Source organism: Lycium ferocissimum, chromosome 11 (genome assembly GCF_029784015.1).
Source record: "Lycium ferocissimum isolate CSIRO_LF1 chromosome 11, AGI_CSIRO_Lferr_CH_V1, whole genome shotgun sequence".
Classification (NCBI taxonomy): Eukaryota; Viridiplantae; Streptophyta; class Magnoliopsida; order Solanales; family Solanaceae; genus Lycium; species Lycium ferocissimum.
The window spans coordinates 25,152,133-25,224,221 of NC_081352.1; the positions used below are offsets into that span (position 1 = coordinate 25,152,133).

Sequence of the window (72,089 nt, forward strand, 5' to 3'; positions counted from 1 at the left end):
CATAATGTATCTCTTATCTTTATCTCATATGACTATTCATGAACGTAGACTCTGGTTCTTCTAATGTAGGAGATTGCTGAGAAGGACTTAAACGCGCCATAAAATTCATGCTCGAAAAGGAAGGGACTAACATCATAAAGTGGATCTAGCAACAATGAATAATATCAAGGAATCGTATGAAGGTCATTAGCTTTGTAGAAACATCATATCATGATATTTAGGGTCTCTAGGCTTGGGCTCATCATTTCCGATACATACATATATGTAGAGAAGTCATAGAAAGATAGGAATATTCATGCCATAGAGTCATGCCTTAGAAAGAAAGGACTAGCCTTATATACCTCTTTTGTTTAACAATTCTATGGCTTGATTGCTCTTCTTCAACGCTCACGTTTCTACCTTCAAGAGAATTCGCATCAACATTAGCTAATCGATTATAAAAACGTGCATACTAAAGCTAGAGAAAATTGGGTAGAATTTCCTTTGTTTATACAACTTTCTCCATATTCCATATCAACTCCCAAACATCCATAACAATAATCACAATATTATAGGCAACAATCATCATTCATCTACATTATCCACATTTCACAATTTCACTTCAGTTCCTCCAAAATCATGGCCATAGTTCACTATTATGTTCTCTCACATAAAGTTCTTATCCCATGTTATAAATATCATTCATAACATACTTACAATCACGACATATCAATAATCATGACTCAATCCAAGCTACTACTTAAAAGTGACACTATTCCCACATTCATGACCTATTTTCTATACTCTTTTACAATCCAAGTGTTTCAACTTTTTAATACCTTAAACAACATGAGAATACCATAAAACTTACCTTAGATAGTGTGTAGAGTAAGCCTTGAGTGGAAATACTTCTCTTCTGCACCAAAACCCTAGTTCATTTCCATATGAATTTCTTAGCTTGGATGAACTACAATGTTTTTCATACACTTGATTCTTGTTGGTTTGAAGAAGTTGATCATAAATTTCTCTTGGATTCTTGTATGGGAAGTGTGGAGAGTGTTCCTGAGAGTTCTTGAGGTGAGGAGAGGGAAATGAGAAGATGGGAAATGAAAATAATGAACTTGGGTCCCTTTGTTTAAAACTCAAAAGCTGTCCCGACACATTTATACGGACACACATACGGTCCATACAATTTATACGGGTCCGTATGTGTGACCGTATAATGGTTCCCGTGGAGGATCTTCTCTCGGAAAGGTTATATACGCCCTACATACGCCCGTATCTTTTGTACGATCCGTATAGTGACCGCATACAATCCATTATTTTTTTTCGAATCTCGTTCTCGTCGACTCGTTCCCCAATCCTTTTGGAACCTTCTTGAACACTTGTTTAACACCTCATTAACAATCTAAGGGACATTATAGCTCTTCTCCAAAACATCATTAAGCCATCAATAATTCGTTACTCATAAATCCTTCCCGATACATAACGTATACCTCGCCTTCTCTTGGCCAACTTTCTCGTCTAACCTCGAATGTCTTTGAAACCATAATTAGGGTCATCAAATGTCATTCCTTACTTATTGAAATATCGTATGCTTCGTGCTCTTCGTTAGCCTATTCACTGTGCATCAACGAAAATTTTTTCGAGGTGTAACATTCTTCCCCCCTTAAGAACATTCGTCCTCGAATGTTAAGTTCTTGGGAATTCTATAAAAAATTTGCCCGAGTTTCCCCTGCAATATGGCACTACCATCCTGTCACAACAACCCATAATAACAATGCCTCGCAGGGCCACAATATAATAGCAATAGAATTTGGCCACACACGACCCAAATGCATCAAAACAAAAACATACATACCTTATGATCTTGATGTCTCATCTTGGCCCTCTTTCGGGGGCTGAAATAAGTGCGGATACTTGGATTTCGTATTTTCTTTCGCTTCCCAAGTCATTTCTCCTCGGTTGTTGCTTCATCATAAGACCTTAACTGATGCCACTTTTTTATTTTGAAGTCTCCGTACTTGCCTATCTAATCTTTTTCATAAGTCAACTCTTCTGTCACTTGAACATCATTTACTGGCACGATCCTAGTAGGATCTCCAACATATTTACGAAGCATCGAGACATGGAAAACTGGGTGAACTGACTCCAAATCAGGAGGTGGATCTAATTCATAAGCCACTTTGCCTACTTTGCGCACAATCTCATAAGGCCTAATGTATCGGGGACTGAGTTTCCCCTTTTTGCCAAATCTCATAACGCTCTTCGTTAGTGACACTTCTAAGAATATCTAATCTTCGTAAGAATTCTAAGTCAATCCTTTTTTCTAAGTAATCTATTAAGTCTTATAGTTTTGCAAATCTATCCCACTTGGTTTCATTGGCGACGTATAAATACTTGCAAGTTACATAATCGTTTTGAGTGATTCGTGTGCATACACCTCTATACATATACCTGTATCTACATCCGTATACCTATTCGTGTCCATATTCATATCCATAGCATACCCGACCTTGAAGGTTCGGTGGTTTTCGCATACCCGGCCACGACAAGGCTCGGCGTCATACATACCAAAATTCTTTTATCTATCTGTAGTAACTTATCTCGTCATGCTCTCTTCCTTCCTTTATTTTTTTTCCTTGATTATCATATCTTATGTTCTACTATAGAAAACCTTAGGTCCTTTTCTTAATTGTGGCTTATATATCACAATATCATTAATAATGACTCTACCGTTAGTGCCTTTGCCTCTATTCTAATTATTAGCATCGCTATCTTTTACACTATCCCTTGAGTTATTTGCTCTCAATGTCACGCGGTCCAAAATATTCGCGAATGATTTCCAGTACAGTCTCAGATGTCTGCTCAATTCGTGTTCGCTTATTTACTAGTTATTAGACTTATTTCGGCGTAACTCTCACTCTTTGTTTTAGAGTCTATATCTGTCACATCTTAGGGTCCATCGTTTCAATCTCTACATTTGTATTCTCTTTACTCGCTCCCCCCCCCCCCCCCCCCCCCCTTTTAAGGGTTTTGCCTGTACCATTCTCAAATCCGTTGCCTCACCTTCAAATCTTGATTTCATATATATCCCTTACTATACTACATCTTATCCACGCCGTTCCCCGTAATTTATAGCTACGATAATTCATGTGTGAAGTCTTAACATACTCATCCTGTAGTTTTGCAATCAAGTAATACAACCGACATAGCAATTAGAACAAGGATGTATTTTTCTTAGCTCATCTGGTAGTTGTGAGTCAATGTCTAGATCCGCTCCAATTACCAACTTTTGTCCCATGGGAATGCTCACAATAGTAGTATGTCTAGTTACCCATACCATCCATGCAATGTCACTTGCCTTTCTTCGATACCCAGAGTTCACTTATAGCATCATCTTTCCCCTTTCTTCCCATCTCAAGTTATTCCTCTCTTTCCTATAATCGACTTATAGCAACCGTAAATGCATTTTCCCTTAAACCCGCCATTTTTGTTTTCAAGGATCTAAGTCTCATGCGCCACTAGTACCCCTTATTGCCTCATACTCTTTTACTCTTGTGTTGCACTCAACATTGATTCCGAAACCAATCATAATCATGTCGTATTTGTCGTTGCTAATAGCCTTACTTTATCGCTTTATCATCGTACGGTAAACTCGTAATTCATGGCCACATTTTTCTCTCCAACTTATTCTTTTATACACTTTACTCGTTCTGTCTTAGTGGAGAATATTCTTAGGAGATGCGTCTTCCTTTTTTTTCATAGTACGACTATTCCTTAAGCACGCGTACTTCGTATATCTCCTCTTCCTTCTATACCCGTACTTATTCCTTTACATTCTTTCCTCCTCAATTTATCTCATTACCTCCCTTTTTATAATCAATTCTTTATTCCTCGCACAAGGAATCCTATTCTTAACTCGCACCGCTTTGTCCTTTAGAATATATTGCCCTTATACACTCCGTTCTCAATCACTCATTGCTGGCCTTCTCTTCTTTTCACAATAATTCCGTCTACGGTTCCCGCAATCTCTTTTAAATTCCCGGGAGAATTTCGGCAGGTTTCTCTTATAAACATAACAATCCCAAACCCGCACATAGCCCAATAAAAACACGTCCCATGCCTTAATAGGACATATATCGGACACACATAATATGCAACTCAAATACACACACAAGATCACTTACCATTAAAGGATATAAATAATAGAGCTTGTCTCATAAGTTGTGCCTCGCACACTTGGTCTAGAATTCCAATATATATACATACACATATTATTATATATATATATTTTTTTTTCACACACCGTCAATCAACTTACTTGTAAATCACGATTCCGCTATCACTAGGTCACGTTAACAAATATAGTCATCTCAATTTGTTGGGTTGGTTCAGATTTTTTTTTTCACCTCAACACAATCATCACATCGGGAGTAATATATGACAGCATAGCACCCAAATCAATCGGCGCATGCATATCGTAAGAGATTAATGAAAATATACCTGGGATAATATCAGAGGGATACTCAAGATCCTGTCGCCCAGCTAATGCATAAGTATGGCGCTGGGATCCACTCAGGCTGGGCATTTCTCTTTGATCTCTTATCACCACCTCGCTACTATCTCGCGCCTCCGACCTAGGAGGGCGTACCGATGATGAAGAGCCGCTACCACTCCCGTAGACCGAACCCTATCTTTACCACGTAGCGATGGACAATCGCGCCTAAATGGCCGGCCGAGCACAGCATAACAAACATCCGAACCCAAGCGGCACGGTCCCGAGAATGTAACTTTATGCATTGACTACATCGTGGTACGGTGATCTCATCCGGCTTGAATTACCCCTATTCCGAGAATTGGGAACTCTGAGACTCTGGGGCAGCCTAGAATTAGTAGATCCATCAAACACGGGTCCAAGAAACTATGGAGGAGCGCTAGTTGTTGAACGAACTGAGTGCCTGGAGAATTGTTGTCTCGGAGCGCCCCTAAACTCATGATCAAACCCTGGAGAATTAACTCTCTTTCTTCGACCCCTGTTACCGTGGTCCACATCCTGCTGCTGAGCTTGAACGGCTACTAACTGGGTCAGTAAAAGAATGGCTTGTCTCATCTCTTGGCCCGAGGCATCTAGAGGAGGGACTGGGGGTACGGGAGCTAAAATTGAGACTCCCCTCTGATCCTCTAAAGTGGGCGAGGTACGGGAAAACCGAGATAGGACCTTATTTTGGGGTTCACTCTCCTCCATATCCGTAGATGGCCCCCATTCCAGCCCTTCTGCAATCACTGCCTTGCCCTTCCGGGGCTCAAAGTACTTTTCCTTTCATCAACTTTGCTGAAATCATAAACGCACCATTAGGGAGGGAAAAATCTTATAACATGGCTCTATAGCACGATCTAGTAAGAAGAAGAATGGTCATTTTTCCTAAATGCCCTGTAGCCTCCTATTTATTAGTGTGGCGCGCAACACACCATAAACAAGACTCTACTAGACACGGCTCGTAGACACTTCCTAGGACTGAACTGCTCTGATACCACTTTTGTCACGACCCGACTAGGGCCATGACGGTACCCGGGGCTAACCACCGAGCACCACTCATTCTATTACCCATCGTACCCATCAAGCGTTTATTCATTAATTTTTTATGCTCATAATCATAGAAAAATCATTTTCATTTAAAACATAATTCACTTTATATACATAAGCCCTTCGACTATCAAAATAATATACATACGATGGGAAGGACATCGCGAGACCATACTACCCACACATACGTATCTACGAGCCTCTACTAGAGTACTAGACATAGGGACGGGACAGGATCCCGTCGTGCCCAAAACATATATATACACAAAAGAAAAATCAATGGCACCTCCGAGACAATGGTGTGCTCTCAAAAGTCCGCAATCGGCTCCTATGAACTGGGTCGCCTCCCCGTCTACCCGTGGGCATGAACATAGCGTCCAAAGAAAACGGACGTCGGTACGAACATTGTACCGAGCGTGTAAGGCATCAATAATAATAAACATGATAAGAGATAAGGGAATATAAGATAAATATAACCTCGCTTGATTTTCATAATAAGTGCATTTTCATCATTCACATATACGAAATCCCATATATCATTATCTCTCTAAAGATACACTTGTCCTACATCCACATGCTTATATATGCAATAATTTACAATGCGGTACGCCCACGTACCCGGCCATATAGGCTCGGTATCATCCGTCCGGCCCTCCCGGGACTCGATAATATCCGTACTCGGCCCTCCGGGACTCATACTATCCGTGACATGTCCGGCCATCTAGGACTCGATGCTATCCGTACTCACCTATATTTTTATCATGGGACTCGATGCTATCCGTATCATATTCGGGACTCGATGAACTATCATAAAAAAAAATATATCGTATGATAGGCTTATATATCTCATAAACTTAAAAATCATATTTATGGAATCTCTTACCTTTATCATCCTTAGAACATTACCGTACATCTATCATTTGTCAAGCATACCATTAGAACATTAACGACAACCTATGGCAATAGTCGGGTGACATAAGGTCGAGAACCCCGATTACATTATGGAGTAATCATAATCATCATATCTCACCTTGAAGGGACTAACGTTTTAAGGTGAGTGTACACAAGAAAAGCATCAATGGAACCATAATTAGAATCATTAACTTCATGGGCATCATATCTCACTTTAGGATTCTTTAGACTTAATTCATCATCATCAATTATCATACTCGTGTCTTACCTCTTTTCTTTATCTCATACATATGTAGCTCCTTATAGTCATAGACTCATCATCATCACTATCGTGCTCATAATATATCTCTTATCTTTATCTCATATGACTATTCATGAACATAGACTCTTGGTTCTTCGGAATGTAGGAGATTCATGGAGAAGGAGGGAAAATCGTGCCATAAAATTCATGCCTAAAAAGGAAGGGACTAACATCATAAGGTGGATCTAGCAACAATGAATAATATCAAGGAATCGTATGAAGGTCATTAGCTTTGTAGAAACATCATATCATGAGCTTTAGGGTCTCTAGACTTGGGCTCATCATCATATTCATAACATACCTCTTAACTTTATCTCATGAGAGCTCTTTATAACGTAGACTCATCATTTCCGATACATACATATATGTAGAGAAGTCATAGAAAGATAGGAAGATTCATACCATAGAGTCATGCCTTAGAAAGAAAGGACTAGCCTTACATACCTCTTTCGTTAACAATTCTATCGCTTGATTGTTCTCTTCAATGCTCACGTTTCTACCTTCAAGAAAGTTCGCATCAACATTAGCTAATCGATTATAAGAACGTGCTTACTAAAGCTAGAGAAAATTGAACAGCATTTCCTTTGTTTATACAACTTTCTCCATATTCCATATCAACTCCCAAACATCCATAACAACAATCACAATATTATAGGCAACAATCATCATTCATCTACATTATCCACATTTCACAATTTCACTTCAATTCCTCCATAATCATGGTCATAGTTCACTATTGCATTTTCTCACATATAATGCTTATCCCATGTTCTAAATGTCATTCATAACATACTTACAATAACAACATATCAATATTCATGACTCATTCCAAACTCCTACTCAAAATGTCACTATTCCCACATTCATGACCCATTTTCCATCCTCTTCTACAATCCAAGTGTTTCAACTTCTCAATACCTTAAACAACATGAAAATACCATAAAACTTACCTTAGATAGTGTAGGAGTAAGCCTTGAGTGGAAATACTTCTCTTGCACCAAAACCCTAGTTCACTTCCATATGAATTTCTTGGCTTGGATGAACTTCAATGTTTTTCATACACTTGATTCTTGTTGGTTTGATGAAGTTGATCATAAATTTCTCTTGGATTCTTGTATGGGAAGTGAGGATAGTGCTTTAGAGAGTTCTTGAGGTGAGGAGAGGGAAATGAGAAGATGGGAAATGAAAATAATGAACTTGGGTCCCTTATTTAAAACTCAAAAAGCTGTCCCGACATATTTATACGGACACACATACGGTCCGTACAATTTATACGGTCCGTATGTGTGACCGTATAATGGTTCCAGTGGAGGCTCTTCTCTGGACAGGTTATACGGCCATACATACGGCCCGTATCTTTTGTACGGTCCGTATAGTGGACCGTACAATCCATTGTTTTTTCGAATCTCGTTCTCGTCGACTCGTTTGATCCCCAATCCTTTTGGAACCTTCTTAATACTTGTTAAACACTTCATTAACAATCTAAGGGACGTTATAGCTCTTCTCCAAAACATAATTAAGCCATCAATAATTCGCTACTCATAAATCCTTCCCGATACATAACGTATACCTCGCCTTCTCTTGGCCAACTTTCTCGTCTAACCTCGAATGTCTTTGAAACCATAATTAGGGTCATCAAATGTCATTCCTTACTTATTGAAATATCGTATACTTCGTGCTCTTCGTTAGCCTATTCACTGTGCATCAACGAAAAAAAATTTCGAGGTGTAACAACAAGCCTCTACATGGAGTGCATAACATCATAAATATGAGATAGGACCCCACCAAGCCCATACATGTACAGAAAAGAATAATACCAGCTGAACTGCAACTTCGAAACAAATGGAGCGCTCCTGTACAATCACTGATGAAGCAGCCTAGGGGTCTGGTCCGTCTACCTGTCTACCTGTGAGCATGAACGCAACGTCCACAAACAAAAGGATGTCAGTACGAATAATGTACCGAGTATGTATGGCATGAGTAGTAAAATAAGGAACGTATGAAGACAAGAGATAAAAGAAAGAGATCAATTTCTCACACCGCGCCACGCTATAGTTGGCCGAGCAGACACGTAGATGTGCACGACCTTTGCGGCTGGCGAGGTTATGATATTACCTCGGACGCGGGTTTCCCCAGGGACGTGAGAGATGATGATGATAACACCGAACCTAAATAGCGGGAAGGATACCTATATATATATATATATATATATATATATATATATATATATATATATATATATATATATATATATATATATATGTATAAAGCATGCATGAGAGCCCAAATGAAAGCTATAACTCTATTGGAGTGACGTAAGGTCGGTAAACCTCCGATTTCCATTATGGAATCATCATCATCGCTATATCTCACCTTGAAGGAACAACTACCATAAGATGAGATCAACAACAATGAATAAAATCAATAATCATATGAGAAAGATCAATAATCATGGGACAATTATCGACAATATCATATGAACCTCAAGAATCATAAGCTTTAGTATTTCTAGAAATGGAATCATCATAAAGACATTTGTATGTATGCTCGTATCAAAGTGATCATGACATAAGAAGGAAAGGGTTAGCCTTAACATATCTTTTCGTCTCCTTAACTACTTAATGTTTTCCTCCCAAGCTCACAAATCTACATTCAAGAGGATTCATGCTAGAGTTAAGTCTTGAAAACACTCATAAGTTCAAACTAGAGTAATTAGTGAGCTAGCGGAATTTAGGCAGCACTTCCCCTATTTTATCTACTTCCACCAAATTCCCAAACACTCCCAAACAACAATAACAACATCAATAATACCATAATCAAAAGATTTCATTCAAACTAAACTCACTTCAATCCCAAAACTTCTTTTCATAATCAATCTATAACAACAACTTCAACACAACCTCTTATACACTTGTATACGACACTTCTTTAACATCATTATTATCCCTCATGACAAGATTATGCTCAAAATATGCTACTAATTATAGCTCAAGTTAATTTATAACTCAAAATATCATCAAATTCATATTTGAACTTTTTCTCCAATTTCTCCTCCCCAAATTTTAGCATAATTACCAAATAAACTCATAAGCATGAAACTAGGATGAAATCTTATCTCAAAATTCAAGAACACTTCAACTTCCAAAGTCACTTCATCTTAAAATTATCCTTCAAAGCCTTTACAAGAAGAAGGGTCAAATTTAAACCTCACTTTGTAACCCTAAGTGCTTTGATCTTCACTTTGATCCTTTATTATGGCTTAGAAATCTGTTGGAATATGTTTGGAGAAGTTTCTAGATCTCTCTTGAACTTGGGAGTGTTTAAAATGACTAAAATGAAGAGGGGTCGTCGTATTTAAATTTCAAAAAATTTCACCGACTTGAATTATACGGGCCGTATAACTTGGCCGTATAATATTATACGGTCCGTATAATTTGGTCGTAAATGCCACCAAAATTTCGGCTTCCCTGAAAAATTTGATATTCTTTTTATAATATTATACGGCCAACTTGCTGGCTGTATAATATTATACGGTCCGTATAATACCACCTGAATTTTCTGTTTCTCTGTTAAATTTTGTATCCTTAAATACGGTCATATCTTAAAATACAAACCATATCTCACTCATACGACCCATACGCCATATCATCCAAAAACAACTTTTGTCAAACCTTCCCACTTTGATTCACTTATTCTTCAATCCTTCCGCAACTCACCAAACACGAATTTAAGCACTTATAAACATAAGTTAAACATGTCCAACCTCATATATCCTTGAAACGAATCTCGGTGTCCAAAACTAAGACACCAACGTACTACGAATCTCGATGCGCAAAACTACAAGGTGTAATATATCGGGGGTTGGGATTAGATATAACTCGATAACCCCAAACCTAATACAAGTTTTCTAGACTCGATAACTGTAAAACATAAAATCTATTCTACAGCTTCTTCAGTCGTCTTCTTGCACTAGGGACGCAACCCCATATTCTAAAATAATCTTGGATATAACTTTTTAATTAATATTCTGAATTCTCCATCTGTGGGTGCGAAAAACTTCTTCTTGGTAAGACCTGGGTATTTATAACTTTGTAGCTCCGTAGGTCGGATGACAAAACCTTCTTCTTATTGGACACACATAAGGTTTTGTGTTGTATTTGGATTCCTTCCTTGTTGAGTTAGCTTCTTTTCTTTGTAGAAGGCTTACTAATCTCGACAATTATGGCAATGAATCTTTCATACTTGTCCACCAAGTCTTTACCACAATTCTTCTACAAATCCTTGTTGCTACAGGATTTGTTTGGAACATGTTCACGAAAGTCGTTTCGGCTACTCCGATTAGTTCATCTATGACTATCTATATTGTTAGCTGGAACATATTCATGTACCTATTCCACCAATCACTTTCATTCTTCATTCATCGTTGAACTTCTTCTGAGATCTTGGCTAGAACATGTTGACAGACCTATTTCACATAACTGTAAGATCTGTGTCTGCAACTGGTCTCTCCACCCCTTCACTACTGATCACTGCTAGGTCATTCATCTATTGTACTTGATGACCTATGATCATCTCTCTTCTGCATATGATGACTCTTGGTATAGAACACGCTTGCCTGCTTGTTCTACTTCTTCATTGAACTTCTTCTTCACTGAGTCATCTATCTCTCTCTGTGTCTCTCCCTTTTGCTGCCTTGTTCAATTGTTCTATTCGTTGAATCATTTATGCTGCATACTGAACATCTCTGTAGGTTGGGTCACTTCTTTCTCTGTGCTATTCTGATTGTCTGTATCTGATGGAACATGTCTATGAACCTGATTCATGTGCATCACTTGCAACTGTCTCTGTGATCGGGTCTTTGGACTTGTTCAATGTACACTGCATTCTTGCTCATTCAAACAACTAATCTCTTGTGTTTGGAACTTCTGCTTCATTGTGCATTCTTACATGTATCTAGACCTGGTTTATCTTCTTCATGGTATCACTCATTGTTTGCTCGTTTGTCAATCATCAAAACTCGTATATGCATTCTTGACACCTAATTTTTGTCCTGCAATAATTTTATTAAATTATTCGCTGTTCTTGAATCACAAACGGAGTGAAATATACATTTTACAAGCCAAAAATGATTTTACAAAATTATTCCGATGACATTTTTCCATTTCATTTGCCAAAATATTTTTCAAATATATATTGTATATTATCTTGAGTATTTTGTATATTTTTTATAATTTTCAAAACATATTTGTCAAGATTTAATTCAAGAAATAGTTAAAACAATTATTTAAACTATTAATATCAAATGGATAAATATTCTACTCCATTAAATCAAGAAAATTAATTAGTTAAATAGATAATCAATATGTCTCAATTATATAAGTTATTGGGCTATAATCATAATTATTTCCAAAAAATTGATTATAATTGATTTTCCGTTAATTGCATGAGTTAATTGTGGTTATAAAGAGAATAGTCAATTTGATTTCTACGCTTTAATTGTGGCTATAATCGAATAGATAAAATTATTTTCCTGTCTATCAATTATGGTCATATTTGAAAGGGGTCAATTTAGTCATCCTTTCTAATTAGGCTATAATAGAAATGATTAGTAATTTTCAAATGGCTATAATTAAAATAGTTGATTAGTTGCTACTTTTAAAAGCGTTATTTGTTAAATTAATTTATAGCCAAATTACCCTTCTTATATATATATATATATATACACACGTATACAAGAGTATACATATGTATATACATATGCATTTGGGACATTTCCTTAAAGAAACGTGCTCAGGTCCAATAAGTGGACCGAGATCGTACTATTTCTCCTTTTCTCAGCAATATACCAAACGACCCTTGAATATAAACATCGTGCAAACATAGTGTTTGTATTGTTGAAAAGGTTTTTCGTAACCCTAGCCACCTCTGTACGCTCCACCTTGTCACGATTTTTGCCGGATTTGGCAAAGTTTCATACGTGTGTTGCTTTTCTCAGTTGTTGCCAAGTCGTTTGGGGCAAGAGCAATAATTACTTTTGCCTTCTCTCCTTAATATCACCATTGAACAACCTCAAAGGTGAGGTTTCCCTCTCTCTCTTTGCTTGGCTTTTTCTGCATTTTTCTTAATGGAATTTGTTAGGTTGTGATTTCAAATACTCAAATCTGATTGGATAGTCACACAGTCCCACATCGATTTTAAGCATGAAACTTTAGAATTTGGGGTTCTATATAAAGAACCCCCAATTCCACATTATACACACACACAGATATACGAAAATACTTGCATATTTTTAGGAAGAACCTATTGTAGGTTTTACACTGATCTTGTGCGGGTACACTTAGGGTTTTGATTTGCTCAGAACTCTTTTTAGTCTAAATTTGGTTTGTGTTTCTAAAATTCTTTTGATTTCTTTGTGTTTGGCGTGGCTGTGAGGTGTGGAGGAAGCTCAACTCTATTCTCGACCCAGGCTACCATCACAAAAGGTAAAATCCCTTCATTCCTTTAAATTATTGTTTCATTTTACTATTTTTTTTTTGTGTATTATGTGTTTATTTACCTGTTTAGCTTAGTTTTTGTATTAATTAAGTTGTTCCCTAGTCATTTAGTAGTTTGCTTAGTGCCGGGTGGTAGATTAGTTCAAATAATGTTAATAGTTACACCTAGCATTGTTCAAGTCTCCTTTATGTCTTGGTCAACATATTTAGTGATTGTCTAGTGTGATATGTCCGCTGGTTATGTTTGAATATGGTAGTTGACTAGTTTTGATCTTGCTTAAGTATAGTAGATACCTTATTTAAAAAGGAAAACACGGACTAATTAGGCTAAGAATGTGAATATCATTTCAAAAAATGATGTGTTTGTTTCAGTAGTTTTGAATAAGCAATATTTTGTGATCCTGCCTCTGTTGTGTCACACAAGTTCAAAAATCATCAATATATGTGTCAAATGAATTATAAGTCTATATGTTTAAGTCACCATGTCAGGCATCACCTTCATCATGTTACAAACATGTTCAAGTTTGACTAAATGTGTTCTTCATGAAAATGTAAACCTGCTAATTGCTAAATACACTGTCCTAAACTTGAAGCTGTTACTTGTCTTAACTTTTGTTATCCCATGTTTGTCCTTATTTAAAAGAAAGTTTAGTTTTGGCACAATGTTGTTGCTTTGCCTAAAACAGTCCAAAAATCCTTGAATACTTGTTGACATCTGGTCCTAGGTAAGAAAAATTGTATTTTATGAACTTGTCATTTTGGTTTTAGGTTTAAAACCATTAATTGTGTTCATCTTAGCTTCAATAGTCTGGTCTGAGGAATTTGCCTATAAAGTAACAACTTGTTTTATTAATGAGTTAGAGTCAGCAGGAATTGGTGTGAACATAAAAAATGTGAGACAACCTGTTAATGGTTCGAGTGTGCAGAGAAATGAACCTTAGGGCTTGAGTCCAATGCTTGTGTGCCTTTAGATAACAGAACAAATGCTCACCTGGTGGGGCTAAGTTGGTTGGGTGCCTGTTTAAATACATGTTGAAATGAATTCCTGTGTCAAGATTGTTTCATTGGTGAATTTGCCTTGTTGTCTTGTATGACCAATAGCTATGTATGCATGATTCTTGTGTAACCCCCCCCCCACCCCCCCACCCCCCACCCCAAAAATCATGTTTAAGGAAGTAGCCCTCATATGTGTTGTATGATAATACATGGTTAAGAAACTCGTTCAAGATCACTTTGCGACTTTAATAAGTATACACATGTTTACTATGTTAAAAGAATTGACCAAAGGCATGTTAATGCATTGTTGAGTATTGAGAAGAACTGATAATCTGATAATGGTTAAGAGTCTTAAAGAGTAAAACTGTTGAACTTCTTTCATGTAGTTGAACTAATGCTGCTTATCTAAGGTTAAAAAAAAAGGAAGTTGTCTTGATCACTTAAATGCAAGAGGACTTAAGAGGCGTCACTTAGTTGTGATACAACAAGAGTGATTTACCTAGGGCTGCGGAAAAGTTACGAAAGGCTTTGAGTTTATCTACTCAACCTAGTACTACTTATCCTAGGTTGCTGGGGTTCCTCTTGTTGAAATCATAGCTCTATGGGATCCTCCAAGGCCTCAGTAAGCCTTTAAAAGATGCCTATGTATGTGTATATCTAGTACATTAATATAGAACTGGTGTGAAACCCTCTGCTTACCTTCCTTTCTCTTAAGTGTTGAGCTGGTGCTATATGATATACCTGGGATATTTAAGATGTACACAGACCATGTCTACCTTATCGTATATTAGGTCATATCTTGTATCTTGATGGAATATCAATGATGTTTTACTTAAAATGTTCGGGTTGGTCATGATTTGGCCCTGTCCTTTAAAAGCTATAACTTTATAATCAATCTGGGCTTCTCTGGCCATTATTGGCATACCACCGTGTATCGGGCCTCTATTCTCATTCTTTCTCCTTTAAGTGTAATTGGGGTTGCTATTTTCTCATTTCAAAACTCTTGGGCTTGTCTTCGTTAATTTCAGTAGCAATGTTGTGATATAACTGATGTACATGCTTATATAGATTATCATGAGTTAGTATTGTGTCATGTTGATTATCATAACTAAGTTAGGTGCCCTCTAATTTTTTTCCTTTTCCTTTTCCTCCTCTTTGCATGAAATACACTGAAGAGGGCCATTTGGGCCAAGTACATCAACCATAAGGTGTTAGGCCTAAGGTCTAACAGCTCCTCCTTTCTTCTATCGAGTCCGAACCAGCTTGAAGGCCCAACTATGGATGAAAATGGCAACTGGTGGGCTCGGTAGGCCCACCAACCTTACTCCCTCTTTTTTTTTTTTTTTTTTTGTATATGTTTTGCATATTGTATTTTGTAAAAGAATGCTCTTACATACTGAAACCCGAATGGATATGAACTTACACATTTTAGCCAAACAATGCATATATCGTTTAGAATGGATAGGAACCCGTTACCTTTTCAAAACCAAGACCCAACAAAAGATAAAGGAATAATGCCTTCAAGAGTTGAAACAAAAATGGTCTTTCCCAAGTCATTTGCTTGATTTTTGCAAAAACTAGAAACGAAATAGTGAGTATGTATATGCTATTTTGAGAACCAAATTAACGTTTTTAAACACTGATTTCTGGAAAACCATAAAGTGTTTTAGAAACAAAATGGACTTCGAAACTGCAAAACAGCTTAAGGATTTTTACAAATCTTTTTGGGCCAAGCCCAACCTTAAGTTAATTAAACAAAGGAAAATACACTTAAACTTTAGTCTATAGAAGGGTTTTAAAAGTAGTATATTGTTGACCTTCAAATGTTTAAAATGGATAAAGTATGCTATTTGAAAAAGAAACATTTTTATATATACTTGTATAGACCCATGGCATATTTACAAAGGAGATATACTCAAACTTTTTCAAATAAAATTTATAAGGACTAAAAGGCATAACATTGGACCAAGTTAGTTGAACTCTACTTAAGAGAAATCTTAAGTGTGTTTTGGTCCGGAAATGAAATGACTTTAAAACCTTATATACATTTTTCCAAGGAAAATTCAACTCGTTTCATCTATAAATGAAGGATTTTTTGCCAAACTGTTTTATGATATGCCATGATAAGTTATACAAGAAATTAAACTCTTTTAAGCAAATAATTACAATAATCACACATTGAAGCTCGAAGGTCAACCGTATTCTACGGATCCTTAATACTAGGGTGCTAAAAACCTTCCCTAGGGGATCACCAGAACCCTTACCTCGAACTCTGGCTTAAAAGGATTTATCTTTGTTTGAATAAATCCTTTAACTAGGTTTTTCACCGTTAATAAATTAGGTGGGGACTCTAAAAAATACAAAAGTCCAATAGAGTCCACAACCTCGAAATAGCTTTTATGCTTCACGTAAAAGTGAACTGTAACATGCATTATTCTACCTAATGCCAACAATGAATAAAGACGAATAGTTGATATTGACTTCATTAAAGATGACATTACATAGAACTCAGGGGACCATTCTGTAATTACTAAAACTTAGTTTTTAGTGAATTGGATATTTAATTAGTTTGTTAGTTGGTTAGTGAGAAGAATGATTAGTTGTATAAATACGCTTCTACTGATCAGTTTCAGTCAATGAAAGTAGTTTTCAATTCCACAAAATATCTTCTTCTCTTCGTCTCTATGCTCTCGATTGCATGAGCTTCATTCTCCATGAATGAAGTAATGTCATCATGGTATCAGAGCAGGACAATCACTAGAGTGATTAGCTGATCCTGAATTGAAGTTCTAAAACAAACAATTGAGAGATGTAACAATGGTTGTGGACAATACATTTCAAGAAAACTGAAGTCATAATCATCCACTGTACCTTATTTCAATTGATAACTCTAGTGCGATTTTGATTGCATTACAGTTAACCGATGCAGAAAACTATTCCATTTGGAGTCGTACGATGAGAATTGCTATCCGAGGTCAAAACAAGCTAGGGTTCATCGACAGGACTTGCAAAAAGGAGAGCTATGGTTCAAATCTGACCGATTTATGGGAAAGATGCAATGCAATTGTACTTTCATGGATAATCGAACTATGTTTAGAAGGAATTGGTTAGAGGAACCATATACTCAAGTGATGCAACAGAAGTTTGGAGTGATCTCAAAGAGAGATTTGATAAAGTAGATGGATCAAGAACATATCAATTGTACAAGGAGATTGCAACAATTCATCAAGGTACTAATACAGTCTCTGCATACTTCTCAATATAGAGAGTATGTTTTGGTAGAATTTGATAGTATAGTACCTTTTCCTGGTTGTGACTGCCTTAAGACTCGTGATTTCGTGAAGTTCATGAATGACCTAAAACGGTTTCAATTTCTAATGGGATTAAACAACACCTATGAACAAACTAAGGCACATATTCTTATGATGACTCCTCTTCCTAGGATTAACAAAGCTTACTCAATGCTAATTGAGAGGGAAAGTCAGAGGAACATGGTAAACAAGAAGTCTGGGAATGATATTACTGAGTTGATTGTATTACTTGCTCTAAGGAATGGGACTGCATAGAAACACAAAAAGAATTATAATCCTCACTATGATCCAAATGTACAATGTGATATTGTAAACTAAAAGGACACACTATGGAGGTGTGTTACAGGCTTATGGGATATCCTCCTAACTATAAGTTCAAGAAGAAAGGACCTTACCAAGGGCCTTATCAAGACAATAATCGGAATAACCAGAACAATTATCAGATAATTTTTCCTCAAAGAGAGTACAGAGGAAATACCCATACTCCTAATAATGCTATGACAACACATAGTGAACCAAGTAAATTTGAGAATACTGCCAACAACTTAAGAGGTCTTGAACAAGTTGCAAATAACTTTGGTTTTGGTATAGGATACAACAAGGAACAGTATGAGCAGATAGTGAATATACTAAACAAAGAAACCGACGTACTAGTCGCGATGCTCCAATCTCAACTGATGTTGCAGGTATTATCACTACACTTATGTTTAATGATAAACATGATGTTTGGGTTGTAGATTTTGGTGCTACAAATCATATGACATCAAAATCTAGCATACTTGATGATATGATCCTAAATGGCACAAAGATGCTTGGAAGGATGTAGGACGTTTGGATAATAACTTGGGAAGAGATTGTGAAAAGTTCTACACTAAGTGGCTAAAAGCGCAAAGGGCTAAAAGTACAAATTATGGCTATAGGATGCAAATCATGGCCAAGAATCCAAATTCAAGGCTAGGGATGTAATTTGGGCTACAATTGCAAGACAATTGGTGTTTGAAAGATGAAGATTCCATATGAGGGCTATTTCTGAAATTCCCTAAACAAGACTACCAACCAAACAAGGCCCTTGCCTCATTAATGGCATTTTTGTAAAAGCTTAGTATTCTACAGTCTAGCAGTATAAATACTAAGACTTAGACATTTCATTTACTTAGATTGGATGAATTATGTATTGAATACTCTAAGGAGTGATAGTTTGCTTGGCTTAATAGCCTTTAGGTTTAGGCTTAGTTAATGGTGGATTCCATTGTTGGTTTTGGATCGATTTCCATTGATTTCATGAAGGGTTGTTCATTTGTGGATTCAATTGAATTTCCCTTGTTTTGATTTCAAATAGTATAGGTTCTTTGAATTGAATAAAATTGAGAGGGTCTAGGTTTCATATACTTAGGTTTGCTCACAGGTTCATTATTCATTGGGTCTTGCTTTTATCCTCTATTTCTCATCCCCTTTTCTTTAATTCTCATCCCAATTTCTTGTTATCCTTTAATTCCGCGTCAATAAATCTCTTGTGCCTTCAGCATAACGCCACCTAAGAGACGAATATCTTGTTTCAGATACGTTTCTTGTTGAATTGGTGTTTTCCCCCAATTCAAATTTTATTATTTGGTATCCGAGCCTAAGCTAGAGTGTTGTTTCTACAATCCTCAATCCTAGGTTCTTTATATTTGAAAAAAAAAATGAAAATTCAAAATTTCCCAAAAAAAAAATCCAAAAATTTGTTGTTGTTTTTTTTGGTGTATTTAAGGCCAAATTTGAGTTCCTTGATATTAGAAACTCCTAGGTTTCAAATTTCATGACATTTGGAAGTGTTTTGAAGATTCTACCATTGTTGAAGCTTGAAAGTTTGAAACTTAAAAGTGGGTCTTGGTGATTGAAGGTGAAATTCGCTTCAATTGGTGTTCGGCTTTGTTCTCTTAGTTGAGGGGAGCTTAGATCCGAATTTTGGTCCAAAAACAAGATGATTTGAAGGTAAATTGAAATTTGGGTGTTCTTCAAGTTCATAAGCATCTTCATATGTTCATAGTGAAGAAGAAGACCCAAAAGAGTGTTTGATTCAAAATTTCTTCAAGTCAAGAGGTCAAAAGGTGCTTGTGGGCCCAAGTAAGAATCCAAAAAAAATCAGAAATTTTAAGTCCAATTTTCTGATTTTTCAAAAAAAAAAAAAAATTTACCACGTCAGCCCTGACGCGCTTCTGCAAGTGCGTGGCCCACAGATTAAGAGACCAAATTTTTCCAAAAGTCTCAAATTTTTTCTAAGTGTTGGCAGATTTTGTCCCAAATTTAGAGGGGCATATCTTTGTGTGTATAAAGAGTTACGAGACCGATAACCTATCTAAATTAAGGTTCATCGAGTCTACTTTCCAAATCAACCAACCATTCATCAATCGGAGCTATGTAGAAAGAATTATTTGGATTTTAAAAAGACGCTGCAAGAAGCTCCGAATTTTCTAAGTGTTAGCCAAAAACTTCCCAAATTTGTCTAAGTGTTTGGCCATGGTTTGTTCACTTCTTCTTCTCATTTATTTGATTCTCCTAGCTAATTAACAATTAGTAATTGATCCTTACTTAGTTGTTAACTAGTTCTTGAGTCCGAATTTCATTTCGTGTCGGTTTCTTCCAAGCTTTTCTCTTTTATTTCATTGAAACTTTATTGGCTCTTGTCCATTCGCTTTGAGTTGTCCTTCTTTCATCTAAACAAGAATCTATTCTTCCACAAAGATTAGCAACCTTGTGAATTAATTTGGGATTTGCGATTCATTGCCAACTTTGGAGGAAGCTGTAGGTTGAGTGGTAAGCTTGAGTGCAAGTACGAGTGACGTGAGGAACTTTACTACTAAACTTGTTTTCTCGTTTTGTAGGTAAAAGGGGAAGTCATAAGGAGAAAATGTTTGATGGAAGAGATAGTGGTATTCTTGAGAGAAGGGAAAATACATTTCCTACTTCAAGAAATACAATGAATCATGCTTCTCATCCTAATACGAAGGTACCATGTTCTCAATATAGTTATGATGTTGAAGGTAGGAGGAGAGAAGTATTGATAGGTGATAGAAGTAGAAGGAATGCAAGGTCTCAAGTGAGAAATGACCCAAAGAGGCAAATTCTTGAGACAAAGGTGAACTTGCTTGGTAGTGTAGAGTATGTCCTTGTGTTTGATGATGGTAGCTATGGCAACTACCTTGCACCTCAAGTAGTTGAGACATTGGGTATAGAATGTGTGATGAAACGAGACCCTTACGATGATCAAAGAGGGTACTTGGTTGAAAGGAGTGCAAGGGTGTTCTTTACCCATGGCAAATACCAAGAGGAGGTTTGGCGTGATGTACTTCCACTAGACAATTGTCACTTATGTTGGGGGAATCCTTGGTTCCTAGAACATAAGGTTTCATATGGGCAAGAATGGTACAAGTATGTAGTGGACAAACAATGGAGACCTCTCTTTCCACCCATAGTTCCTAAAGATGAAGCAATTGCAAGTAAAACTCGTCCTATGGAGAGTGGGCCCGAAATCCCACAATGGGCAAAAAAGAATTTAGAAGAGATTCACCTAATGATGGAACGCTTATGCAAGTCACAACAAATGAAAGCGAAGAAGTCTAAGCCTTGTGAAGCGAAAGAGAAGAGCAAAGTGGAGGGTTCCCTTAATCCTTCTAAAGATGTACTTGACACTTGTCCCAACTCGCATGAAATTGAGAGAGAAAAGATTGAGAGGAGTAAGGGAGAGAAAAGTGACAACTCTAGAGTGGAAAAAGGAGAGGTTGTGAGGAGTGATGTGAGAGGGTCGTCACAACCCCATTCTAACCCATGTAACTTTTCTTTCTTATCTAGTTGTATGGATAATGGTGCAGGTATTCTTGGAAAGCAAGCCAAATGATGAGCCTCAAATTGTGAAAATTCATGAGGTACTTGAAGGCTTCCCCAAAAGCAAATTGACTCCAAAGTCAAAAATCAAGGTAAAGAAGAAGTTATGTGTGCACTTCAAGGTAAAATAGCTAAACTTAACACTCTAAATTATGTGAATGATCATGTTGTTGAATTGAGTGTGAGTGAGAGCTTGTATTTATGTGAGCTTAATGAGACTTTGCCTTGTGTTGAGGTTAATGACTCTTCAATGATTGTTGACAATGTAGTTGGTTTGGGTGTATCAACACTAGTTGATCCTAGTGATGACCGCATTGATTCTTCTTGTGAGATCAATTTGTGTCCACCTAGTGTTGACACTTATGACGAAAATTGTAGTGCATTGTCTTGTGTTATGGTAGTTCACACACTAGTTGATCCTAGAAATGACCGAGTTAACTCTTCTTGCAAGGTCAATTTAAGTCCAACTAGTGTGAAAAATTATTTAGACCAACTTGCTTGTGATAATAGTCCACTAATTGAGGGATTGTGTGGTGTGCTTAATGGACCTCAATTTAGTGATGATATTGATGTAATTGGTCATATGAATAGTCATGTTAATGAAGACGCTTTGGTAGGTGACATTTGTTTTTTTGAGAATAAGATTGCAAACTTTGACTCTTCATTGTCCATTGAATCTTTTTCCCTTAAAGATAATTTCTTATTTGAAGTTGACATGACTTGTGGAAATGATGTACCTAGTGGGATGTTTGGTAATGTTGCAAGTGTAGTTTCTTAAGAGACTACAAGGTATTTAGTAACCCACTATGGGATGATGATATTCTTGGTCTTGATGACAAGCATGGGGTGGTTGAAGCTCTTGACATTATCCCCGATGATGAAGAGTCCTTCTTGAGGGTTTGTGACCCACTTGATGGACCAACGTCGAATTTGGAAAAGGCTTCCGAAATTGATGAGTGCGCTTTAAAGAAGGGGAGCCATTTAAAGGGAAAATAGAACACTTCTTGGAAGGATTATGCTAATCTTCTATCCCAAGGGGTGAGGAGATGCTACTCTTAGCTTGACATAGGTTTGAAGAGCCTAAAGGTAAAAATCCTTCTTTTTATGAACTTGATTATGTGATTAACTTGTTTGTGGAGTTTCATCAAAGGAGGAAACTTGAAGAGGATAACTATTGGAGAAGACCTCATTGGACTACGCTTTGTTATGAAGTCACTTCTTGTACTTCCTTCACGGACGGTATGTATTCGTGGCTCATGATTATTCTTGGGCTTTCTAAAGCCATGGAGGTAACTTCTTGAATGTTGAAAATAGTAGTAGCACTTCTGTACATTCATGTGATTATTTTCTAGTGTTATTACTTAATGTCTTGTTGGGCTTGCATGGAATATGTGGGAACAGTTGTGTGGGAGATACCTTTGTATTTGACCCCGGCGTTGACTTAGGAGTGATTCTTTCATTGATGTGGGTTAGTATAGTGATTAGGCCTTTGACTTGGGTTGGACTTGTTTGTGAAATTACACTTAGCCATGAAGGTTGTTACTTGTGTCTTGACTTAAGGGGAAATATGTGCTTATTAATTCGCTAGGACAATTGAGAACTTGCATGATTGCTTTCCTAAAAGCATTAGATCCTTTGATTTACCCTTTGTCCCATTATCTTGAATAGCCAAGTGTCTTTGGCATTATTTGGATACATGTTCTCTCTAGATTCATTTGATGCTTGGTTATGTCACCGTTTAGTGTGTTGATTGCATGCTATGATTACTTTAGGTATTATCATTTTCCATATGATGATTACCTTGTTTGTTTGTGTGAGGATGTGTACTCATGCTCTTCTATGTTTTTGCAAGGTTCGAATTCGAGGGCAAATCCTTTTGAAGAAGGGGAGGATGATATGATCCTATATGGCACAAATATGCTTGGAAGGACGTAGGACGTTTAGATGATAGCTTGGGAAGAGATTGTGGAGGCTTCTACACTAAGTGGCTAAAAGCGCAAAGGGCTAAAAGTGCAAATTATGGCTATAGGATGCAAATCATGGCCAAGAATCCAAATTCAAGGCTAGGGATGTAATTTGGGCTACAATTGCAAGACAATTGGTGTTTGGAAGATGAAGATTCCATATGAGGGCTATTTCCGAAATTCCCCAAAGAAGACTACCAACCAAGCAAGGCCCTTGCCTCATTAATGACATTTTTGTAATAACTTAGTCTTCTTTAGTCTAGGAGTATAAATACTAGACTTAGACATTTCATCTACTTAGATTAGATGAATTATATATTGAATACTCTAAGGAGTGATAGTTTGTTTGGCTTAATAGCCTTTAGGTTTAGACTTAGTTAATGGTGGATTCCATTGTTGGTTTTGAACTGATTTCCATTGATTTTATGAAGGGTTGTTCATTTGTGGATTCAATTGAATTTCCCTTGCCTTGATTTTCAAATAGTATATGTTCGTTGAATTGAATCAAATTGAGAAGGTCTAGGTTTCATATACTTAGGTTTGCTCATAGGTTCATTATTCATTGGGTCTTGCTTTTATCCTCTATTTCTCATCCCCTTTTCTTCAATTCTCATCCAAATTTCTTATTATCCTTTAATCCGCGTTTTAGTGTTGAATTAGTTTTTTTCCCCAATTCAAATCTTATCACTTAATGATCTACAGAAGGTAGATAGTAATCACAGGAAAGTTCACTTACCTAATGGTGATATTATTAACATCTCTCATATAGGTTCATGACGCATATTTGATAATGCTACTCTAAACAATGTATTGTTTATACCTGAATTCAGATTCAATCTGTTATCTATCTCACAAATCACAAAGGACTTACAATGCTTTACCTCTTTCTTTCCTGATTTCTTTGTATTCCAGGACCTCTACAGTAGGCAGGTGAAGAGGATTGGTAGAGAGTCTAGTGGTCTCTACCTTCAACCTGTTCAAGCTCCCAGTAGAGGCATTTCGTCTTCAAAACCTACGATAAACTCCTTGGTTGTCCAGAATACCAGTTCTACTACCATTTCTACTGCTGATATATCTCTTTGTAATGAGAGACAGGGTAACACCTCTTCCAAAGTTCTTACACATCTATTTTCTTTGCCTTTCAATTCTTGTACTCAGAAAGTACATAAGTGTAATGTGTGTCCTCTAGCTAAGCAAACTAGATTACCATTTCCTACCAGTAATTCTAGATCTGCTGGTCCTTTTCATATTCGACATTGGTGATGTATGGGGTCCTTATAAAGTTTCAATCTATGATGGCAACAGGTTCTTTGTCACAATTATTGATGATTATTCTAGAATGGTATGGATCGTCTTAATAAAATTTAAGAGTGATGCTCTTGTCATTTTACAGAATTTTCTGACTATGCTGCAAACTCAATTTATTGCTTGTGTTAAAATCAGTAGAACTGATAATGGGAAAAAATTTATCAATCATGAATGCCACACTCTATTCGGTTCTCTTGGCATTGTACGTCGAGAGAACTTGCATACATACTCCTCAACAGAATGAAATGGCTGAGAGAAAGCACAAACACCTTCTAGAGATAGCAAGAGCTATAAGGTTTCAAGGTCATATTCCATTAAAGTTTTGGGGTCATTTGCATTCTGGCAGCTGTCTATCTTATTAATAGGTTGCCCACATCTGTTCTGGGTGGGAAATTTCCTTATGAAGTATTTCACAAGGTCAGGCCTTCTCTAACTCAACTGAGAGTTATAGGCTGTCTTTGCTTTGCAGTTCATCTACCTAAGGGTAAAAATTTTCAGCTTGGAAGTGTATCAGCTGTTTACATGGGATACAACTCTACTTCAAAAGGATATATTCTTTATGACATGAAAGATAAGCATTTCTTTGTTAAAACAGATTTTCAATTTAGGGAGGATACTTTCCCTTTTAATACTGGCCCTACAGAAGATTGGAGAATGTTTATTCCTGATGGTGGGTCTCTTGAAGATTGTACTCCTGCTACTATTCCTACACCCGTTAATCCTCCTGATTCCTCTAATGATCACATTGATCTTCCTCCTGAGTTCCACATCCTCCATCTCCACCACTTGTAGATCCTTCTACTAACTATTGGCGTACGCGGGATTTTTCATAAGCGGTGTCACCATTTAAAGAGTTGAGCAAAACAAAGGTGTGCCACTTGAAATTGTAGCGTACGCAGGATTTTTCATAAAGGTGTCACCATTTAAAGAGTTAGAGCAAAACAAAAGAGTCACCATTTAAAGAGTGAGCAAAGCAAATGAATAAATGAAAGTGTAAGGGAAAAAATTGAGGCTAAGAGGGCTTGAACCCGCAAACCCTCATGCAGAGCTGAAGTGCCTAACCATCAGGCTAGTGCGCAACCTTGTCACAAGCAAAGTGTCCTTCTAGTATTTATACCGTCTAATATCGTCTTATTTGTTATTTATATATGTATATCTAGTAAAAAAAAATCGACGAATCGGTGTCACGTGACACTCCTCGGGCCAAGGAAATTCCTCCCCAGCTACTAACGATTCACTAAGACAATCCACCAGAGGTAGAAAAGCCCCAATATGGCAAAAGGACTATATCGCTGCTAATACTTACTCTAGCAGTGGTGTTGTTCCATCTTACTCTATTTCCAACTACATTAGCTATGATTACCTTTCTGCATCTTATCAGGCTTATCTTGCAGCATCTTCAACTGAAGTAGAGCCTTCTTCCTTTGAAGAGGCAATCCTTATCCTAGGTGGGTGAAGGCTATGGAAGCTGAAATTTTAGCTTTGGAAGAGAATAACACTTGAAAAGTAGTTTCATTACCCACCGGTAAGTCAGTAATTGGTTGCAATTGGGTATTCAAAATCAAGTATCAAGCTAATGGCACTATAGAGATGTTCAAAGCCAGGTTAATGGCAAAAGGATTTAACCAAAGAGAAGGTCTTGATTATCAGGAGACATTCTCTCCTGTGGTAGAGATGGTGACAGTCAGATCAGTTCTTGCTATAGCTTTTGCTCAACAGTGGCATGTACACCAAATGCATATCTACAATGACTTTCTTCAAGGGGATTTGCTTGATGAAGTATATATGTCCCTTCCTCAAGATTTTCAACCACCTTATGGATTTGATGTGTATGGGGAGAAACCTATGTGTAAGCTCATCAAATCCCTTTATTTGTTGAAACAACCACTTAGGGAATGGTGTGTGGAGACTCACTAAGGCATTAATCAATCTTGGTTTTGTATAAAGTCATCTCTTATAAAGTCATCTAGACTATTTTTTATTTACCAAGAAGGCTAATTCTTCTATCATCATTCTTTTTGTGTATGTAGATGATTTATTGATTATTGGTAGTAATATTGATCTCATTATCTAGACAAAGGAAGTGTTGCAGAAAACATTCAAGACCAAGGACTTGGAAGAACTCAAGTACTTCTTGGGAATTGAATTTGCTAGACCAGAAAAAGGGATACTTATGCATCAAAGGAAGTATACTTTAGAGATTATAACTGAAGCTGGTCTAAGTGCTGCAAAACAAGCTTTCATACCTTTGGATCCCAACACTAAACTCACTACCAAAAGTATGATGGAGTGATTGGTGTTTTAAGTGAAGATACACTGCTAGAAGATGTTGGAGTGTATAGAAGAATGGTAGGAAAGCTACTCTATTTGACAGTTACTAGGCCAGATATTTCATTTGCAGTTCAAACCTTGAGCCAGTTTCTACATCAACCCAAATAATCTCATCTAGATGTTGCTGTGAGAGTGATAAGATATATCAAGGACAGGTAGGAGTTCTATTGTCCAGCAAACCATCAAGGAAAATAACAGTCTTATGTATTGTTGATTGGGCTGCATGCCCAAATACAAGAAGATCTGTATCTGATTTTCTAATCAAATATGGAGACTCACTCATATCATGGAAATCAAAGAAGCAAGGATTTGTATCAAGGAGCTCAGCAGAAGCTGAGTATAGAAGTATGGCAAATTCAGTTGCAGAAGTAGTACGGATACAAGAACTATTCAAGGAATTAGAAGCTGAAGTTGAGACACCTATTTCAGTTCCCAATGATAACAAATCAGCTATGCAAATAGCTATAAATCCTGTGTTTCATGGGAGGACAAAACACATAGAACTTGACTATCATTTCATTAGAGGAAAAAAATACAGAAGGGGCTGACAGAAGCAAGGTACTTAAACACCGAGGATTAGGCAGCAGATATACTTACAAGGAGACGGGGAAGACCATAACATCAATATCTTTTTTCCAAGCAGACACATTACAGCTTAAGGGGAAGTATTAAAGATGACATTACGTAGAACTCAGGGGACTATTTTGTAATTATTAGAACTTAACAGTTGGTGAATTAGATATTTAATCAGTTTGTTAGTCGGTCAGTGAGTAGATTGATTAGCTGTATAAATAAACTTCTACGTATTAGTTTCGGTCAATGAAAGCAGTTTTCAATTCCTCAAAATATCTTCTTCTCTTCCTCTCTATTCTCTCTATTGCATGAGCTTCATTCTCCAATAATGGAGTAATCTCATTAGACTTCATACATTAATCTAACAACAATGTGCTTTATCGATGTAGTCTTAATTTCTAATCAAGAAGTTTATTTTGAGGGTGTGAAGAGTTAATTAAAATGATTCCCTCTTCCCTAACAAACTATTTATTTCAAAGAATATGGTGCTAAAAAGAAAATAAACAAATAAATAAATAATGAAAATCACAAAAAAAAAAAAAATTGAATGACGAGAGTCCTGTTATTATTTGGGTTAACTTGCTCAAAACAAGTAGAAGCATAGAAACAAATGGGTAATCACGAAAAACAAAATTCAAGATTCAAGCCCTTATGAAGAATCATACAGAAGGCCCACGAAATAATTAACCCTTAAAGTGAAAATTCACTTGGAGAAGATAGTAAAAAAGGTTAAATTTGTCCTTAAACTTAGCGAAATTGTCTGAATTTGTCATATGTCAATAATTGGAGCCATATTTACCTTGTTGTCACCAAAATGGATATTTGTCCTTATTGACTAACGCCATTAAATTTCTAAAATATGAGCTTTTTTATAAGGAAAAATGTTCAAATTTACACTTAGCTTGTACTATGCGCAATATCCAGACTATGTGCAATATCCAGATTTTCCCTTGCACTTTAATGAATATGGTCATTATTAATTATGGCGGCAACACCACAATCTTCTTTAACAGTCAAAACCTCAACCGACTATATCTTTATCCCCTAATATCAAATTAATCACCCTTAAGCCCCATATATATGAGCACAAATGGAATTCAAACAATTATCGATTGGACTATCAAGTTAAATTTCGCCTCCTTTAAAACTCTATCCACACAATTCCATCACCAATTGTTCTCAAATCATCTATAGTGATGGCATAGCTTCACATTGACCTCCTAATGATAAGACAAACCACGATACTCAAAATTCAATTGTCAAATCATTTGCAACAGTATTGTGGCAGTCAAAGTAGGGTTGTAGTGATTGAGGGTAGGTAATGTTCTGACAGATTAAAATGATGACTAGGAGGAAAAGGGGAACATATGACAGTGTGAGATAAATCCTCTAAGCGTATTTTATTTGTGAGTATCGTTGGAATAGAAGTGGTGGAGTATTGATGGTCTTCAAATGTTGTTTTCTAGAGTTGGGAGAATTAATTTATTGTGGTAATGATCAATTTAGAGGGGTGAAAGATGGTAGCTACGGAAAGTAATGGTCAAATCTGAACCTTTTTTCCTTATAAAAAAGACCGACATCGTGTTGAAAAGCTTCTGACGTTAGTCAATAAGAGCAAATCTAGCTACTTTTGTAACATCAAGGCAGATCTGATCCCAATTATTAACAGATGAAAAAATTGGACCACTCCGCAAAATTTAATGATAATTTGGATATTTTTTCACAAGATATGACATGGTAGCAATATCAGTTTAGTTAGCATGTTTAAGTTCTAAATTCCGGAGAAACATGATAGAAGAATCCTGAAAAAAACATTTAGAGCAAGACAACGTTCTAAAGTTCGAAAGTTATACAAGCGGCACCAATCTTCTATCTTTAACAAATCCAGACTGATTGAGTGATATGATATCAGATAATTTTGACACCAATCTCCCATGAATCAGTCTAGAAAGATTTTGTTCACAAAATTGCTCAAACTAATTGGTCTCATATCAGAGAATGTGTTAACCATCTCCTTCTTTGGTAATAAGACCAGGTTAGTATGAGTAACAAACTTGGGCAGTTCTGCTTCCCAAAAGAAGGCCTTTATCATATTGGTAACATCCTCTCCAATAATTTCCCAGCAAACTTGATAAAATACACCAGTAAAACCATCAGGTCCTCCTGCACTCTCTCCATTTAGTTGAAAAACCACTGCTATCACCTCTTCTTTAGTTGGTTCTGCCTCAAACCACAAATTATCATCCTCAAAAATCATTCTGGGCAAGTGATTTAGAATTTCAAAATCTTTTGGATCTTCTTCCTTTGTAAATTGAGCAGTGTAGAATCATTCTGATGTAACATTACATAACACAACTTATAAATTACTTTTTCTGCTTGCGTCATGAGCCCCTTTTCTATTTTCACTGTCCACCAAACAAAGGTGGCTGTTTTTTCTTTTTGGTTTTGCTTATAAATAAGATTCCCTTTTCATGAATAAACTATTTTAACATGAATAAACAATTTTAACATTTTATACATGTCTTAAAAAATAATATATAGCTCTTACTTTTGAAAAAATAAAACAAAATTTAACATATGAACAAAATTTAACATATGATAAACCTTATTCACAATAAATATCTGCCCTCTACAAAAATGAGGGAATTCGAAACGTAATACGAACTCGAATAATGATTCTTCCCCATTTTTTTTAAGAAAAACTAAAATTGTATAAATACTAATTTTGTATTTAAATTATTAAAACCTATGTATTAAAGAATAGTAAGACAAAAAAAAAGTTTATTACTAGATAATTGTGTGATATAGACAAGATAGAATTGCACATAAGCACAACACACACATACATTGGAACAAAATGACCCAGCTACAAATTTGCAAATCTGTAGATAAAAAACACCACTTCAGTTGCAGCACATGTGTAAGAAACCACGTTTTTAACTGCACATGTTCAGTACATGTATAATGATGTATAATTTTGTGTGAAACTTGTATGTGCATGTGTAACAAAATATACATGAAAAATAAGAGAAAGAAAAAGAGAAAAAAACAATGTTGTATAACAGTACTTACACACTCAGTGTACAACATTATACAATTATTATAGTTTTGTATAAAGTTGTATAACATTGTATAGTGATTCATAATGTTACATATGAAAACTAGATTCATCTTCAATTTTTTTTTTTCAACTAGTATAATTCCTAAAACCAACATTAATCAAACCCAACCACTACAATAAACAAAGTTTTTTCCCCATCGATATTCAAGGGAAAATTTATGTTATAAAACATGATTTTTCCCACCTCATTACCATCAACCGAAATTTCTGGAAAAATGCGTAGGTAAAACGTTCTCATCAAACGTTGGGAAACTTCCAAAACACTACTATTTAGGTTTTTCCCACCGACATTCAGTGGGAAGTAGCCACTGAACATTTTTCAGTGGGAAATCAGTCGGAAAATAGAGATTTTTTGGTAGTGAACATTCTAGATTCAAGTTATTAAAAGCTTTTTCTATAATTTTTAATTTCACTCAAAGAAAACTATCCAACTTTTCAGAAATTTTCATTGGATTCAAACAAAGAAACTGAAATAAAAAGGTAATAATCCTTTTTGATTTTTTTCCTCTAAAATTTTAACCTAAACCAAAATCAGAATCAATAATATTTTTATATCTTCTTTTGAATTTCAGGAACTAACAGAAAAAGAAGAATCTAGGGTGTATTTAAGTGGTTGCGGGTTCTCGTGTTTTGTGGGGTGTTAACAGAGGTTAACAGTGTTAGAGCACTGGAGATCTGGTGGTCGCGAGTACGATTGATTTTGCCTGTTGATGTTGTTGACACCCAATTTTGTCCCGCCTTCCCTAAATATTTATTTACATTTATAGTATTTTTGGCAATTTAAGAAATGATTATTTATATTTTTACTATAATTATTGGATTTTTTACCGGCGTTTCATTATTCCATTGCAGTCACTAGCTGTCCTTATTTTTATTATTCTTATCCTTATTGTTACTATTATTATTATATTTATTATTATTATGATTGTTATCGTTATTATTATTATTATTATTATTATTATTATTATTATTTTCGTTATTATTATTATTATTACGTATTATTATAATTCGCATTATAATCATTTCGAAAGATTTTTACCATCGTATGCACACGCACTGCATTTATTTCTGCGCAATTAAATAATAGTGTTGGCTTTCAAAATATTATTGCATGGCTATTACGACGCAATATAATTTTTATCCGGGCATTAATAATTACATACTTTTATATTAAATAATATTTGGGCACCGTTATTATGTAATTAGTTACAATAGGTCTTTTACTTAAATTCGAAGCCCAAATTATTCCTTTCATCCAGTCATATTTTAATTCAATGGCCCAATCCGTATGAGACCAATTCATTACCCAACCCACATTTTAATACCCAAATCAGCCAGCCCATAAACATTTTCGGACTAATCCAGTCCACCAACCTTTTAAACAATCAGCACATACCCGTTTAAACTACACCCGACCCGGCCCAATTCTCTTATTTTCATCAGCCTAACCCTAACAGATCCGCGCCTCCCCCCACTCCTTTCTCTCTCTTCTTCATCAACAAAAACGGCGAATTCACAGAGTATTTTTGCAAATCCAGGCCATGCATGGTCGATTCGGGAAACAAATTAATGCCCTGCACTCTCTCATCAGTGTTTTCAACCGTTGACGAGTTGAGATTTTTGTTGGTTTCCTTTCTCCTCTGCTTCGATCTGAAAATGTTTTAATGGTTTTTGTCGATTTGTGAGGTAAATTTTGTTTTCTTATCAACTGCTTTTCGTCTTTCGAGTACCGATTTTTAATTGTTTTTGTCTCTTCATCTGTGGTTTCTGGTCGAGGGCAGAAAGCCCCCTAACGTTTGACTTGAAATCCCGCCTAATCTTTTCAAAAGAAAACCTAGATGTGTCCTATAAATAATCGCTTGTTGAATCTATTAAGGAGGGAGGTTTTCGGAGCCGCCCCAAAAAATTCTCTAAAAAGAGGTTCTTTAATCGCTAAGATTCCCTTAAAAAAAAAAGAGTTCTTTTAGCCGCCCAAAATTCCCGAGAAGATATTAGTTTTTTTTTAGTAGCCATAATATTCTTGATAGCTAGTCAAAATACTAAATTATTCCCTGTTTTCGTTGCCTTTGGTATCGCTTCGAATCCGAGCACACGCAAGCTAGATTCGGCAGTGTTCGAGTGTGAATCGGAGACCCCTGTACCCTGTTCGCTGCACCCGAAGAAGGTGCGCTAATTCCCTTCTGTTTATTTTTCATCTTTTGCATTTTTATCTTCTTAATTGTTATTTGTTAACGTTAGTTTATTGTCTGCATGATTCAGCATATTATTATGTTAGTTCAGTTTGGAGTTTGTGAAGCATGTTATATGCTGGTGTGATTAGATGAAACGTCTATGCCTCGATTTTGCTTAGTGGTTAAACATGTTTCAGTATAATAAGAAACTGGGTGTATTTTTTTGTAATCTCATGTTGACCTTCTCCGTGATTGGTTTAGTCTGAGTCTGACTAGTTTTACTTGGTAATTGTTCTTGTTAGTGTGTCGCTACCGTTAGCAGTATCATACTGTCAATCTGTTGCCATGGTTAGCTTTGTCTCTGTATTGATTGGTTGGCTAATTGAGTACATTGATGTCTCCATTTTGGTTTAAACTAAGTTCGAAATATCTTTACAAAGTCATGGATTTTTCATGAAAGGTTAGATTCAGCCGCCTGTGGCTTGTCCTTTCTTCATATGATTCTGGGCGCTTGAATGTGTGTGTTTAATTTAATGCGCCCATGTTGAGTTATTTTCTTTTCTTAGCTTGAAATGTTGGCTTTAGTATTAGTGTAAAACGTTTCCCTTAAAAATGGTTTTCTTCACCAAGCTGATTATGTTTGAATGTGTAATCCTTAGCTTGTAAGACTGAGCAGTCTGAATTTCATCATGATTGTCGTTGACTTAAGCATTATCGAGAAAATCACGGTTGATCCTAACATATTAGCTTAAACATGAGCTTCGCGTGATTCTTTACTATGGCATCGGTTTGATGTCACATTTTGCTAAAATATGAAGATATGTTAATATGGTCATTTCCCCATGATTGGCTATCTTGTTGCTTGTTTATGCCTATTTCTCGCTAATGTGTATCGTAAATCGCTCAGCCGAATTTAAACATGCTATGCATCTGCTTACCCTGCTATCTGATTTAGACTAACGTATAAGCTGGAATGGGTATTTAAAGCGCGCCTATACTTGTTTGAGTTATGTTCAAGTTTACTTGTGACCTATGGTGTTTGATGTACTAAAATAGTTTACTTGTGATAGGAATAACATGTTAGATTCTGGCTAAACAATTGAAGAAGGTATGCCGACATGATAAGGTGTAGAGCAGGACTAGTAAATTAAGTGACTTGGACTTAGATAAAAGGAATAGTTCTCTTAGGACCGATCCACAAAGCTGCATCCTAAATTCAGAATTAAGTTCACTGTTTGGTACATCCTATGTTTACTACGATGATCGTTGTTGTTTCTATTTTAACAAGGAACAAGTGCAACATCTTGAGGCTCATTTGCTTATTGAAATCTTGGTAAAACTGCTGGGTGTCGGAACTCATTTTGTTACCAATGCCTTGATGAAACTTCTATTATTCCGCTGCTGCTTTACTGTGCTGGTTGTATTGCTTGTAGTTGCGATATCTAGTTAGTTGTCATACTTTGACTTTAAGGCTTCTACGTGGCTGTTACACTTTAGGTTTGTTAAACTAATTGTTGGTTTAAACCAATAGATTTTGCACTTGCTTACCGCTGTATTCTAAGAATTAAGGGTGTCACCCTTTAGGGTATGTCTTCTGCTACTACCTGATTTGTAATCGCTGCATCTCATTGCAAGTGAGAGCAATATTTTCAGGCAAGCAAGATGCTGCATCTTGAGCCAAAATGTTGTTGCACTTTAAGGAAATTGATGTTACTTGATTGCTATTACACTTCATTCAATCACTGTTGCTTTGAAACATTTGCCACACTTAATAGAATAAACAAACAGGCTGCTGTAGTAAAAAAATGGAATCAGCCCAATCTAAGTTGTGGATTTTGCTAGTACACTGTATAGCCTGATGTAGTTTACTTTAGGGTTAACAATATGTGTAATAAGATATTTGCAATCATGTTTTGAGTTGTTCTCGAATTCTATCCACTATCTGATCGTTAGGATAAGTCCTAAGCCGAAAAAATGTTCGACCATCTCTTTTATTTTATTTCATTTGATCCAATTGCTACTTGATAGGGCGTCAGTAGGACTGCTCTTCATACCTATTTAGTATAGTAGTTGGTCAAATCACGTATATTTTGAAATACTAACTCTTGACCTTAGTAAATGCTCGTTAGTTTGGTTTAATATAGCCCAGCGGGTGTATAATTAGTCTACTAACCATGTTGCCGTATTATTGCGATGCATTTGGACATTTTTTGTGCAACCCTGTCTCCATTTCATTTTTGAAATATACACGTAATGTTATGAAATATATTATGGATGTCCAATACACAAATATAATACTTCTCCTCCACCATCTTAATGGTTCCTCCATTTTCCTCCACCATCTTAATGGTTCCTCCATTTTCCTCCACCATCTTAATGGCTCATCCACCATCTTAATGGTTCCTCCATTTTCTCATATATTAAATGCATATGTATCACTATAAATAGAGGCATAAGTTTTCATATGAAAGGCACTTGTAATACATTTTTGAAGTTTATTGATATATAATTGCATGAAATTTTACCCGAGCATGATGAGATCACATACCACGATAAACTAGAAGTTTATTGATATATAATTTCATGCAATAGTAAACCAGAAGTTTATTAAAAGAAATAGCACTCGTCATAATAAACTTGAAGTTTACGAGTACAGACAATTTTATCAGTTGACAAGACCATTTTGATCGTCCCGATTTAAATCACGTGCTAATTGAGTATTAAAAACATATTGAAGAACTAGAAGATTCTTCAAGAATTTGTTTGTGTTGCTTGTTCTCATGATAAGTTGATTACAATTGTACTAATGTTGACCGAATCCCAAAATTCGAAATATAAAAGGTGAATGTGGGCAATTCAATAATGTGATGTCTTAAATAGATGCATCAACGAGACGGTCACATGTATGTTTATTGTCAATGGCGCTTGACATTTACGAAGTTGCTCGCTCAAAATGATTGAGTTGGAAGCACAATTTTCGAATATGTAATCAAGACAATCATCTTGATAATGTCGGTTTATATCTAAGTTGGTTTGGCACTAGATGCCTCCATAATACAACTAAACCATTGCTTATGAGAACGAGTTTCGTATGTTGGTTTGAGATATGATATATTGCATACAACAAAGACTTGTATGCTTCGTATCAATAAATTTTGATAAATTCTCCCCTCATATTTGGTTCGTGGTCGGAACTAGATATTTACATCTTTTAGCATTTGATGTGCGGTACATGATTAATGGATATACCATGATGCACACAGATGGATTTTCCCAAAGAAAATGGGGACATATGTCACTAAAATAAGGGAGAGAATAAGCGAGCTAAGAAACATGTTGTGAATTATCATCAGTATGATCCTCAGATAATTCAAGTCAAATGCTGGAAGCATTTGCTGACCCAACTATTTCATATTTCATCTGCAAAATGCTTCTAATGTCCCTGAAGGACAGAGTCTATAACATGCATGGAGCATGGTAGACCAATCGGTTCCAAATATAATAATCCTTGAAAAAGGAAGGAGCAAATGATCATAATAAGGAGGCAAAGTGCTCTTGAAGAGCTACGACATAACACTTCATAAACCTTATGAGAGGTTCAGGTAAATTCGAAAATAATGAAGTGATGAGATCTCGCAAGTTATGTCGAATTGCGAACCGATACAAAATGATATCTTGTCGACAATATCTTTGATACAATATGGCGCGCAATATTGTATAAAATTATGAGGATTCGAGTTCTACGTTTCTTAAAGCATGCTGACGTAGAAATAATTACCAAGTAAAATGATGCATCTTGGTAAACGTAATGTTTATTGGACCAGCAGTCCAAACATCAGAAAATGTCACATTATTTATACTGATGGATGCTGTCACAGCCTATGTGGCTTACTTGATGAAATTTAGATGAAAATTCCTGAGGGATATAAAATGCCTGAAGCATTTGGTTTAAAGTCTCGGGAAATGTATTCAATCGATTACAAAGATCATTATATGGTTTAAAACAATCGTAGGCGCGTGGTATAATCGCTTAAGTGAGTACTTGATAAATGAAGGATATACAAATGATGCCATTTGTCCATGTGTTTTTATTAAGAAAACAAAATCGTGGTTCATTATACTACGGTTATGTTGATGACATAAATCTCATTGAACTCCGGAAGAGCTCCAAAAGGCGATTGAATATTTGAAGGAAGAATTTGAGATGAAAGATCTCGGAAAGACAAAACTCTGTCTTGGTCTGCAAATTGAACATTTCACAAAAGGGATCTTTATCCATCAATCTGCTTATATAGAAAAGGTTTTAAAACGATTTTACATGGACAATGCGCATCCTTTAAGTACTCCAATGGTTGATTCGCTCACTTGAAGTGAGTAAAGATCCGTTCCAACCTCAAGAAGAAAACGAAGAGCTTCTTGGTCCTGAAGTACCATATCTTAGTGCAATTGGTGCACTTATGTATCTTGCTAACGCTACAAGACCTGACATAGCATTCTCTGTTAATTTGCTGGCAAGATATAACTCTTCTCCTACACGAAGACATTGGAACGGAGTTAAGCATATATTGCGATATCTGAAGGGAACTAGCGATATGGGTCTGTTTTATACTAACAAAGGTAGTACAGATCTTGTTGGTTATGCAGATACGAGGTTATTTATCGATCCACATAAAGCTCGATCTCAAACGACTATATCCGTTTACATGCGGAGAGGTACTTGCTATATCCTGGTGATCCACAGAAAGAAGCCATTGTTGCTACTTCTTCGAATCATGCCGAGATAATAGCTATTCATGAAGCAAGTAGAGAATGTGTGTGGTTGAGATCGGTGATACATTTCATCGTAGAAAGATGTGGCTTGAAGTGTGATACAAAAATACCCACGTATTATATGAAGATAATGTCGTCATGCATAGCTCAATTAAAGGGAGGATTTATAAAAGGAGATAGAACGAAGCACATTTCACCAAAGTTATTTTTCACACATGATCTCCAGAAGAATGGTGATATTGATGTGCAACAAATCCGTTCAAGTGACAATCCTGCAGATTTGTTCACCAAATCTTTGCCAACTTCAACTCTGAGAAGATGATATTCAAGATTGGAATGCGAAGACTCCGACATCTGAATCTTAGTCTTCGTCAGGGGGAGTGAAATACGCGTTGTACTCTTTTTTCCTTAACCAAGTTTTGTCCCATTGGGTTTTCTTGGTAAGGTTTTTAATGAGGCAACTCTCAAAGCGTATTACTAGATATGTGTACTCTTTTTCCTTCATTGAGGCTTTTTCCCACAGGGTTTTCTCAATAAGGTTTTTAACGATGCACATCATCTATGGACATCCAAGGGGGAGTGTTATGAAATATATTATGGATGTCCAATACACAAATATAATACTTCTCCTCCACCATCTTAATGGTTCCTCCATTTTCCTCCACCATCTTAATGGTTCCTCCATTTTCCTCCACCATCTTAATGGCTCATCCACCATCTTAATGGTTCCTCCATTTTCTCATATATTAAATGCATATGTATCACTATAAATAGACAGGCATAAGTTTTCATATGAAATGCACTTGTAATACATTTTGGAAGAACAATAAAATCTCTCCTCTTTGTCACTCTATTTCTATGGTTTTCATCCTTTAATATTGTGACTCTTTTAGCTTCATTTTATAACACGTAATTATATACATCATCTATTGATCTATTTTAAGTTCATGTTCACATGTCTTACCTTGTTCGTTGAGTGTATACTAATCCTTTCCTTATCTTTCTTTTGCATGACCATCGCAAATGAGTCCGAGGGACCTATCCTTCTTCCGCATTCGGTGTTGGGCTAAAAGCCCAGCGCAATCTTCTCGAGTCGATTTCCGTCCGTCATGAAGAATATAAAGAAATTCATCGGGCCTAAGCCAATAACATGAACACGTTAAATAGATGGGGCCTTAAAATGGGCCAGATCCATTTAATTTTTTTCTTCTTTCTCTCTCTTCCTCATTTTATTGTTGTGTATTTTTATGACTAACATCTTATCTTGTTTTATTTTTCTTAACTTAGATGAATTTTAGTAAATTAGTGGGTTTAGCTTTAGTATAATGGGTAGTAAATTTAAGAGAGATATTAACATTAATTCCATAAGCGTCATTTTTTTTATTTATGTCAAGGCTGATTATAGCATCTAATACTTATTTTATTTATTTAGGACAATTAATTTGTGAATAGCATAACTATGTATTTTGAGTTAATGGAATCATATTCTATTCTTAATATCTTAAGATTTCAAAACGCCACTAATACTCAAATATAAGTTCAAGAACTTTTATAAATAATTTCTTCAAGATTCATCAAACTATACGTATTTTAGCCGAATACGACTAAATAAATTAGAGGAAGAAAACTCATTACCCTTTTGCATCTTATTTAATAAGTCTAGATTGTCTACATCACTATATTCATATAATATAATTTTATTCCAAATTTTTAAAACTCGCTAAGCGTTCCTTTTAAAAGGTTTCTATTTATACGCAAGCCATTGTATTTTGTAAACTTTAGTTTAAATGGCATTACTATTCAAAACTTTAGCAATATTTATAAGTTTTATCTTAAATGGCGTTTGAAATTTCCTTTTATGCAAGATTATTATATTTGGTATAAGCTTTACTTTAAATAGCATTTTTAAAGCCTTAGCAACATTTATGAAATATTATAGCATCATTATATTCTTTCTTTAAAATCTTAATAACCTTTATAAGTCTTATTAGCCTTTAAAGTTCTTTTCATAAATTATTATTTTCTTTAAGTTTTATTTTATTTTCCTTTGAATTTTAGGGATATTTGTAAGCTATTTTCTTAAAATTTAAGCATTATATTTAATCTAAATTAATTAACCTAAGTTTGGCCGGTAAACCGTAGTTAACGGATCCTAGAGGATGCCTAACCCCTTCCCTTTAGGATAATTAGAACCCTTACCTAGAATCATGCTGATTAAGCGGACCATTAACGGAGGTTTAGTTAGGCTTTACCTTAGGTAATAAAATAGGTGTCCTAATTCACCATTAAATTAATTAAGTGGCGACTCCTTAAAATAAAGCAATTTAGGAATCTCCAATATGTTGTACTCTACTTTCGCCCGTTTAAATGGGGTATAACAGGTGTCATGCGTGGACCTGTGAATTTTGCTTCAAAATTATCATATAATTTGAGTTTTTTTAATAGTAACGGTAGACCACGATGCAATAATAGTTAACGGAGGTCAATGAGGATGCTCACATCTGTGGTGTTATGATCGATTTTCATTGTGACGGAGGAGGAAAAGGTGGCTGACTGGTGGGTTTCGGTTGGGGGCAGTAGTGAAAAGATGTTGAAGGGAGGTTGGAGGTCGGCGGTGGCTCCAAGTGATTGTCTGATAGTGATTATGGTTAAGAGATTGTTTAAGGAGTGAAATACTTTTTACATATCATATACAATATTAGCCAGATTTGGTAGCATTTAAAATGAGCCAATTTTGATAGCATTAGTATTTCAATTGTATTTTTTCATAATTAATTCATAAGTATTTACTCACACTAGAGTCTTGATATTTATACAAAATTATATTAATTTATTATTGGTAGTGATAAATAAAGGGAGTAGCAGTACCACAAATATTTAGTCACACTACTAGAGTCTTGATGTTTACGCAAAATTATAGCAATTTATTATTGTATTGCTAGTGATAATGATAAATAAAATGAATATATAACAGTTATATTTCTTCATATTTATAAAATAAAATATACAGTAAATATTATTGTGAGTAAATATTTTTGACCAATATTTTGTTTCAAAAATAGGAGTGATCTTTTTATGAAGTAGCGGAAGATATGCATAGCCGTTATGTCCGTTGGTAGCGTCCAGAAGTGGGAATTTTACAAATTAGCTACCCTCACTTTTTTATGTTTATCTCTAAAATAAATAATAAATTCCACGTAATTTCATTTTATTGGTTCTATGGAAAGCATATAAAAGTTGACCATAAGCAGCCTAATTGCCTCATTAATCATCACACCTCTACTTACCATTACTATTTTTCCTCCTTTCAACGATTCCTTTTCCAAACTTTTCAATCCCTCAATTACGTTTATCAAAGGTAAAACCCTACCCGCTTAAATTATCTACACAATCAGTTTTTTTTTTTCTTCTTCTTAGATTTTGGATCATCGACTTATTCTTTGGTTTCTTTTTTGTTTTCAACTGTTAATTATTGGAATTTAGTAATTGAGACTGATTTGCGAGGTCAACTTAAACTTTACTTTATTGAATGTTGCATTTATTTCTTCTCAATTTTCGAACTTCGGTATCTTTGTGGTTTGGGCATTTATTCATTTTTTTCTGTTTTGATTCGCGGTGGATTTTTTTTTTTTTTTTAATTTCTGTTTGAAGTGATATCTGGATTTTCAGAATCAATTGCTTATTTCTCTCATGGAAACTTATATTAGTACTGTTTATGAATTCAACTCCAGTTTGGTTAATATTAATATTTTGATTTTGGATTTTTTGACTAGTCTTTTCTGAGGTGAATACCGTTAGGTGGAATTGTTAGGAAAATTGTATAGTTGTCGAAATGGAGCTAAAGGAGTTGTTGATATACAAATACTAACAGCAGTAATTGTGTTCATTTTTAGGTGATTTGATACTGTATACGGACTTGGTGCAACTTCAATGTCTTCAGCAATTTCGCCTCAGTGGCAAGAGAAAGCTAGTGGATTCTTTCAATCTTCGGGTAATTCATTTGGAAATCCAATTTCAGGTTTCTACGTTCAGTTTGCTTTTGTATGTTTAATAATTGAATCTATGATACAGGGGTGAAGTTGAAAGAAGCAGGGCAGTCTGCAGGATCATTTGTTGGTGACGTTGCCAAAGATGCAAAGGGAAATGTTGGCGAGGTTGCGGATAAAGTTGGATCAGTAGTCAAAAGTCGATGGTCGATCTTACAGCAGCCATCAACAAGACATGCCATGCAGGAGCGCTTCATTTCTGCGGCTGCTACAACTAGCTTCTTCTTGAGGAAGGGGTTTTTGGAGACAAAAGATAAGGTTGCTGTTGGAAAGACAAAAGTTGAGGAGGTATTACAAAAATAAACAATTTTGTGGAACATTTCACAGTTGTGAATAATCAACAGACAGGATCAATGAGTGATGCTTTTGTTGTTAGTTTCCTGATAAAGCCATGCCCATAATAGAGACCATTGTGGTTTCTGTAGCCTTTACCTTGTTATAGAACCCTAGGTGATATGATGTCAACGTGTCACTCGATATGACTACTATAGTTGTTGCGAGGCACAAGGTTCTTGACCATCTGGTCTTTTAATTTTTCTTGGGTTTTAGAAGTGACGGTCGTGCTTTAATTAGATACTGATGGGGTTCGTGAAACCTATCCTTAAATAGCAGAAGGTTTTGTGATTCAATTAAAGCACAAAGAGAAATTGTATTTAACCCTTCTTAAAGAAACAGAATATGAAGCTTTTACTATGTGACTACTATTCAAAGCTCATCCATTACTAGCAGATATTGATGTTACAAGATTTGGGTTTAATTAGTTACTATTGACCCCCTCCTCCCACTCCCGCCAAACAGAAATGGAGAAATTTGGGTTTAGGAGAGTATGGGATTTTGGATTTTGAAAATTCAGGTCAGTAATTAAGCCAAGGGAAGTTAGATAGAAGAGTTTATTTTCCGACTGTTCAATTTATTGGCTTGAACTCTCTTTGATGCTTTATGCATAGCTCGCCAGTGATTCTGTCCTTGTAGGAGTTCCTAGTGAAAGAGTTATTATATATCAATCTCATCTTATTTACAATCTGTTCTGTTGAAGTTGGAAATTGGATATAGGGAAGTATCTGCTTTTATTTTATTGGATGAGGACTTCTATTTAGGTTGCTTGTTCACCTTGGTTTTCAATGTAGGTTTGAATCATTTGATGGTAGGTCCAGTTTATGTGTTTTTAGAAGTTAGGGGTCCAGTGAATGGAACAAGTCACGCGTCTACTATCTTCATAGTGATCATTAAGTGCTGGCAATGTTTTCTAAGGTACAGCCTTATATGAAACCACACTATCAAATAAACCAACTTAAGATAACAAATTTGGTTTCAAATTATAGAGGGTATAGTTTCCATGTTTGGCACTTTAGTGGAGTTGATAGTGTAAATCTTTGAGGGAAGAAAAGGCTAAATGGATGAGGGATGTCGATCTTATGATATCAGTAGTTAAAAACCTAAAGTACACATGATACCGATATTTTGGAATCTCTTGCAATGGATTCTTAGTTTCTGAACTTGATGACACATGCAAGAATTTTTATTTTTCAGGTGGCGAAGAAAACTGCACAAAAAAGCAAGACTTTGCTGACTGATATCGAGCGGTGGCAGAAGGTACATAATAATTTTCCCTGTTTATCTTTTTCTTCTCAAAGTTTCCTTATGGCTTGGAGTTCAAAGAATCTTAACTTGTCTATTTGAAATGCAGGGAGTTGCCAGCACTGATGGTAAAGTTTCTTCTCTCTTGATCATTCTTAATAATTTGTTTATAAGGATTTTAGTGTTCTTCTCTTTTTGGGGGGTTTTATTTTTTTATTTTTTTGTTGGGGGGGGGGGGGGGGGGGGGGTAATGGGATTGCTTTTGTTGGTGTCCAACTACTCTGAAACTTCTTCCGCTTAATTTGTCTTTGTGTGTGTTTGGTATGAAGGAAAACGTTTTCTTAAATGTTTTGTCAGGAAAATAAGTGGGGTTTTTACTTATTTTCTTGTGTTTGGTATGTAAGGAAAAAGTATTATCCTCAAAGCATTTATATATAATCTAGAAAAAGATGAGTGGTGGGGTGGGTGCAGTGGCGGAGCCAGGATTTTCTCTAAGGGAGTTCAAAATATCAAAAAGTAAACATATGAAGAAGCCAAAGGGGGTTCAACATCTACTATATATACATAAAAAATAATTTTAACCATGTATAAACAGTGCTTTTTTCAGCCAAAGGGGGTTCGGATGAACCGGCCCTATGTGGCTCCGCCCCTGGGTGGGTGGGTGGGTGGTGGGATAGGTGTGGGGTGAAGATGAGGTGTGTTCGAGGTTGGGGGTGGTGGTGGTGGTGGGTAATGGGATTGTTTTTGTTGGTGTCCAACTACTCTGAAACTTCTTCCGCTTAATTTGTCTTTCGGTGTGTTCGGTATGAAGGAAAACGTTTTCTTAAATGTTTTTTCAGGAAAATAAGTGGGGTTTTTACTTATTTTCTTGTGTTTGGTGTGTAAGGAAAAAGTATTATCCTCAAAGCATTTATATATAATCTAGAAAAATATTATGGGGGGTGGGATGAGTGGTGGGGTGGGTGCAGTGGCGGAGCCAGGATTTTCTCTAAGGGAGTTCAAAATATCAAAAAGTAAACATATGAAGAAGCCAAAGGGGGTTCAACATCTACTATATATACATAAAAAATAATTTTAACCATGTATAAACAGTGTTTTTTTTTCAGCCGAAGGGGGTTCGGATGAACCCCTCAGCCCTATGTGGCTCCGCCCCTGGGTGGGTGGGTGGTGGGATAGGGGTGGGGTGAAGATGAGGTGTGTTCGAGGTTGGGCGGGGGGGTGGGTAATGGGATTGCTTTTGTTGGTGCCCAACTATTCTGAAACTTCTTCCGCTTAATTTGTCTTTGGGTGTGTTTGGTATGAAGGAAAACATTTTCTTAAATGTTTTGTCAGGAAAATAAGTGGGGTTTTTACTTATTTTCTTGTGTTTGGTATGTAAGGAAAAAGTATTATCCTCAAAGCATTTATATATAAGCTAGAAAAATATTATGGGGGGTGGGATGAGTGGTGGGGTGGGTGCGATGAAATGTGATTTTCTCTAGGGGTTCAAAATACGAAAAAGTAAACACACGAAGAAGCCTAAGGCGGTTCGGCATCCACTATATATACATAAAAAATAATTTTAACCATGTATAAACGGTGTTTTTTTTCAGCGAGACCAAGGGGTTCGGATGAACCCGACCCTATGTGGCTCCGCCCCTGGGTGGGTGGGTGGTGGGATAGGGGTGGGGTGAAGATGAGGTGTGTTCAAGGTTGGGGAGGAGACAATCAATATGCCACTGGCGGGACTTGTTTTTCCTACTTTCATTAGGGAAGTCATTTTTCTCATTTTTAAGGAACTTGTTTTCCTAGAGAAAATATTTTCCAAAAATTTTGTCAACCGAACATGGGGAAATTGAAAAGCATTTTCCTCCATACTGAACACACTTTTGCCACTCTTTTACTGGATTCTTTTTGAGTTCATTTAAGAATTAAGGGTGGTGCAATGGGAGATGCCTTTTATACTTGGTCACACTTCTTTAGCACTTCTAAACCATGTCAATAAGCTGTAGAAATCAGTTTTATGAATATGGAATGAGCGATATGATTATTTGCTTCCACAAAGCTCTCCAGAGACTTGTTTCTGGCCATAGTGACATATCTTGGTTTATCCAGTGTTTGGAGTGCCCATCGATATCCTTGTGCAGAGGCAACAATCAACTAGACCCGTTCCTTATATCATGGTGAAATGTGCGGATTATCTTGTCTTATCAGGTGAGAGATGTAACAATACATACAGCAACTTTCATTACTGTTATGTAAATTTTCACAGACATGTCTGAACGATGATGTTATGAGAGCCTACTTTTCGTCTAGGGCTGAATTCACCTGAGCTGTTCAAAGCTGAAGGAGATAAAAAGGTCATACTTCAATTGGTTTCTTTCTACAATCAAGGTATTCAGTTTCCAATCTCTCACATAATTTTATTTTGTCAAGGGATCAATCTATTTACTCTTTAATTTGCTCATTTGTGTTATAGATCAAAATGCACCAATACCTGAGGGGGTAAATCCGGTAGATATTGCAGCTCTGATGAAGTGCTACCTTGCGAGTCTACCTGAGCCATTGACAACCTTCGAGCTTTATAATGAAATAAGAGGTGCTCGCTCAAGCATACACACAATGAAGAATACCCTAAAGAAGCTTCCAACTGTCAATTACATGACACTGGAATTGATCACCGCACTGCTACTCCGTGTAAGCCAGAAATCACTGGTTAACAAGGCAAGTTTATTCCCTTTCTGAGTGAACAAAAATCGCGAGTATAGCATGATGACCCCTAGTCACAGCCACTCCGGATGGAAGGGGAATAAGGGTATTAAGAAAAGGGATGTAGCACCAACCTCTCCCTGTATCGATCTGGATTCGTGCAGATCCTTGGATTTGAAATTATCTTAGTGTCCTTACTCCTTATCACCCTCATGGTTTTCTGAGACAATATTCACTGGACCTCCGTCTGCTTTTAAGATGAAGAAATTGTTTGGTGGAGAACTGTAAAACGTGATAATGTGATATAATTTTTAACACTTGGTTTTTGAACTTGCTAATTGAGGTGCCTTGTTGCTATGATAAGCCTTGCATATTTTGAATTTTGATTTATTTCTATTTGCCCACATGATTGAGATCTAACAAACTTGTTATGAATGAGACTTCATCTGTAAAATGTGTGAGTTCTGTTTATATGCTTCTCATACTTTTTTCCTGGCAGATGGATGCTAGGACTCTTGCAATGGAAATGGCTCCAATCCTTATTTGGCAAAGAGGACAGAGTCCACGCCAGTATGACCAGTTCTGGAACCATTCAGCAAAAACTTCTTCAAAGAAATATATGGACTCGAACTCTAATTCTGGTGCATGGGAGATGCTTGAAGGTACGTTTTTGTTCCTTTCTGTTCTCTTGGTAGAGTAACATTTCATTCATCTTCATAATTTTTAACACATCATATTAAATGAGGGGTGGTACCACAGTATCCAAATAAATGCTGAACATTAGCGCGATGAATCTCTTTCTTCTGTTATGAACATACTTAGAAAGTTAAAACAATGTATTGTGACTAGTGACCCACTTTTATATGGTAAAAACCAGTTGACATATTAAAGTACCATGTGCGAAGTCCAAAAGTGGAACTGCAGGCATCTACTTCCAGACCTGGAGATTGCTGGTGATGGGAGAAAGATATTCTCTCCTATTAGTAATGATGAATTATAATGTGGGCCTTTGGCTAAATGGATATTTACCAATACAAATATATACTAGGTAGTTATGATACAAGCACATGAAGACTTCAAATTTTCAACATATTGACTCCTCAAAATTTAGAAAAAAAGTTTAATGTAAGAAAAATTTGAAATGTTACAGAAGTTAATATTGAAACATGTATCTGTATTATAAGATGTGTATCAGGAACATCATACACTGTCCTGCTAAAATGAGCGGTGGAAAGAGGTTATGCAAAGAGATCGACTTCAGCTGTGTGCTATACTGCTATTTAGCTTGTTTTGTATTTCAAAGAAATATTTCTACAACTGTGCAAAGGAGACCTGTAACTTTTAGTGTACATTCTCTATTGAAATATGTATAGCCCTTTGAACAGCCTATTTCCCAAAGATTTGTGGTTTCTGAAGACACCCAGGGCAGAATATGTTGTTTTATGTTCCTTTTCATTTCTCTTTTGGATGGATTGGTGGAGGCCACTTCTTACAATTGTTGATGTAAAGAGTTTAAGAGTAGCTAAAGAATTGCTTTTTAATCCCCTGGTTTTCTGCCACAAATTTAAGCCAGAACAACTAACGGCTTGAATTAGTTTTTTGACTGGAAAGTCATTGTGCAGATGGAAAAATCAAATAATTTTCAGTTTTAATCAAATTAAGTTATTTTTTTGAGACATTTTCTCTTTTGACGGTATATCTGGGAGTCTGTTCTATCTATATTAGTTGAGAGTAAAAGCATTGCATTTTGAGATTGCTGTTTGCAACTTAAAACAACTGCTAAAGACTTACTATTTTGCACTCGTGATTGTTTTTTGCATCCAGATGAAGATGAAAATGTTGATGCATCTTCTCCGATCCCTTTGGATGATGGGTTGCCAATTGACTTGGGTGCTATTGATGCCATTCAGTGCTTAATCGAACATCATAATGCCGTATTTACCGATGCAAATGAGACTGTTTGGCGATAGTATTGGATCGGACTCAGATTGGATATTGCACATATTAGAATGATTCTATCCATTGTAGTACATCACAAAAAAAAATTGGAACTCTGTCATCATATTCGATTTTCTCTTAACATTTAGGAGTTTGTAACCGTGCTTTTGTAAATGTTTGATTGGGATAGGCATAGGTTTAGAACTTGTGTTTATAGCTCACTTTTTTGTTATGGGGGTGATTGTTGGGATGTTAGTGAATGGTATAAAGCATAAAAAGATCTTACATGCCATTGGAGGGTTTGTACTTAGGATTGAACTTGTGTTGGGGCATTGCAATTATGAAATAAACATATATCTTTGCAGTTAATGTGTCATTTCTGGTTTATCTGTAGTTATTACTTATAGAAAATTTATTGGGTTTGCTTCATCAGTTCATCTTCGAAGTTGCATAATCCTAAACGAATTTGAAGAGTACCTATTATTCCATGTCTTAGTGAAGGATTTTAATGGAGTTCTCATATAATGTAGACCACAAAAATAGAAAAAGAAAGAAAAGGAATGGATGTTTTGTTGGAAGAAAAGCAATTCATAATTTAATCAACTATGGCTAACAATACCATCGCCGTGGATCGACAAAACCCCTAATATTCGGAATTTGGTTAAGTTTACACATTAACTAATGTGGCATCAGACAATTTTTTTACAAGTATTTGAAAGAACAATCATATGAAAATGCTTATTAAAAATCCTTGCATACGACAATAGCTAATTGAACTTCATCAATACATTTGTATCTTTTATGTCATTTGACTTTATTTTATTTTTTCTAGCCCGGTGTCCGGCACCCGCATTGAAGCCCGACTATATCCATGTTCGCGCCGCGTAGCGTGTAAACTTAAATTTTGATCAATGAATTTCCCCTAGATATATTTAATAAATGGTAAAAATTTGATTCTAGCCAACAACTACTGAAGATTGGCTGGATTTCTTAAAAACAAATTTAGCCAAATAAAGATTCAAGTATCCTCAATTTTATTTAAAGAAATGGCAAAACTACGGAAATGACTTTTATCAGTGAAAAAAAAATCAAATATAAATCTTTGTTTGTGGCCAGAATAATATAATGTGGGTTAAAGGTTGCTTTGAAGGAATTATTTATTCGTCTTTGCTAGAAAGGATAAAACACCAAATGGAAATTTTCAAATTGGGATTTTTGTCAAAGCCCAAAATGGTACCGAAAGGTAAGAAAGTACTCGCACTATCAAATTGTCTATGGTTTTTTTATTTTACGCGTCCATTAAAAAGTAATAATTAGGAAGGTATTTGACAAACTTTATACTTATTTATGTCTAAATTATAATCTCTTTCATTAAAATATTTATTTATATGCTCTCTCCATTAATAATAATATTTTACTAAAAATAAAATAATTAATTGTGTCTCAAACTTGTAAAATAGCAAAGGAGACAATTATTTGTAGTAAGGAACGACCAATAATTTGAGGAGGAGGGAGTATAGTTAAAAAATTGTGAGCTCTTTGGGATATCCTTATTTATGAGTGTAATAATAGAACAATTGCAGAGTAAAATTGAATATTGAGAGCAGGCGATGAGCATGAAGAAGCACCTTCATCTCTTCCTCTTCACAATAGTCTTCTTCTCCATGGTACGCTTTTCTATTTTTAAGCTCTTCCCAAGTTCCTATTTCTGCAAGTTAGGCACTTTATTATTATTTCACTACCCAACATCATTTCTCTTCAATTACCACTGTATATGAGACATTCTTATTGAGGGTCTGTAGTAGCTTAGTTTCGGCAATAAATTTAAATTATTAGTTAACCCATTTATGTTAATTCAGTTGCGCTGATTTTAAGTCCAACATATTGTCCTAGTGCTTGCATTAGGGTAGACTCACGCCCCTTGAGGTGCGGCCCTTCCCAACACCCATGCTTTGTGCACCGGGCTGCCCTTTTATATTGTTTTATCATCAATCCGGTGCCAACGAGAGGAAAATTGAACCACGAGTTCTATTTCTTCATTATCAATCGATCCAGAATTATTTTATCATCAATCCGGTCCCCGTTTATGTTATTTTTTTGCTTTATTCTTACGTGCTTGTTTTTTGTTTTCGGATATTTTGTTATCAAGTCATTGCTTCCAAGCAACTTGAATGGTTTATAAATATGTTATATGAGAATAGGCAGTGGTGAATGAAGTTGGAGGCTCCTTGCAATATCCAGTAGTTGTAAGCACGTGGCCTTTTTTGGAAGCAGTTAGAGCTGCGTGGAAGGCCGTTGAGGGTGGTTTGTCTGCAGTAGATGCAGTTGTGGAAGGTTGTTCTGCTTGTGAGAAACTAAGATGTGATGGTACAGGTATACAGCCACTCTCATTTCTACTAATATTTCTCTTATTTCATGACTGATTAATTGAAATAGGAAAGTAAAATTTGTGATCCAGAGTTTATTAATATATCACTATAGCGAATTGGATGTTGAATTAAACAAGTCAAATGCATTTTTGATGTTATAAGTACAAAATGGATGTAGTCTAGATAATTTTTGTAATTTACTTTTGGAAATTCTGCGCGTCACTTTTTGGTTTTCATTTCCTGCTTAAAGCCTATGATTCCGCTCGCTTTTACCTTTTTCGTTTTTTAAAAACATTGATAAAAAGATCTATGATATTTGAGTTGGTATAATATTTTTAAAATTTTCAATAGGTGAATCGAACATGCCATCTATGTCAAGTAATTAGTAAACCCTCTGTTCCAAAAAGATTGGCACTTGTCGCTTTTCGAGAGTCAAACTTTTTAATTTTGACCGTGAATATAGAATCTTCAATTTTTTTCGAAATAAAATTTACATATTTGGAAACTACGTAAAAAGTACTATAAGTCACCATAATTAATAATTTAAAATATTTAAAAGACATGAAAAAATTACGGTCCAAAGACAAAGACTCTCAAAAAACTTTTGGGATGGAGGGAGTATATGCCTCTAGCAGAGTCGACTTAAAACCAAACAAAAAAGTGCTCTTGGTCATTCATTGGTGGCTGAACTTCTGCAACTAAAGTGGTGTTTTATTCGTTGCATTTTGATGGCAATAATTGTAGTGTTCACTCCTTAGTCCTTGAACTGATACTATCTAAGAATATTCCTCAGCTTGACTTCCAATGTTGAAGTCTTCTTAGTGGAGGTACCAATACCACCCCCATACTAAATATTGAAATAGCAGCTAACTAGAAAAGTCAAGAAAGAAGGCAAACAATAGCGCTTGATCAGAAGAAGTTTGAAGAAAATCGTTGGTCCGATTCAACCGGGGATAACTCCTTATCGCAGTTGGTCCGGTTCCTCCATGGCCGAGTTGATCGTGGCCGTTTGTCCGGTTCAAACATAGCGGAATCAGTCGTGGCCGTTAGCCCGGTTTCTTCATGACCGTTCTGATCGTGGCCGTTGGTCCGGTTAATCAGTTATTCGCTCGCCACGTGTGGAAATCATGTTGTCACCTGACAGTCGTACGGGTGTCAGACCGTACGACCCAACCTTATCCATATTAGGTTTTCTTTATCCTAAAAGGGCTCCATGATGTATGAAGGGCCCATAGAGGAAAACTATAAATAGGGGCATTTCCTTACTTTTAGGGGTTGGCTTTTCAGATCCAAGAACTTTGTATTTGAATATATATATTGAAGTTTTCTCTCTCTCCTTCATTTTCTCTGACTTTGGTCCGGTTTACAGCTTATATAATCCGTTGAATCATATCATTCAATATATATAATATATAATATATATATCTTAGCTCAAATATATAATATATATACATCTTTACCCAACCATTAGCATATTGATTTATTCACACTTAAGTCGTTTATAAGCAAAACATACACATATATCTTCATTTATCTAAAAATAGATTAAAGTGCCACATATCTAATACCTCATCTACAAATTCAACTTATTATCCAATTTCGGGGTAAAACAGTTTGGCGCCCACCGTGGGGCATTGGATAATAGTGGTCTTTGATCTCGGTTGCAACTCATTCGTCTAAAGATTTCAGTTCTTTTGTTCGTCTGCGTGAAAACGGACCAAATGGCAAACAGTGGACAATCTGGTCACGTCAACAACGAGATTGTGGCCGAAAATGAGAACATCGGGCTACAGGGATTACCAGTGAATCCCGTTGACCCGAATTCCGTCGATTCGAGGGAGGGCCTCAACCGACAAAATACTGTGAACCAGGAGAACGCCGCCCAGCCGGCCACCGATCCTTTAAATACTCTCAATTCTGTCACTTTGTCCCGGGCACAAGGCCAGAAAGTGCCAAATATCCCGGATGATATTAACTTACGTCTTATTTTTGAAATGTTGCAGGAACAAAGAGCAGCTATTGCCGAACAAGGAGTCGCAATAGCCCAGTTGCAGAGCAAGAAGGATGAAACGACTCCGGAGAAGAATAAGGGTGTTGCCGAACCCGGAGAGAAAGAAGTTCGAATGGTCGAGAGCAATGGGTCGGAGGGGCGGCTCGTCCACCGAGGTATTGAGAATGCTCGAAACATTGGCAAAGCGGGTAGACTCAACCGAGAAAAGGGTGGAGACCTATAACTCTCGGGTGGACCAGATCCCGGGGGCTCCGCCCATTTGGAAGGGACCGGATTCGAAGAGGTACATTCAGAGGCCTTTTCCTCCGAGTGCGGCTCCTAAGTTGATCCCAAAGAGGTTCAAAATGCCGGACATCCAGAAATATGATGGCACAACGGATCCTCAGGAACACGTGACCTCGTACACCTGTGCCATAAAGGGCAACGATGTCGAAGAAGACGAAATTGAATCCGTGTTGTTGAAAAAGTTCGGGGAAACGCTGTCAAAAGGAGCATTGACTTGGTATGACCATCTGCCCGAGCATTCAATCACTTCTTTCGAAATGCTCGCGGATGCGTTCATAAAAGCTCATGCTGGTGCCAAAAAGGTCCAGGCTCGTAAGGCGGATATTTTCCGGATAGCCCAAAGGGATGACGAGTTACTGCGGGAGTTCGTCAATCGTTTCCAAAGGGAACGGATGGAACTCCCTCCGGTTCCGGAAGAATGGGCCGCACAAGCATTCACCAAAGGGCTTAATCCCCGAAGTTCGACGGCCTCGTTCAAACTAAAGGAAAATTTACTGGAATACGAGGCTGTGACCTGGGCAGACGTGCACAACAGATACGAGTCCAAGATTCGGGTGGAGGATGACCAGCTCGAACTTCCTCCGGGTCCGGTAAACCTAAGTAAAGGATCTGAGAGGTCTAGAAAAAATTATGACCCGGAGATACGGCCATCGAGGGAAAGATACCGGCCATATTCTGAATCAGAGAAAACAAGCTTCAACGGAGAAGTCGAGGTCGGTCCCGGTCAATTCTCCGGCGGAGGAGATAGAAGAACCGAGCGTCCATCGAATAGCCAGGGGTTGTCGTTTAGAAGTGATGCGGAAGCTCGGCAACTAACGGGGACCCACGAAGGATATCGGAATATAACTTTAGTGTCGACACCTCGGACCTTGTCTCGGCCATAGGTCGCATTCCGAAAGCAAGGTGGTCGAGACCATTGAGGTCGGATCCCGGCCAACGGGACCGAACATGATATGTGAATACCATGGAACTCATGGTCACGAACTGAAGACTGTCGCCAATTAAGAGAAGAGGTGGCTCGTTTACTGAAAAATGGGCACCTTCGTGAATTCCTGAGTGAGCGGGCCAAAACCCACTACAAGGAAAGGGAGTCGAACAAACGGATTGAACCGGTAGAGCCTCAGCATATAATCAACATGATAATCGGGGGTACAGATGCTCCTAGAGGGCCGGTAATGAAGCGCGCCAAGGTTTCCACTGTTCGTGAAAAGCGCAGCCGGGATTATATACCCGAGGGTTCCATCACTTTCAGCAACGAGGATGCAGAAGGCATTATACAACCGCACAATGATGCGTTGGTAATTTCTATTCTCGTTTTTAAATCACAAATTAAACGTATTTTAATTGACCCAGGTAGCTCGGCCAACATCATCCGGTGGAGAGTGGTTGAACAGTTAAGGCTACTCGACCAGATCGTACCGGTGGCCCGGGTGCTCAGTGGGTTCAATATGGCGAGCGAAACCACGAAGGGTGAGATTTCTTTGCCGGTCAACATTGACGGCACCATCCAGCAGACGGTGTTCTATGTAATCGAAGGGGATATGAAATACAATGCATTGCTGGGTAGACCATGGATACATAGCATGAGAGCCGTGCCATCGACGTTACATCAGCTGCTGAAATTCCCGACACCGGAGGGGTAAAAACCATCCTGGGAGAACAACCTGCAGCAAGAGAGATGTTCGCGGTCGAAGAATCATCACCCCTACTCAAAAAGCCGGATCAAAAGGAAGAATCAGCCGGGGACAAGGATTCCAAATAGCAATTACCGTTCACGGGTCTAGCAACGGAGCAAAAGAGATTAGACCCGGGGCACGAAGAGGACGACTTCAACATACCTAGATCATTCGTCTTGCCGGATGAGTCGGATGCGACAAAATCTACAGTGGAGGAGTTGGAGCAAGTCATCTTGTTTGAATATCTACCGGATAGAAAGGTATACCTGGGCACGGGGTTAACCTCGGAGCTCAGGAACAAGTTAATTAAATTTCTTCAAGCTAATGTCGATTGTTTTGCATGGTCGCATATAGATATGACAGGTGTGCCACCAGAAGTAACAACTCATAAGCTCAGCCTCGACGGGAGATTTCCCCCGGTGAAGCAGAAACGGAGGCCTATGGCAGAATCAAAGCATGCCTTCGTGAAGGATGAGGTAACAAAGCTTTTAAAAATAGGCTCTATTCGGGAAGTAAAATACCCGGATTGGCTGGCTAACGTAGTGGTGGTGCCGAAAAAAGGTAATAAATTTCGAATGTGCGTTGATTATAAGGACCTAAACAAAGCATGCCGAAGGATTCATTTCCAATGCCCCACATCGATAGAATGATCGATGCGACGGCGGGCATGAGATGTTAAGTTTTCTCGATGCTTACTCCGGGTATAACCAAATTCGGATGCACCGGAGGATCGAGAGAAAACATCTTTCATTACCCGATACGGGACTTATTGCTACAATGTCATGCCTTTCGGATTAAAAAATGCGGGGCAACCTACCAACGCCTAGTTAACGGGATGTTCGAAAAACAAATAGGAAAAACAATGGAAGTTTATATTGATGACATGGTTGTTAAGTTCCTAGAAACAGAGGACCATTTAAAACATTTGCAGGAGACTTTTGACGTGCTCCGAAGATATAACATGAAACTCAATCCGGAGAAGTGTGCTTTCGGTGTCCGGTCGGGCAAATTCCTCGGTTTCATGGTGTCAAATCGGGGAATCGAGATTAACCCGGACAAGATCAAAGCAATCGAGGATATCGAGGTGGTAAATAACGTCAAAGGAGTGCGAGAGGCTTACGGGAGGATAGCGGCGCGAGCCGGTTCATATCAGGTCTTCGGACAAGAGTCACCGTTTCTTCTCCTTACTCGGGAAGAAGAACGACTTCACTTGGACACCGGAGTGCCGAGAGAGCCTTACAAGAATTAAAAGAGTACTTGTCCAGCCCGCCTTTATTGCATACACCGAAAGTGGACGAGCAACTTTTTCTCTACCTTGCCGTGTCCGAGGTAGCGGTAAGTGGAGTTTTGGTCCGAGAAGAGTCAGGTACGCAATTTCCCATTTATTATGTGAGTAGAACTTTGGGGGATGCGGAGACCCGTTATCCCCACCTTGAAAAGTTGGCATTAGCACTGGTAAGCGCTTCTAGAAAGCTCGAACCTTACTTTCAATGCCACCCGATATGTGTGGTGACCACTTATCCATTAAAGAACATCTTGCATAAACCGGAAACTATCGGGTAGACTAACTAAATGGGAGGGAGGGCTGTAGAGATAAGCGGATATGACATTGAATATAAGCCTCGGACGGCCATCAAGTCCCAAATCTTAGCCGACTTTGTGGCGGACTTCACCCCGGCCATGATCCCCGAGGTTGAGAAGGAACTCTTACTAACCTCGGGGAAAGCCTCGGGTATTTGGTCATTACACACGGACGGAGCCTCGAACCTTAGAGGTTCCGGGCTTGGAATCGTCCTTAAAACCCCCGCCGGAGATGCGATCCGGCAATCCATTAGAACAGTTAAATTAACTAACAATGAAGCCGAGTATGAGGCTATGATTGCAGGACTAGAATTAGCTCGGAGCATGGGGCCCGAAGTAATCTAAGCAAAATGCGATTCTCTCTGGTTGTTAACCGGGTGAATGGCGTCTTCGAAGTCAGGACGAACGGATGCAAAGGTATCTTGAAAGGGTCCGGGTCATACTTCACCGATTTAAAGAATGGACCGTGCAGCATGTGCCGAGGGAGCAGAACCAGCGAGGCCGATGCATTGGCCAGTTTGGGGTCTTCAGTCGAAGGGGAAGAAATTAACCCCGGGACTGTGGTGCACTTGATGAATTCGGCAATAGAGAACGGGCATGCTGAAATAAACACGATGGGTTTAACTTGGGATTGGCGCAACAAATACATCGACTATTTGCAAGATGGAAAGCTCCCCAATGACCCAAAGGAATCACGGTCACTAAGGGCAAAAGCAGCACGGTTCTGCCTGGTGGATGGCCAGTTATACCGACGGTCTTTCTTCGGTCCTTTGGCCAAATGTTTAGGTCCCGGTGAAACCGAGTACGTGATGAGAGAAGTACACGAGGGGACTTGCGGCAATCACTCCGGTGCTGAAGCCTTAGTCCGAAAAATCATCAGAGCCGGTTATTATTGGAACCGGATGGAGGAAGATTCGAAGAATTTTGTCCGGAAGTGTGACGGGTGTCAAAGACATGCCCCGATGATTCACCAGCCCGGGGAGCTACTGCACTCGGTGATATCACCACGGCCCTTCATGAAATGGGGAATGGACATTGTTGGTCCGTTGCCATGGGCACCGAGTAAGGCCGTTTTATTTTGTTTATACTGACTATTTCTCAAAATGGGTTGAAGCGCAGGCCTTCGAAAAAATACGAGAAAAGGAAGTTATTGACTTCATATGGGACCACATTATTTGCCGGTTCGGCATTCCGGCCGAAATCACTTGTGACAACGGCCCCCAGTTCGTTGGTGGCAAAGTTAATGATTTCCTCGAAGGATTGAAGATCAAGAAAATTGTGTCAACTCCGTATCACCCGTGTGCAAACGGACAAGCGGAATCTACGAACAAAACAATAATTCAGAATCTGAGGAAGAGACTTGAAACATCAAAGCATCACTGGAAGGAAATATTACCGGAGGTGCTGTGGGCTTACAGAACCACATCAAAATCAAGTACGGGGGAAACACCCTTCTCGTTGGTCTACGGGACCGAAGCCCTCATTCCTGTAGAAGTCGGTGAGCCCAGTCTCCGGTTCAGTTACACCACCGAGGGATCAAACGAGGAGGCCATGGCCGTAAAACTCGATCTCACGGATGAGCTACGCGAAAACGCGCTAGTCCGTATTGCAGCCCAGAAACAGAGGATGGAAAGGTACTATAACCGGAGAGCTAATTTTTGACATTTCCAAATTGGGGACTTGGTGCTTCGAAAAGTTACCTTGAACACCAAGAACCCCAACGAGGGAAAACCGGGCCCCGGTGGGAAGGGCCATACAAGGTGACCGAGATAACGGGCAAAGGGTCCTATCAGCTGGAATCCATGGACGGGCAACGGTTGCGCAATAACTGGAATGTGGCTCATTTGAAGAGATACTACTGTTGAGGTATGGACTCTTTTATTTTATTCACTTACCTTTTCTTTTTTGCAGGGAGCCGAGTGCCCGACGTAGTTAACTTGCTAGGTCTGAAAACACGTGTTGCACTCTTTTCCTTGGTCCGGTTTTGTCCCAAATGGGTTTTCCGACAAGGTTTTTAATGAGGCAACAAGTACAACGTGTTACTAAAAGAGAACGAGTATAAATACCCGGATATTCGGGGCAACACCCTACGAGTGGGGGCTTGATAGTGCTTACCCGACTTCACAGTTCGAATAAGCACTAAGGGGCTATGGTACCCACATCTCGGTTTATTCCGATTAGTTGGAAACGGAAGAAGTTCAACAACGGACACCGCTGGGATCTCATGGACCGGACCACCGGCATTACATTCCGATGTAAGGACCAAACGATCAAAAGTGAATCGTGTCCCCTTAATATTTTACTATGGCAAGAACCAATGCCGGACCTTCTGTATTAGGTTTTGATGTAAGGACCAAACGATCAGAGCGAATCGTGTCCACTTAGAATTTGCCACGGCAAAAAACAGAAGGAAACGGACAAAGTCCTCATATGATGTACAAATACTTGGAGTTTATTGAAAAATCAAATTATTACATTTCGGATATATCTTCCTAGTAAAGCACATTGCCCGAAAATCGGGCACCATTTTATCCGTATACTCGATTCCGGGCATTACAGTCGAAATACGATAAAGGCAACAAGGTCATAGTGAACCGAGCCTAAATCTTAACACCCCCGAATGGGGACTGCTACACCAGAATCTGGTTAAGCAGAGATTCAGGTGCCCGAACCTAATCAAAGATAAATGAATAGCCACAAAATATCGGCCCTAAAAATGCCTAACGTGATTCGGAGACGTCTGAATTCACAAAGCATAAATAAGTCCCGCGGGCAAACCTCTTTATCCAACTCCCGGATAAGACAATGAAAAACCTATGTATATCGAACAAGTCCGAAAGCGACTCCGATGTCCACTTATCCTCGGAAAGAATCGGCAGTTTGGACAAGAATCATAACAAACATTCAAACAAAAGAATGGTCAACAGAAAGGATACGCTTTTTATATATACAAATCTTTTACACTTGAAATTTGGGAAAGTTCAAAATACTATAAAGGCAAAACAAAGGGTAATACAAGCCCTGGCCTATCCGGTATGGCTGGAACCAGAATGCTCGGACTCTGTCCGTTCAGAGTCTTCGGAGTCGGAATCAAGAGCTCTTTTTGCTTCTTCCTCGGTTCTTCTAGCCTCTAGAATAAGGGCTGGGAGATCAGTAAAGCCACGCTCGGCTTCCTCGAGGGTGATCCTCCGAGACCTCCACCGCTCATGCTCTACTACAACCGTGGAGTAGGCCTCGACAGCTTCCACACTTTTCAGGGCTTCTGCCAAATCGGCTTCAGCCCGGGCCAGCTTAGCCAATAACTCGTTCCTCTCTTCATCGAGGATACTCCGGTTTTGAGTGGCCGACTCAAGCTCGATTTTGAGAAGATCGTTAGCCTCAACCGTCTCCTCAAGTCGGGTCCTTAGTTCATCGCATATTCGGGCCCTGTCCTCAGCTTTTTGCTCGAATACCCTCATTCTCTCTTCATATTTGGCACTCTCGGATTCAAGCCGTCGGTGCCTCTCGGCCATATTGACGGCATCAGATTTAACCGAGTCGAGTTCCCCTCGGAGTTGGGAAATGGTGGTTTCGAGCTCGCTAAGTTTGGAAGAAAACCGAGTGTTGTCTTGACTAAGACCGATTTTCTCTTCCTCCAGAAGCCGGTTCCTCTCCACAATCCCGGCTAACTCATCCTTTAACCGAAGGTTCTCAGCCTTCGTTGCATCGAGCTCGGGCTGAAGGTTTGTGAGGGCCACTGCTCGGCTCAGCTCATCTTCTTTTACTTGCAAAAGATGCTGGAATTTCTCCGTTTCTCGACCTTGGGCATCCAGCTGGCCTCTAAGGTCATCAACCTCTTGCTGGACACGGATGAAGGCTTCGTTAATAAGCACCACACTCTGTAAAAGAAGCAAAGATGTCAAGTGATGAACCAAAAACTCACATCAAATTATGTCAGGAATGGGCTGAAAGGCTTACCCGATTGCCCGCATGCATGCCTTCGTTAATAAGGCACTGCCAGGGGACTCCGGCCATCTTCCTCTTGTCCGAGTCCGAAACGAGGGGCCGAAGGTAGCTTGCCACTCCCACCGGGCGAGATAGAAAGCTGCAGTCTTCGGGAACGGTAACTACAGCCGATCTGGTCCTCCTAGGTTCCACACTAGGAGCCGGGAAGATGCGCACTAGGCCTTCCCTCGCACCGGTTTCGGTGGATCGATTAGCTGACCTCGTGGCTCGAGGGATGGGAAGGTGACCAAAACCCGCAGCCTCCCCGGTCGCAGGAGGAGTGTCCAAAATATGTCATCAAGATTATCCGACCTCGGAGCAGTGGGGGTAGCCGGAACAGCACCAGCAGCCTCGGTAGGAGTAGAGGCTTCGAACCCGACAGTTGGGTCCTCGGTAGGCAATGAGCCAGTATCCGGTGGGGCCTCAGTGCCGACTCAGCTCTTGTCCCAGCTTCAGCAGTTGATTCAGGTCCGGATCTCCTCGGTCTTTGCAGGGGAATCTCCTCGGAGGAGGCATCACCTGTAATATCAACAAACTCAATGGACCTAAGAGGTGTTGGGTAAAGTATTTCTTCCCCACACAGTAGGGCGGCCGAAGCGGAGGGTCCTTCCTCGGTTGAAGGGGGTGGAGCGCAACTTCCTCCTCGGGACCGACTCGAAAAGGATGGGGCCACGCCGACCGGCGAATGATCACGTCGGACTCTTCGTCTCTCGGGGACCGGACGACGCTCCTGAGCCACTTTTTCTTGGTTTCTCTCCTTTGTCAGGGGCTTCCTTCGTCTTTTGGCGGCGGCGACGATGATTCGGATGACCGGCCGAGTCGAACGTTGGTGTCGGCACGGCTTGCTCGGTTCTCGGTCCCCCGTCTCGGGATTCGCGAACCGCCCGGTAAACCTAAAATCGAAGGGGTTATGGATATAAGAAGGAAAGGCGAGAAAATACATAATATTCAAACTCAAAGTGGTGTTACCATGATTTTGGGCAACCCGTCGGCCACGAGATAGGATTCCCCATGTCAACTCTTCGTGTGTATCTTTGGTCAGGAGCGCCTCGGCCCACTCGTTCATATGTGGGACGGCCGGAGGTATCCATGCCACGGCTATTGAAAAGAAAAGGGGGAATGTAAGCACGAAGGATTAGATGAAAGAGTATAAGGATAAATTAATGAAGGTGGGACCGAGAAACTTACGGTTGTCATTCCATTTTTTCGGGAAGGGCATGTACTCCTCCGGGATAATGTCCGAGGTCCTCACCCGAACGAAGCGCTCTAACCAGCCCCGATCTCTGTCTTCGTCCATTTTGGAGAAGATCGGATTCCGGCCTCGCTTGGCTAGTTTTATTACGCCTCCCCGGAATCGTCTCGGGGAATAGAGGCGGATCAGATGTGTCATCGTGAATGGCTTCTTGGCGTTGTTGGCCAACACCGGAGGCAAGCTACCGTCCTCCAGATTATCGGACCAATTTGTGCAAGAGTCACATTATAGGTCCGGCACATCTCCAATATGACCGGATCAATTGCGGGTTCGAGCTTGAGCGTGAAGGGATAAGTGTAAACATATAGAAAGCCCTCCTGTGGTCGGTAATTGATTCATCTGGGCCGGGAGCAAACACACACACGGACGGTTATCCCATCCATGATCAATCGGTCCGGACTGATCGAGCTTATCCTCGGTGATGGACGAGGGGTATCGCCTTACGTCATACCCTCTATCTGCAACCAAGGAAGGCTTCTCGGCTTCAAATTCTTTATTGAAGTTGGGCTTGATCGGCACTATATCTAAAGCCGTAGGCTCGGCCACGTTTTTCCCCTTCGGCTGAGATACCGGTTCGGCTCCTTGGGAGGAAACCGAGGGAATATCCTGGGAGGTGGTTTCGGTGTTGGCAGACATTCGTAATGGATGAGAAAAAGGTTGAAAATTTGATAAAGGTAAGAAGTTAAGAAGATGGAAACAGCGAAGTAAAGAAAAATGAATGTTGCGAAATGGAGGGATGAGTAACGCTTTCAATCAGGGAAGCAACACTTGAGTGGAACGAGTTCTTTGCAAGCAGATTTAAGCAGCAAATATGGGTGTTGAAATGGTGGAATCAACGATGAAAAGGAAGATAATGAAGAACAGAAATGAAGAAGTAAAGAAAATGAGGTGAAATGGTGAAGATGAAGAAGTAAAAGTGAAGAAGGAATGACATCGAGGGCCTTATATAGGCATGGGTTTGGGCGGTTACAAAACCCGACCAATCGGGGAACGCCACGTGTCCCATAATTAATGAGACGTGATTTGAAAGGACGTGCGTAACGGCGGTTGCAGAGTTCGGCCTTTCGGGGTGCGACACGTGGCAGACGGCAGAAAGAGGTGACAACTGTTCCCGCCAAAACGAGAAGATAAGAACGAGCCAACGGGATCACCGGTTTCGTGATTCATCCACTTCCCGTTACTCCGGTGAGACCTCGGTCCGGAAAGTGTGGGGACTATCTGTATACGGTAAAAATCTGGTTAACGTTTGTCCGGTGCAAACCGGGGGCGATAAAAGAAAGAAGGCAAACAATAGCGCTTGATCAGAAGAAGTTTGAAGAAAATCGTTGGGTCCGATTCAACCGGGGATAACTCCTTATCGCAGTTGGTCCGGTTCCTCCATGGCCGAGTTGATCGTGGCCGTTTGTCCGGTTCAAACATAGCGGAATCAGTCGTGGCCGTTAGCCCGGTTTCTTCATGACCGTTCTGATCGTGGCCGTTGGTCCGGTTAATCAGTTATTCGCTCGCCACGTGTGGAAATCGTGTTGTCACCTGTTTCTGACAGTCGTACGGGTGTCAGACCGTACGACCCAACCTTATCCATATTAGGTTTTCTTTATCCTAAAAGGGCTCCATGATGTATGAAGGGCCCAGAGAGGAAAACTATAAATAGGGGCATTTCCTTACTTTTAGGCGTTGGTTTTTCAGATCCAAGAACTTTGTATTTGAATATATATATATATATCTCTCTCCTTCATTTCTCTCTCCTTCTTTGCACGGAATATTAATCTTAGACTTTGGTCCATTAGGTTTACACACTTAAGCTTATATAATCCATTGAATCATATCATTCAATATTGCATATAATATATAATAAGATTGCTTAGCTCAAATATACAACCCCAACGAAAAGAAAGGAGATCTTTACCCAATCATTAGCATATTGATTTGATTCACACTTAAGTCGTTTATAAGCAAAAACATACACATATATCTTTCGTTCATCAAAGAATAGATTAAAGTGCCGGTTTGTAAATATGCACATATCCTCAATAAGATATTAATTTTGGATTAATCGGTTAGCGGTTCTTACCTCATTTACAAATTTAACTTATTATCCAATTGAATTAAAATACTAATATTTGCAAGGGATTAGTCAGAAACAGTGCCCTTTTCAAGCTTAAATGTCTAGGCAGAAGCAAATTCAAAATGTTGTTGCAACTTGCAAAAGGCTCTATATATAAAATAGAATTTAGGAAATAGGAAATTAGGAATAGGATTTATAGTTAAAGCCACTTTTACATAATTAGAGACAAAAATGTAATTTTAATATGATTTTATTGGGTTATCGGTTTAACGATTAATTAAAACCTAAAAATCGGAAACCAAGCGATAGTCTAGTAAAAGTTTTACAAAATCGTTTTAAAACCGTTTACCCAATAAATCAGTAACATTTTTTCGTTTCGATTTATCAGTTAAACCAATTTTTGCACACCCCCATATATAATGGCAATAATGAGGGTGATGCATAAGAGATTTTCAGAAGGGTATCCTAATATAGAGGAGTACGAAGTCTAATCTTAGTTTGAGGAAAAAGAACTAAAATTGTAGAGTAGGTGGTAATTATTTTTAATTGTTAGGATTTAAGTGAAATTGATTTTGGTTCCTTCTCTTCTTTAAGATTTAATCTATTAACGAATATTTTATATTTCAGTTAGTGAAGTGCGTAATCAAATATCAGACAATTATCATGTTTCTATTACAATTTAGTATGTTATTAACTAATATTTTTCAGTCTAAAATATTAGCTGGCTACTTAGTGATTATTATCTCTAATATATGTCGTAGTTGCTAAATTAAATGTATATATCTCATAAAAGCATGCTTTAAATGGCAAGATAAAACTTAAATAAGCTTCGCTGATACTGACATATAACTAACTATACAATGCACAGAAGCGTGCAAAGGATATATAAATCAAATTGGAGTATATGTTATTTATAAGTTTTTTCTTTCTGATAATAAATTTAAAAAAGGGAAAATAATATATGAATTCATTAATTAGTAGCTCTATGATTATTTTATAAATTTATTGATTCTTTATAAGATTGCGCGAAGTGCGGGCAAATCTACTAGTACTTTTAATGAACGAAAGGATGTTCATTTTTTTATTTTTTATTTCTCTCGCGCTCTTAAGGAGGGTGAGCTACACTCACTATCCCGGGTGGCTTAAACGGGCATATTAATTCCACTTCGAATTAGTTCCGGAGGAGGAGGAGGAGGAGGGGGGGGGGGTAATAGGATCCACACAAAGTTAAAGTGTCTTCTTAAAAATAACTTACAAGTTCAACGGGGTAACAATGTATTTTCTCAATAATATATATATATATAACTTAAACTTCTCATTTTTACCCTTCATGAAATGATTTACGTACCACATAAACATCTATGACTTGTTTAGACCACATATTTCAAAAGTTTCTTTTCTTTCTTAAACTTTGTGCCTAGTCAAATTATATTTCACATAAATTGGGACGGGGGAGTAGATAGAGTGAAGATTATATTTAGAATCGTGTCTTGCTCGGTATGACTTGTGAACAAGGTAAGTTTTGCCAATCCAGCAAGCTTAAGATACGTGAACAATTTAAAGATAAATTGAATGCCGTGAACAAGACAGGTTTGTCAATCCAATAAGGCTGGTGAACAATCTAAATATCAACAAGAAATAACCATATTTGTATATATACTAGAAAAGTATGCCCGTGCGATGCACGGTGCCCAACATGGTTAATTTGGTTATTCACTTTATCTAGTCTTTAAGTTTTGTTAACGTACCATCACTTTAGTTAAAATTAAAAACTGGAATTTGAAAATTAAATATATCTTCTAACCTTAACATTAATGTAAATAAGTTTCATGTGTTTTAAATCATTTTATTTTGAAATCTCAAACATGTATGATAGAATTAAGTCTTTGAGATGGAAAGAGTTGGACTATTTCCTCGTTGTCATATGAAGAAAAGTTGTTCATCGATTGGAAAAAGAAAATTAATAATAATTTGAGAAAAAATTAATATTTCGATTCTAGTTTTTTCTTTTAATTTTTTAATATCTAATATGTATCCCGACAAGTTAATATCAATCTCTATTGACTAATTGTTCATATCTAAACATGAGAACCATTATTGTATATATTGGATTTCATAAAAGAAAAACTAATAAAATATTTTTAAAATTAATTAAACAAAAAATAAGTTAATAAGGGGTAAATCAGTTACATTAGAATTTTTTATATTAACAATTATAGATTAAAAGAATTGTTACAAAGAAATCAAGATTAGAAAGATAGACATAATATCGTAAATCATAGAGTTTTAATCCGTAAGTAAAATTATCAAATTCCTAAATGAAAATATAAAGTAATAAATTTTATAAATGTAAAGAAACAATAATCAGATAATACAAAGGAGAATAAAAATAAGTAAAGTAATTTCAAAAAAGGAAATAGGAAATAAAAAGGTACTCCGTTCAAAATAAGTGTTCACTTAGCCTTTTTACTGTAGTTCATTGGATTTCATAAAAGAAAAAACTAATAAAATATTTTTAAAATTAATTAAACAAAAATCAAAAATAGAAAGATAGACATAATATTGTAAATTGTGTTTTAATCCATAAGTAAAATTATCAAATTCCTAAATGAAAATATAAAGTAATAAATTTTAAATTTATAAATGTAAAGAAACAATAATCAGAGAATACACATAAGAATAAAAATAAGTAAAGTAATGTCAAAGAAGGAAAAGGGGAATAAAAACATACTCCAATCAAAATAAGTGTCCACTTAGCCTTTTTATTGTGGTTCAAAATAAGTGTTAACTTACATAATCAAGAAATAAATTATATTCTTCCGGATTTGCCTCTATTTACTCAACACAATAAATAAGCAAGAATTTTATTAATTAAAGATAGTTTAGTCAAAATATCCATTTCTTTCTAGAAGCTAGTGTTTTCTTAAGAAATGTGAAAAAGGCTAAGTAAATACTTATTTTGAATCGGATAGTGTAAATATGTGTAACTCAAAAGAGGAGGATTAGAATGAAGTGCTTACATGTGTATATAGGATAAGAGAATAAATATTCAGTACCATGACATATGTTCAAGTGGGGGGGAAAAAAAGTTTGGTTAAAGTGTACAATTTACTAAACTTTTGGTACAAACACATGTCCATTCATCATTAATGAAATTGCCAAAATTTATAGTACAATCTATAAGACTTTTGGTACAATTTGTCCTAATGTCAAAGAAGGAAAAAGGGAATAAAAAGGTACTCTGTTTAAAATAAGTGTCCAATTAGCCTTTTTACTGTGGTTCAAAATAAGTGTTAACTTACATAATCAAGGAATTAATTGTATTCTTCCAGATTTGCCTCTATTTATTGAAGACAATAAATAAGCAAGAATTTTATTAATTAAGGATAGTTTAGTCAAAATACCTATTTTTTTAATAGAAGCTAATGTTTTCTTAAGAGATGTGAAGGCTAAGTAAACAATTATTTCGAATCAGAGAGTGTAAATATGTGTCACACAAAAGAGAAGCATTAGAATGAAGTGTCACACCCCAACTTGTGATAGGGCATGATGGGCACCCGACCCTCACTTAGGGCCGAGCGAACCCACTGACTCTTGTGTTACTCATAATCACCCTGGGCCCTTAAATCATGAAAAGGATGCATAATGAAAACCTTTCAAAGAACAACATGTTTTTCGTCTTTCTCAAATCAAATAAAATCTGTACTATAATGCATAAGGATACATCGGCTTATAGAGCCGCTTACAAAGCTGACATATTATACACGTGACTCTGTCTGCAAAGTCTCTAACATCAAACAAGATATCATAACATAAACACTCGACTCGGCGGCCTCCGGGAGGAAATGGAGCTCGCCCGATCCGGTGGAACATCTTCTACTCATCCGTATACACACACAACGTGGCATGAAACGCAGCCCCGAAGAAAGAGGGTCGTACGGAATATGTACTGAGTATGTAAAGCATGTAATAGTAAACAGGATCATACTGAAGTACGGAGTACAGAAAAGTAGTACAGTAACCAGAAAACCACAAGGCTTGCCTTTGTAACGTATATCATGCGTGCCAATATCATATCCAATTCATTCTGGGACTTAAAAACATAAGTGCATAGTCATCTGGTACGTATGCATATATAACGTGTCCCGGCCCTCCAGTGAGGGACTCGGTAAATAAGATCATCGTATACATGTCATCATATCATCATGTCATCATTATACATATATACCGTACCCGGCCCTCTAGTGAGGGACTCGGTGAAGTAATCATATATATACCGTACCCGGTCCTCTGGTGAGGGACTCGGTGAGGTCATCATATATATACCGTACCCGGCCCTCCAGTGAGGGACTCGGTGAATAGCGTGTCCCGGCCCTCTGATGAGGGACTCGGTAAAGGAGAGATCTGTCTCCATCGCATGTATATCATACTTGGCCCGTCACCGCGGGCTGGCGCCATCACCATATCATCATATACCGTGCCGGCCCTCTAGTGAGGGACTCGGTGAACAATGCGATAAAGCGTGCACACGAATACATACCCAGCCCGGGACTCGGTGAAAGAAGTAATAACAGTATGCACGAGCAGAGTAGTGAGAAACCATATGCATACAAATCATCAATCCAGACTCAATAGGTAAGTAGACAAATCAACGCTCGAGTATCCGAATAATAGTCACACTTAGGACTCTTGAAATATCATTACGAAATATGTCACATAAAACATTTTCAAAGACCCAATGAAATAATCTAAACGAACTGTCATTTGAAAGTCGGGACAATAGCTATATCAAATATCTTTCGGACGCCACTCGGAAACATATCAAACATCATAAACATATTAAAGAACCGTAGGGATCATAGTCATATATCAAACCAATCCGAGCCCGCCTATGAAAGTTACGGGCATTATACGTTATAGAGTCACTTGCGAACATATCGAAGCAATCCGGTGCCGTCTATGAAAGTTACGGCTATTCTTAGACATAGAATCTTTTAAGAACAACAATCTTTATGCAACCTTTAAAATCCAATCACACAAATGACATAAGGACCATAGTTCTAGTACACTAAGAATGCCAACATTAAGAGATGAATAAGAATCATAATCATACTCGGATCATGAGAGTGGAGTTACCCCGAGGCTCGTATCATAGCCTACTTACCACTAAGACATGCCCAAAGAAAGAAGGGATAAGCTTCACATACCTCGTCGGCTTCCTAAGCTAATCTGAACTTAAGTCCTGGCTTCTCAAGATCTACAATAACGTCGTTAGACACCAAGCATTAGTCATAAGCACTTAGTAATCCAATTCCAAACTAGCACTTTATCTACAGAAATTTAGGCAGCATTTCCCCTGCAAATTCAACAACCCCGAGAATTCAACTCGGTCAATATCATCAACAACAATACCAACAACCATACTAATAACATCAATAAGTAATTCAAAACGCATTCTAACATTAATAACTCCTTTCTATATAATTCGACGACATTCCATTACATTCAATTCAACTACATACTTTCAAGCTAAAATCAACGCTCACGAGTTCAAGTACTAATCCAAGATCATTCAATCAAGATTCAAGAACATTTCAAACAATCCGCACAATGATCAAGACGACCTAACCAACATACAAGGCCACCCGAAACCTTCCAACTTCCATAGGAACCACAACAACACATTTCTTTCTTCAAAATTCACAAACTACACCAACAAACCACACTTTAATAACATCATTCTCATAAATTCAAGAAACTATATTAAAATCACATTATCTTCCAAATCAGCCCACACGATTATAACTTCAACTTGGATCATTAAACCTTCATTTTGCATCATAGAATCCACAACAACAACAACCAAAATACTAAATAAAATTTGTTCCTCTTATCCTACCAAAACAGCCCACTACACGGCCACACATCAACACACATACTTTCATGAATTTCATCCATTTCTACACACTACAACACGTTCAAACCATCCATAACACATGTAAAAGAAGATTGAATCTTACCTTTCCCACTTAGTTCCTCAACTTGGCTATGGTTTGCACCTTGAACTAACACTTGTTCTTGCTACTCCAACAACCACTCCATGTTGTTATACACCTTCTAAGGAGTTGAAATGCTTGAGGAGAGTATTTTTTTGATCAATTTTTCATGGCACCTTGCTCGGCTTGGACCATGGCCGAATGGCTTCTTGGTTTTCTCCAAGCTTCTCAATTTTTCTCTAAGCTTCTAAGTGTTGAAAAAAAGATGACTACTAGTCTTATTTATCATCTAATACACATATATAATTAACACATGTGGCCCATGGCCCACTCCGCTATGCACGACCACTTGGCCCTTATTTCATGAAATGTTAACTTTTCATAATTCACTTTTAACCCCAAATTTTCCTTAATATTCCATGCCAATAAAATCATAAGCAACTTATGTCTTAAAACAAAATCGTGGTTAAAAGTCTCTACCTCGTATCCTGAAATAGTCTTGTCCTTAACTTTTCATGGTTAACTCGGATTATCCCAATGTACAAAATACGGGATATAACATGAAGTGCATACACGTGTATATAGGACAAGAGAATAAATATTCAGTACCATGACATATGTCCAAGTGGGATGAAAAAGAAATTCAGTTAAATTGTACAATTTACTAACCTTTTTGTACAAACACGTGTCCATCCATCATTAATGAAATTGGCAAAATTTATAGTACAATCTAATGTGTCCTTCACCAGTGAAATAGGGCACAATATGGAATGCTCAATGTACAATTTGTTAATGCTGTATTGGTCCTCCTTTAGCACTTATATTTGTACTTGCAATACATGCCCGGGCAATGCATGGGCCGAACATGTCTATTCACTTTAATTAGCCGGTCTTTAAGATTTGTATTTTGAAAATAACTTTTAAAAATATTCTAATTGTTATTATATATAGCAACATATATAAAATATATTTTGTGTACCATCACTTTAGTTATAATTAAAAAATAGAGTTCAAAAATTAAAAATATATGATGGCATTAAGTCTTTGAGATGGAAAGAGTAGACTTTTTTCTCATTGTCATGACAATGAAAGTTGTTGATCGATGTGAAAAAGAAAATTACTAAGAATATGAGGGAAAATTAATTTTGATTCTAGATTTTTTTTCTTTTAAATTCTTTAATATCTTATATGTATACCGACAGGTTGATATCCATGTCAATTAACTAATTGTTCAGATCCAAACATAAGAACGATTGTTGTATATATTAGATTTTTTAAAAGCAAAACTAATAAAATATTTTTATTAAATTAGTTAAAAATATATTATAATTTTTATATTAACAATTATAGATGAAAAAAATTGTTACAAAGAATCAAAATTAGAAAGATATATGTTGCATTGTAAATCACCAAATTTTAATTCCGAAATGAAAATATAAAGTAATACATTTTATAAATGTAAAGAAACAATAATCAGAGACTGCAAAGGAGAGTAAAATAAATAAAGTATTGACAAAGAAGGGAAACAGGGATAACTTCTTTACTGAGGGAGTAGGTATGGCGCACACTTACTTTTTGAATGGGTTAAAAGTCACTCGCTCCCTTCACTTTTACTTGTCCACGTTAACATATCAAGAAAAAGAAATTTTTCTTCTTCTTATTTTACCCTTCACATTAGTTATTCATTTTCAAATCATTTTCTAAGACTATTGAGGCCATACACCAATAAATATGGATATTATGATAAAATATATACTTCATTTATTAATTCTCAAAGAACGTAAAAAGTCAAAAGTGGACAAGTTATGTGTAGGAGAATTAAAATTGAAGTGCATACGTGTATACATGAGAAGAGAATAAACACTCAATTACTATGACATATGTCCAAGTGGGATAAAAAAGTAGTTCGTTAAAGTGTATAATTTATATAACTTTTGGTACAAATTTGCATTGCTATTTTCCGTCCTCTCTTCACTTTTAAAGTATTGTTAAAAAAGAAAAATGGGGATAAAATCACTCCCTCCGTTCACTTTTACTTGTCTATGTTAACATATTGAGAGAAAGAAATTTGTGTTCTTATTATTAATTTTACCCTTCACATTAATTACTCATTTTCAAATCATTTTCCAAGGCCATTGAGACTTACACCAATAAATATGAATATTATGGTAAAATATATACTCCCTCCGTCCCATATTACTTGCCACTTTCCCTTTTGCACGCATCTTAAGAAATTATAAATAAAAGATGTATTTTACTATCTTACCCCTATCTCTCTCTAATAAATACATTCCAATCAAAATTGACTATTTTCATGAATATTTATTACTAAGGGTAAGATGGGAAAGATTTAATTAATTTTATCTTGATTTTGTAAATGAACAAGTAATTTGGACATATGGCCAAGTAATATGGGACGGAGAGGGTAAGATAGGAAAGATTTAATTAATTTTATCTTGATTTTGTAAATGAACAAGTAATTTGGACATATATTTTTAATAATGTGGCCAAGTAATATGGGACGGAGGGAGTACTTCATTTATTAATTTTTAAAGAACGTGAAAAATCAAAAGTCAAGTATAAGTGCATGGAGGAAATAAATGTGTCGGAGAATTAAATTTGAAGTGCATACATGTATACATGAGAAGAGATAAATATTCAGTACTATGACATATGTCCACGTGGAATAAAAAAGTAGTTGGTTAAACTGTACAATTTATATAGCTTGTGGTACAAATTTGTATTGCTGTGTTAGTCCTCTCTTCACACTTATATTTCATTTATTTATTAATTCTTAAAGAACTTGAAAAATCAAAAGTCAACAAGTATAAGTGCACGGAGGAAATAAATATGTCAGAGAATTAAATTTGAAGTGCATACGTGTATATATGAGAAGAGATAAATATTCAGTATTATGACATATGTCCACTTGGGATAA

The 72,089-nt window shown here is 37.3% G+C and overlaps 3 protein-coding genes and 1 long non-coding RNA gene across 6 annotated transcripts; 3 read left to right on the plus strand and 1 right to left on the minus strand.

The window, feature by feature from the left end:
- Window positions 1–12,859: 12,859 nt before the first annotated feature.
- Window positions 12,860–15,709, plus strand: LOC132036145 (uncharacterized). Its single transcript, XR_009409528.1, has 2 exons — window positions 12,860–13,261; window positions 15,445–15,709. It is a non-coding gene; the product is annotated as an uncharacterized LOC132036145 (long non-coding RNA).
- A 25,176-nt stretch (window positions 15,710–40,885) lies between these two features.
- On the plus strand, window positions 40,886–48,301 carry LOC132035917 (uncharacterized Rho GTPase-activating protein At5g61530). Of its 3 annotated transcripts, none has more exons than XM_059426082.1 (10): window positions 40,886–41,040; window positions 41,576–41,673; window positions 41,754–42,016; window positions 43,259–43,321; window positions 43,416–43,434; window positions 45,401–45,499; window positions 45,602–45,679; window positions 45,765–46,009; window positions 46,494–46,656; window positions 47,179–47,670. In XM_059426082.1, the coding sequence occupies exons 2-10, from the start codon at window positions 41,613–41,615 to the stop codon at window positions 47,211–47,213; spliced, it is 1,026 nt and encodes a 341-aa protein (XP_059282065.1). In that variant the 5' UTR covers window positions 40,886–41,040; window positions 41,576–41,612; the 3' UTR covers window positions 47,214–47,670. The 3 variants fall into 3 exon arrangements, with proteins under 3 accessions (XP_059282065.1, XP_059282064.1, XP_059282063.1); XM_059426080.1 differs by lacking the exon at window positions 47,179–47,670 and adding an exon at window positions 47,819–48,301 and having other exon boundaries at window positions 40,887–41,040; XM_059426081.1 differs by lacking the exons at window positions 45,401–45,499; window positions 47,179–47,670 and adding an exon at window positions 47,819–48,301.
- Window positions 48,302–49,422: 1,121 nt separating this feature from the next.
- Window positions 49,423–50,845, plus strand: LOC132036722 (probable isoaspartyl peptidase/L-asparaginase 3). Its single transcript, XM_059427101.1, has 2 exons — window positions 49,423–49,599; window positions 50,134–50,845. The coding sequence occupies exons 1-2, from the start codon at window positions 49,543–49,545 to the stop codon at window positions 50,353–50,355; spliced, it is 279 nt and encodes a 92-aa protein (XP_059283084.1). The 5' UTR covers window positions 49,423–49,542; the 3' UTR covers window positions 50,356–50,845.
- Window positions 50,846–58,880: 8,035 nt separating this feature from the next.
- LOC132038164 (uncharacterized) lies at window positions 58,881–59,868 on the minus strand. The gene is made up of 2 exons (XM_059428881.1): window positions 59,812–59,868; window positions 58,881–59,732 (listed from the first exon to the last, which is right to left on the minus strand). Exons 1-2 carry the CDS (start codon window positions 59,866–59,868, stop codon window positions 58,881–58,883), a joined length of 909 nt encoding a protein of 302 aa, XP_059284864.1.
- Between the last annotated feature and the right edge of the window lie 12,221 nt (window positions 59,869–72,089).

What these genes read in the sequence shown, in the direction of transcription:
- LOC132035917 (XM_059426080.1), top strand. Translation starts at nt 41,613, where the DNA reads ATGTCTTCAGCAATTTCGCCTCAGTGGCAAGAGAAAGCTAGTGGATTC. An exon ending in GGTTTCTTTCTACAATCAAG is followed by an intron (nt 45,680 to 45,764) that starts GTATTCAGTTTC and finishes TTTGTGTTATAG; the next exon opens with ATCAAAATGCACCAATACCT. An exon ending in TGCATGGGAGATGCTTGAAG is followed by an intron (nt 46,657 to 47,818) that starts GTACGTTTTTGT and finishes TTTTGCATCCAG; the next exon opens with ATGAAGATGAAAATGTTGAT.
- LOC132036722 (XM_059427101.1), top strand. Translation starts at nt 49,543, where the DNA reads ATGAGCATGAAGAAGCACCTTCATCTCTTCCTCTTCACAATAGTCTTC. An exon ending in CAATAGTCTTCTTCTCCATG is followed by an intron (nt 49,600 to 50,133) that starts GTACGCTTTTCT and finishes ATATGAGAATAG; the next exon opens with GCAGTGGTGAATGAAGTTGG.
- LOC132038164 (XM_059428881.1), bottom strand. Translation starts at nt 59,868, where the DNA reads ATGGCCGGAGTCCCCTGGCAGTGCCTTATTAACGAAGGCATGCATGCG. An exon ending in GCATGCATGCGGGCAATCGG is followed by an intron (nt 59,733 to 59,811) that starts GTAAGCCTTTCA and finishes CTTCTTTTACAG; the next exon opens with AGTGTGGTGCTTATTAACGA.